This window comes from Hyla sarda, chromosome 2 (assembly GCF_029499605.1).
Source record: "Hyla sarda isolate aHylSar1 chromosome 2, aHylSar1.hap1, whole genome shotgun sequence".
Lineage (NCBI taxonomy): Eukaryota > Metazoa > Chordata > Amphibia > Anura > Hylidae > Hyla > Hyla sarda.
The window spans coordinates 262,418,342-262,490,430 of NC_079190.1; the positions used below are offsets into that span (position 1 = coordinate 262,418,342).

The window sequence follows — 72,089 nt, forward strand, 5'->3', positions numbered from 1 at the left end:
TTTGGAAAATACACCCCTCACGGAATGTAATAAGGGGTACAGTGAGCATTTACGCCCCACAGGGGTCTGACAGATTTTTGGGACAGTGGTACGTGAAAATGAAAAATAAATTTTTTTTGTTTGCACAGCCCACTGTTCCAAAGATCTGTCAAACACCAGTGGGGTGTAAATGCTCACTGTACCCCTTGTTACGTTCCTTGAGGGGTGTCGTTTCCATAATAGTGTGCGATGTGTTTTTTTTTGCTGTCCTGGCACCATAGGGGCTTCCTAAATGCGACATGCCCCCCAAAAACCATTTCAGAAAAACTCACTCTCCTAAATCCCATTGTTGCTCCTTCGCTTCTGAGCCCTCTACTGCGCCCGCCGAACACTTGACATACACATATGAAGTATTTTCTTACTCGAGAGAAATTGGGTTACAAATTTTGAGAGGATTTTTTTCCTTTTACCCCTTGTAAAAATTCAAAAACTGGGTCTACAAGAACATGCCAGTGTAAAAAATGAAGATTTTGAATTTTCTCCTTCACTTTGCTGCTATTCCTGTGAAACACCTAAAGGGTTAACACCCTTACTGAATGTCATTTTGAATACTTTGAGGGGTGCAGTTTTTATAATGGGGTCATTTATCAGGTATTTCTAACCAGAAGACCCTTCAAATCCACATCAAACCTGAACTGGTCCCTGAAAAATTCCGATTTTGAAAATTTTGCAAAAAATTTGAAAATTGTTGCTGAACTTTGAAGCCCTCTGGTGTCTTCCAAAAGTAAAAACTCATCAATTTTATGATGCAAACATAAAGTAGACATATTGTATATGTGAATCAATATATAATTTATTTGGAATATCCATATTCCTTATAAGCAGAGAGCTTCAAAGTTCGAAAAATGCTAAATTTTCTAATTTTTCATGAAATTTTCTAATTTTTCACCAAGAAAGGATGCAAGTATCGCCGAAAATTTACCACTAACATAAAGTAGAATATGTCACGAAAAAACAATCCCGGAATCAAATTTATAAGTAAAACCATTCCAGAGTTATTAATGCTTAAAGTGACAGTGGTCAGATTTGCAAAAAATGCTCCCATCCTTAGGGTCATAATGGGCTCTGTCCCCAAGGGGTTAAGGGTGCCAATAATTTTGTCCGGACCATTTTTGGAGTTTGGTGTGACATTATGTCCAATTTGCTTATTTTCCTCCTTTTTTTGGTTTAGTTCCAATACACATAAAAGGAATAAACATGTGTATACCAAAACATGTGTTACTGCAATCCTTTTCTGTGAGATATACTTCATTTTCTAGAAACATTTCAGGGGTGCCAACATTTACACCCATGACTGTATATCCCTATTGAGTCCCTACTGAGTTGATCCAGAGGAAGGCAAAAAACCCTCATACTAGAGGTAAAAATTATTTCCCGACTCCAAATTTGGCAATCAGAATAAATCCCTGGATCATCCTTCTGTCCCTATAAATCTAGTATCCATAACCTGTAATGTTATTACTCTCCAAAATGCATCCAGGCCCCTTTGGACCAACTTTTGGCCTCTTTTACCGACTTCACCATGACCACCTCCTCCGGAAGAGAATTCCACAGTTTCACTGCTCTCACAGTAAAGAACCCCCGTCTGTGCTGGTGTAGATACCTTTCCTCTAAACATACAGGATGTTATAGATACAGTCCTGGGTATAAATAGATCATGGGAGAGATCTCTGTATGTCCCCCTGATATATTTATACATAGTTATGAGGTCGCCCCTAAGCTTTCTTTTTTCTAAACTAATTAACCCTAATTCTGATAATCTTTCGGGGTACTGTAGTCCTCCCATTCCCCGTATTACTCTGGTTGCACGTCTTTGAACCCTCTCCAGCTCCATTCTACGACTCCAGGTCCCAGTGACGTGAGTCGCATGTCTCGTGAGCGCTGCGCTCTGTCTGTCAACATTAAACTAGCTCATGCTCCACGATAGTAAGTACACTAAAAGTAAATGGAAGACAGACTTAAATGAGCACTATTTTAAAAAATCAACTGTAAGTACTTATTACAAGGTAAAACATGAACATGATCACTGCAAGAGAAGAGAGAGCACAGAGGAATACTATCAGACAGGAGAGAGCACAGAGGAGTACAATCAGACGGGAGAGAGCAAAGAGGAGTACTATCAGACAGGAGAGAGCACAGAGGAGTCCTATCAGACAGGAGAGAGCAAAGAAAAGTACTATCAGACAGGAGAGAGCACAGAGGAGTACTATCAGAAAGGAGAGAGCACAGAGGAGTACTATCAGACATGAGAGAGTACAGAGGAGTGCTATCACACAGGAGAGATCACAGAGGAGTGCTATCAGACAGGAGAGAGCACAGAGGAGTCCTATCAGACAGGAGAGAGCAAAGAAAAGTACTATCAGACAGGAGAGAGCAAAGAAAAGTACTATCAGACAGGAGAGAGCACAGAGGAGTACTATCAGAAAGGAGAGAGAGCACAGAGGAGTACTATCAGACATGAGAGAGTACAGAGGAGTGCTATCACACAGGAGAGATCACAGAGGAGTGCTATCAGACAGGAGAGAGCACAGAGGAGTACTATCAGACCGGAGAGAACACAGAGAAGCACTATCAGACAGGAGAGATCACAGAGGAGTGCTATCAGACAGGAGAGAGCACAGAGGAGTCCTATCAGACAGGAGAGAGCAAAGAAAAGTACTATCAGACAGGAGAGAGCAAAGAAAAGTACTATCAGACAGGAGAGAGCACAGAGGAGTACTATCAGAAAGGAGAGAGAGCACAGAGGAGTACTATCAGACATGAGAGAGTACAGAGGAGTGCTATCACACAGGAGAGATCACAGAGGAGTGCTATCAGACAGGAGAGAGCACAGAGGAGTACTATCAGACCGGAGAGAACACAGAGAAGCACTATCAGACAGGAGAGATCACAGAGGAGTGCTATCAGACAGGAGAGAGCACAGAGGAGTCCTATCAGACAGGAGAGAGCAAAGAAAAGTACTATCAGACAGGAGAGAGCACAGAGGAGTACTATCAGAAAGGAGAGAGCACAGAGGAGTACTATCAGACATGAGAGAGTACAGAGGAGTGCTATCACACAGGAGAGATCACAGAGGAGTGCTATCAGACAGGAGAGAGCACAGAGGAGTCCTATAAGACAGGAGAGAGCAAAGAAAAGTACTATCAGACAGGAGAGAGCAAAGAAAAGTACTATCAGACAGGAGAGAGCACAGAGGAGTACTATCAGAAAGGAGAGAGCACAGAGGAGTACTATCAGACATGAGAGAGTACAGAGGAGTGCTATCACACAGGAGAGATCACAGAGGAGTGCTATCAGACAGGAGAGAGCACAGAGGAGTACTATCAGACCGGAGAGAACACAGAGAAGCACTATCAGACAGGAGAGATCACAGAGGAGTGCTATCAGACAGGAGAGAGCACAGAGCAGTACAATCAGACAGGAGAGAGCACAGAGAAGTCCAATCAGACAGGAGAGAGCACAGAAAAGTCCAATCAGACAGGAGAGAGCACAGAGGAGTCCTATCACACACGAGAGAGCACAGAGGAGTCCTATCAGACAGGAGGGAGCACAGAGGAGTCCCTTCAAACAGGAGAGAGCACAGAGGAGTGCTAGCCCACCCTCACTTACTGGACTTTGTCCATGCCTGTGCTTCAGCTTAGACAAAGCCATAATCTTATAAGACATGATTTCTATAAAAAGGAAATACAATTGTCTTATGAAAATGTTAATGTTTTGCCAAGATGTACAACATATGAAAAGTTTTTGTATCTGACAGTGCCCATTTAAGTCTGTCTTCTGCTTGGTTTTAGTGTACTTATTATCATGGAGCATGAGCTAGTGTAATTTTGACTCTACATGTTTGATTTAGCTAACATGCAAAATGGTATCTTGAGTGACAGAGTAATGGGCCACTATCTGACATTTCTTTAATAAATCTGACAGATCTTGCATGTAGCTACGTGAACCTCCTCCGGATGCCTTATGAAAAACTTCAACACTGCCGAGTAGCTGATTTTCCCACCCGCAGTCCGCACTAATTGACTGCTACTGGCGCCGTCTCCAGGAACCCCTGTTCCACTACCTCCCGGAAAGGTAGGCTGCCACGAAGCAGGTGGTCTCCCCGGGCACGTGTGGCTCCTGAATTTCCACTACTGCCACCACGCTGACTGCCAACCATGCTACCGCCTTGCTGCCTCAAGGGCAATTCTCTTCCCCTGATGATGATGAAGCCCCTTCTGCACCTGGCTCCCAATTGTGATGGGCTTCATAATCATTAACAGTTGTGTGCATGTCACTGATGTCCTCCTCAGGTTCCCCAACAGTGTCTGCTTCAGGACCCTGAACACTTGCAAACTTGCAACACCGCCTCCCACGTCACTCTCCGCATCACTACTTGGCCGCCTAGCGGAGCAAGCGGCGCATGTCTCCTCCCCTTCTTGGTGCCAACTCTGCCGGAAGTATTTAGGCCTCTGCCACTCCTCTGTGCACGTCCTGGCACTTCTCTGCCTGACATACTTAGTGCGTTTATGAAGGTATTACAATACGCTACACTACTCTTTAAACAGTATTTGTCTAGAACAGCAGCAGGTGATTACTTACGGCTGTCCTTGAACAGTATGTAGTCCCTTGACAGATTAACAGGTACTAGATGGTGCAAATACTTGGATGTACCTATGCGGTATGCACTGATGAGGGCAGTAATATGTCTAACTATTATCAGAAAAAACTCTGTATTTTTGTAAAACACCAGCCGGTGGATACTATTGTTTGGACTTTGACGGTATGGAGCACCTTGACAGATTAACAGGTACTAAACGGTACAATACTTTGATGTACCTATGCGATATGCACTGATGAGGGCAGCAATATGCCTAACTATATGCAGAAAAAAATCAGTATTTTTGTAATACACCAGCCAGTGGATACTATTGTTTGGACTTTGACGGTATGGAGCACCTTGACAGCTTAACAGGTACTAAATGGTACAATACTTGGATGTACCTATGCAGTATGCACTGATGAGGGCAGTAATATGCCTAACTATTAGCAGAAAAAACTCTGTATTTTTTTAAAACACCAGCCGGTGGATACTATTGTTTGGACTTTGACGGTATGGAGCACCTTGACAGCTTAACAGGTACTAAATGGTACAATACTTGGATGTACCTATGCGGTATATGGTGGTGTAAGGGGGAAGGGTTTGGGTTTTTAGAGCACTGGGCTGACTTTTCATTGGGGTACAAACTCTATTCTACGGATAATTTGCACCTGAATGGAAGGGGGTCTGCTGTGCTGGGGGAGAGAATCCTGGAAGGGGTGGCAGAGTATTTAAACTAGGTGAGTGGGGGGAGGATAATAAAGCAAAGAAAGCAGACAGTGGGATGGATAGGTTAGAGAGGGGGCAGGACATAATGGTGGGTGGAGAGGAGTCCTGTGGGGGGAGGTTAAGAGCAGTGGATATGGAGATCCATGGGTTACAAACCAGCCATAAAAATAAATGTAGCTCAAAAAATTGTAACCCCAATAATTCAAAAATACCATTAGCCAATAGACTGGGGGAGGTGTTCTCAAATACTGATACAGAAGGTAAATGGGACATCTTTAAATCAACTCTAAATAACTATACAGCTAAATATATACCAAAGGGGAACAAATATAAACGATTAAAACTAAATCCTACATGGCTGACAAATTATGTTAAAAGAGCAATAAACAACAAAAATAGCCTTCAAAAAATTCAAATCTGATGGGTCAGTGATAACATTTAAACAGTACAAAGAACTTAATAAAATCTGTAAAAATGTAATAAAAACGGCAAAAATTCAAAATGAGAGACAGGTGGCCAAAGAAAGCAAAACTAATCCTAAATATTTTTTTAGATATATAAATACAAAACAAACAAGGACAGAGCATGCATAGAATGAACAGAAAAGGTGGTGGAGTCTGTCTGTATGTAAGAAGTGGTATGAAAGTCAGTGTGAACGATGCCATAGTGTGTGATGATTCTGAGGAGGTGGAATCACTGTGGGTAGAATTACAAAAGGAGGGAAATACTGAAAAAATAGTATTTGGTGTAATCTACAGACCCCCTAATATCACTGAAGAGATAGAAGGTCGGCTGTATAAACAAATAGAGAGGGCCGCCCGGGCAGGTACAGTGGTAATAATGGGAGATTTTAACTATCCAGATATAGATTGGGGTCCGGGGTTGGCTAAAACTACAAAGGGGAGAAAATTCCTAAATTTATTGCAGGATAATTTTATAGGCCAGTTTGTGGAGGACCCAACAAGAAGTGATGCCTTGTTGGATCTGATCATTTCCAACAATGCAGAGCTGGTTGGTAATGTAGTGCGGGAAAACCTTGGTAATAGCGACCACAATATAGTTACTTTTGACTTAAAAAGTAGAAAACAAAGACAGACGGGGAAGGCAAAAACATATAACTTTAAAAAGGCAAATTTCCCTGGGCTGAGGGCTGCACTACAGGGCATAGACTGGGGGGAGGTGTTGTCAAATACTGATACAGAAGATAAATGGGACATCTTTAAATCAACTCTAAATAACTATACAGCTAAATATATACCAAAGGGGAACAAATATAAACGATTAAAACTAAATCCTACATGGCTGACAAATGAGGTTAAAAGAGCAATAAACAACAAAAAAATTGCCTTCAAAAAATTCAAATCTGATGGGTCAGCGATAACATTTAAACAGTACAAGGAGCTTAATAAAATCTGTAAAAATGTAATAAAAACAGCAAAAATTCAAAATGAGAGACAGTTGGCCAAAGAAAGCAAAACTAATCCTAAATATTTTTTTAGATATATAAATACAAAAAAACCAAGGACAGAGCATGTAGGACCCCTTAATAATGATAATGGGGAGGTTGTCACGGGCGATCAAGAGAAGGCGGAGCTACTGAATGGGTTCTTTAGTTCTGTATATACTAAGGAAGAAGGAGCTGACATTGGCCAGGTCAGTGCTGGTAACACATCATATAATGTACTGAACTGGCTTAATGTAGAGATGGTACAAGGTAAGTTAAGTAAAGTAAATGTAAGCAAATCTCCAGGGCCGGATGGACTACACCCAAGAGTTCTTAGAGAGGTAAGTTCAGTAATATCTGTACCCTTGTTCATGATATTTAGAGATTCTCTGGTGTCTGGTATTGTGCCAAGGGACTGGCGCAAGGCGAATGTGGTACCAATCTTCAAGAAGGGCTCTAGGTCTTCGCCAGGCAATTATAGACCGGTAAGTCTAACGTGCATTGTGGGTAAATTGTTTGAAGGACTTATAAGGGATTACATACAGGAATACATAGGGGATAATAGTATTATAAGTGATAGCCAGCATGGGTTTACTAAGGATAGAAGTTGTCAAACCAATCTAATTTGCTTTTATGAAGAGGTGAGTAGAAGCCTTGACAGAGGAATGGCTGTGGATATAGTGTTTCTGGATTTTGCCAAAGCGTTTGATACTGTCCCTCATAGACGTCTGACAGGTAAGTTAAGGTCCTTGGGCTTGGAAACTTTAGTTTGTAACTGAATTGAACACTGGCTCATGGATCGTACCCAGAGAGTGGTGGTCAATGATTCGTACTCTGATTGGTCCCCGGTTATTAGTGGTGTACCCCAAGGTTCAGTACTGGGGCCGCTGCTGTTTAATTTATTTATCAATGATATAGAGGATGGTATTAACAGCTCTGTTTCTATCTTTGCAGATGACACCAAGCTTTGTAGTACGGTACAGTCTATAGAGGATGTGCATAAGTTACAAGATGACTTGGATAGACTAAGTGTCTGGGCATCCACTTGGCAAATGAGGTTCAATGTGGATAAATGTAAAGTTATGCATCTGGGTACTAATAACCTGCATGCATCGTATGTCTTAGGGGGGATTAAACTGGCAGAGTCACTGGTAGAGAAGGATCTGGGTGTACTTCTAGATCACAGACTACAGAATAATATGCAATGTCAGGCTGCTGCTTCCAAATCAGGCAGGATATTGTCATGTATCAAAAGAGGCATGGACTCGAGGGACAGGGACATAATACTCCCCCTTTATAAAGCATTGGTACGGCCTCACCTTGAATATGCTGTTCAGTTTTGGTCGCCTGTTCATAAAAGGGACACTGCGGAGTTGGAAAGGGTGCAGAGATGTGCGACTAAACTAATATGGGGCATGGAACATTTTAGCTATGAGGAACGATTAAAGGAGTTACAATTGTTTAGTCTTGAGAAGAGATGTTTAAGGGGGGATTTGATAAACGTATATAAGTATATAAATGGCCCATACAAAAAATATGGAGAAAAACTGTTCCAGGTTAAAACCCCCAAAGGACGAGGGGGCACTCCCTCCGTCTGGAGAAGAAAAGGTTTAGTCTAAAGGGGCGACACGCCTTCTTTACCATAAGAACTGTAAATTTATGGAACAGTCTACCTCAGGAACCCTTCACAGCAGGAACAATTAATAGCTTTAAAACTGGGTTAGATACATTCCTGGAACAAAATAACATTAATGCTTATGCAGAATTATAAAACAACATCCTTCCCCTTATCCCCTTTCACCCTTCCCTTCAATTCCCTGGTTGAACTTGATGGACATATGTCTTTTTTCAACCATACCAACTGTGTAACTATGTATGCACTGAAGAGGGCAGTAATATGCCTAACTATTAGCAGAAAAAACTCTGTATTTTTGTAAAACACCAGCCGGGGGATACTATTGTTTGGACTTTGACGGTTTGGAGCACCTTGACAGATTAACAGGTACTAGATGGTACAATACTTGGATGTACCTATGCGGTATGCACTGATGAGGGCCTATTAGCAGAAAAAACTCTGTATTTTTTTAAAACACCAGCCGGTGGATACTATTGTTTGGAGTTTGATGGTTTGGAGCACCTTGACAGCTTAACAGGTACTAAATGGTACAATACTTGCATGTACCTATGTGGTATGCACTGATGAGGGCATTATATATGCATAACTATATGCAGAAAAAACTATTTAAAAGAAAACAGCCGGTGAATAGTATTGTTTGGACTTGCACAGTATGTAGCCCCTAGACAGATTAACAGGTACAAAATGGTGCAAATGCACTACAGTCCACTGAACAATCACGTATTTCTGAACAGCAGCAGAACCCAACAGTGCAGCACCACAAAAAAAAAAAAAAATCCAGGGATTAAACCCTAAATTGCACTCCGTCACACAATTCTGAGCAGCAGAAGATTTGTGGAGAAAAAAAAACTCAACAGAGCTGAAAAATGAGGAGATGAGATGCTTCAGAAAGTTCAGGCAGCTTGGAGATCTGTATGAGGCAGCTGACAGCTATCTGCCCCTCTCTGCTGCAATGCTCAATAACGTGAATAGGAGGTTTAGCAATCAATGATCCTTCTCAGTGTAACAGCACAGCACTCTGCACTCCTGTCTTTCCCTAATGCTGATGTGACTAGCAGTTGCAGTGTAACGCTGTGGTATGAGCTATTCACACACACACAGTCCCGTCCTCTCCATCTGAGTGCATAGATTAAATGAAGAGAGGCAAGATGGCCGCCGATTATATAGGGGCTGTGACATCACAGCGGTCAGTGAACACTGATAGGCTGCATCTCACATGTGATTCAGGGTCAGCCCGCCTACCTTCATTCCCGCCGCTGTTTCCCGCCCTCCCATAATCCCCTGCCCCATGTACTCACATGTGGATCCGCCATCTTAGGTCTCCAATAGCCTGGAACTTTGTAAAATGGAGTTTAATGAAGCGATTCGCGCGATAGAAACGCGGCGATATTCGTATTCCTTGCGAATCGAATTTTTCATGAAATTCGTAACAAATTGGGGTTCGTTAACTTCGATTCGCTCATCTCTAATTATATATTTTCCCTTTTTTTAACCCCTTAATGATGCAGGACGTATATTTACGTCCTGCGCCGGCTCCCGCGATATGGTCCCGGCGCTAATCAACGGCCGGGACCCGCGGCTAATACAACACATCGCCGATCTCGGTATTAACCCTTTTGACCGCTGCTTCTAAAGTGAAACTGAAAGTGACCCGGCTGCGTTTTTTTTTTTCAATTTTGTCGCACAATTATTTTTTTTTTACGTTTCGCCGTGCATTTTTGGGTAAAATGACTAATGTCACTGCAAAGTAGAATTGGTGACGCAAAAAATAAGCCATAATATGGATTTTTAGGTGGAAAATTGAAAGGGTTATGATTTTTAAAAGGTAAGGAGGAAAAAACGAAAGTGCAAAAACGGAAAAACCCTGAGTCCTTAAGGGGTTAAATGTATTTAATTAATTAATTAATTTATTTTTTATTATATATTTTTTTTATTATATTTTATATTAATTTTTCCACACCACATTTGCACTCATTTTACCTAGCCCACATTTTGCACACAAATCCATTTCATCACCTATATATACCTAGAGGTCTGTTTCCTCTTTTTATTGTATTGTATCTATCGGCACGTAGGGTACGTGAATCACAAGTACCTCGGTATATATTATATAGTGTGAGCCCCCCAACCTTTTTATTTTTTCCACAGTTAATAAATGACTTTATCCTCAGTCATACATAATTCCGATCAGCTTTACTGTCATTAAGTTAGGCTGCTTTTGGATCACCCATGAGCTAATCTGCTTTTATAATATTAAAGGGGTTCTCCGGTGTGTAAACATCTTACATGGGGACCCCCAGGATCTTGCACGCGGCACCCCGTTTGTAATCAGTCCCCGGAGCGTGTTTGCTCCAGGTCTGATTACGGCGACCACTGGGCCGGTGGCGTGTTATGTCACACCTCCGCCCCCGTGTGACGTCACGCTCCGCCCCTCAATGCAAGCCTATGGGAGCTATCAGTGACAGTGACGTCACACGCTGCCGGCCCAGTAGTCGCCAGTAATCAGACCCGGAGCAAACACGCTCCGGGGACTGATTACAAACGGGGTGCCGCGTGCAAGATCACGGGGGTCCCCAGTGGCGGGACTCCCGCGAACAGGCATCTTATCCCCTATCCTTTGGATAGGGGATAAGATGTCTAAGCACCGGAGTACCCCTTTAATAGTAGAATTTAACTTTAAGCTGGGGTCTTGTCTTTTATAGGCACCATATAGCAATTTATATCAAACAGACCACTTCCTTCCCCCCTCCATCTCATCCCCCCACACAAAAATGTTCCCCTCTCCGATGTATTATTTTTTGTTGCATGACTATTGTCTTTATTTGAATTAATAAATGAATGAATCAAACATTAATATATCAGCATATGTTAAAAATAAAAATAAACATTACTTGAAGTACCCATACTATGAAAGGGAACACTTTTCCCCTTCTTTGACATAGTTTCCCCTTTACAATGTGAACATCATATATGTGTCATGTATGTACTATATAACTAATGCATATGTAGCTGAAAGTAAGGACTGAGGAATTCACGTTTATCAAGATAAGTCAGTATATTCATACCTCCTGGAAAAAATGTTCACAAAAAGATACCCCTTGACCACTCATTTTGTTTTCTTTTGTCACAGTTTTGGTGACACATTTTAGTGTATATTTTAGGCACTTTGAGGGAGATTCATCAAAACCTGTGCTGAGGAAAAGTTGCTAATTTGCCCATGGCAACCAATTACATTGCTTCTTTCATTTTTCAGAGGCCTTTTCAAACATGAAAGAAGCAATCTAATTGGTTGCTATGGGCAACTGGACAAGTTTTGATGAATCTCCCCCTTTAAGTTTTGGCTTTTATGTTGACTTTTGCATTGAAAATCTTTTTCATTTTGCCAAGTGTCTAAATACAAAAATCCAACTGTAAGTACTTGTTACAAGGGAAAGCATGGCCATGATGGCTGCATCATTACTAATACAGCAGTGCCATCTACTGTACGGTTTTATTAACATCCTTTTAGAATGATCAAATTATTAAAATAAGTTATAGTGGTCAAATACACTCACCCACCACTTCTTTACGCCTGTTGCCTTCAGAATTGCCATCATTATTTTTGCTTTACTGTCTACAAGGTGCTGGAAACACATTTTGGTCCATATAGACATGATGGCATTACACAACAAATCTCCCAACTTCAGATTTTTTGGCTTTCACATCTATGATGAGGATCTCCCATTCAACCACATCCCAAAGGTGATTTCTTAGGTTGAGATCTGGTGACTTTGAGGCCATTGGAGAACAGTAAACTTATTGTAATGAATGAGATTATTTGAGCTTCGTGACATCAGAAGATGGGAGCACTGTGGTCATAAAGGGATGGACATGGTCAGCAACAATACTCAGGTAGGCGATCACATTTTAACAATGTTCAATTGGTACTAAAGGAACCAAAGTGTGCCAAGAAAATGTCCAGCATGTGATTACACCACCAGGCTGATCTGTCGATACAAGGCAGGATTAACCCATGCTTTCATGTTGTTTACGCCAAATTCTGACCCTGCCATCTGAACATTGAAGCTGGAATTGAGACTCATCTGTCAAGGTAATGTTCTTCCATTTTGGTGAGCCTGTTCGAATTGCAGCCTTGGTTTCTTGTTCTGTCAGGAGTGGCACCCTATCTGGTGCTGTAGACATCTGCTTAAAGGGGTAGTCCAGTGGTGGAAAACTTATCCCCTATCCTAAGGATAGGGGATAAGTTTGAGATCGCGGGGGGTCCGACCGCTGGGGCCCCCTGCGATCTCTCTGTACGGGGCCCCGGCTCTCCGCCGAGATAGCGGTTGTCGACCCCCGCACGAGGCGGTGGCGACACGCCCCCTCAATACATCTCAATGGCAGAGCTGGAGATTGCCGAAGGCAGCGCTTCGGCTCTGCCATAGAGTTGTATTGAGGGGGTGTGTCGGCCGCCGCCTTGTGCGGAGGTTGACACGCCCCCTTCCCGCGGGCTGTCGGGGCTCCGTACAGGAGATCGCAGGGGGCCCCAGCGGTCGGACCCCCCGCGATCTGCAACTTATCCCCTATCCTTAGGGGGCAATTCTGCCACATGGCGTTTTTTGGCCAAAAAACTCTGCGGCCAGATGTTAGCTGTAAATCAATGAGAAATCGCAAAATTATTTTTCCACCTGCCGTTTTTCAGTTTGACTTTTTTATTTTTTGACTTTTGATGTTTTTTCAGCTCCTTGGCAGTTTTGCTAAATCGCAGCATGTTGAGCCTATGGCGTTTTTTTTCCTGAAATCGTGGTGTTTTTCTCCCATAGAAGTCTATGGGAGTTAAAAAATGCCAAGAAAAACGCCATGGGGGTTTTAACTTTAGCGTTTTTGCAGGAGGTTTTTTATTCTCTTTTGGACTTTAGCGATCCAAAAAAGTGATGGGGATACCTTTTTTAATAAAATTGTATAGCTTAGAATAACCTGGAACACAGAGATAAAGTAAACAATAAAGAATATGTTAACACACAATATCTAATATACAAGATTTTCTATGTATTCATAACCCTTATTCAGAAATATACTTTCTTATGTTTTTAGGTAAATAATAAACATTTATTTTTACTTTTTACATCCCAAGAGGTTCCATTCTACTTAAAGGTGATAATTTATGAAAAATCCATCTTTTGTTTAAAGGGGTTATCCAGGAATAGAAAATCACAGCTAATTTCTTTCAAAAACAGCTCCATGTCTGTCTCCAGGTTGGGTGGGGTTTTATAACTTTGCTACATTCACTCTAATGGAACTGAGCTGCAAACCCACACCCAACCTGGAGACAGATGGGAAGCGGCTTTTGAAAGAAAGAAGCTCTGTTTTTCTATTTCTGGATAACCCCTTTAAAACCAATTTTTTGCAATCTTCATGCCTGAACCATATTTATATTTTATTTTCTGCCTTCATAAACTTATTGCCTTGACTTATATTTCAGCATTTTCCTTTATCAGCCTTTGTGTCTTTGCAGTAGATATTGTGGAACAATCTATATTTGTGAGCAGACAGAAAAGGGATTTTATCATCTTGTGAAGTTATCTCCTATCCACAGGATGAAGGATAACTAACTGATCACAGGGGTCCGACTACTGGGGCCCATGCAATCCCAAAAATGGGGACCCAAGTCTCCAAGTAGAATGTAGTGACAGGTTGAGCATTCACGCCACCGCTCTAATTATTCTCTGTGGGGGCTCCCGCAGTATAGCATTTGACTGTATCTGCGGCTCCCATAGAGAATGAATTCTAATGGGAGAATCGGATTCCAATTTTTGGAATCACAGGGGGACCAGCGGTGGGACCCCCCACGATTGGATATTATCCCCTTTTATGTGGATAACTTTACAAGATGAAAAAAATGTGCTGTAGGTAAAATGACCTCCATCCCTTTACTGTTCTTCTTCTCCCTCATGGATCTGATCACTTCCTGGTTTCCTTTCTGAGCTCTGATCTTGCTGTTGCCAGGTAAAAGAGCGCACACTTTCCCACAAACCCCCTTGCTTACAAGCACAGTGGAGACCGACTGCCAATACCTTCAGGAAATTGCAGATAAACTAAGCATGTGTGACCACCTAAGTAAGTCGTAACCAAGGGCATCAGTTATCAAGGCAACACAGGCACTTGGGGATTAGTAAGTCTATGGGGGAGATTTATCAAAACCTGTGCAGAGGAAAAGCTGACCAGTTACCCATAGCAACCAATCAGATTTCTTCTTTCATTTTTGAAAGGGCCTCTCCACAATTAAACAACAAATCTGATTGGTTGCTATGGGCAACTGGACTACTTTTCCTCTGGACAAGTTTTGATAAATCTCCCCAATATCTCTAAATCAGTAAATTTCCAGCAATGCTTGTACATTTGAAATGTGTTATTTTTTTTTAAATTTCTCATAATTTATCAAATTAGACCTATTTTCTTAATAGGACAACCCCTTTAAACCCCTCAACGACGCAGGAAGTAAATGTACATCCTGGTGTGGTGGTACTTAACGCACCAGGATGTAGATTTACATCCTGTACATGACCGCGATCATCGGACCAATGCTCGGGTCATGTGCGGCAGTTCCCGGCTGCTATCAGCAGCCAGGGAGCCACCGGTAATGGTGCACATCACCTGATGTTTGCATCATGCTGATGTTTGCCATTAATCCCTCAGATGCCATGATCAATACAGATCACGGCATCTGCAGCAGTGCGGCACTTTGAATGGATGTCTGGCTGTCTCCTGGGGTCTTCTGCTCTGGTCTGAGATCGAGCAGACCAGAGCAGAAGATCACCGATAATACTGATCAGTGCTATGTCCTATACATAGCACTGAACAGTATTAGCAATCAAATGATTGCTATGAATACTCCCCTATGGGGAATATTAAAGTGTAAAAATAAAAGTAGAAAAAAGTATTTAAAAAAAGTTTAAAAAAATTGATAAATCCCCTCCCCCAATAAAAATGTAAATTGTCCCTTTTTCCCATTTTACCCCCAAAAAGTGTAAAAAAAAAAATGTATTAACATATTTGGTTTCACCACGTGTGTAAACATCCAAGGTGTTTTAAAATATATTGTTAATGATCCCATACGGTGAATGGTATGAACGTTAAAAAATACTCCAAAATTGCTGCTTTTTTGTAACATTTTATTTAAAAAATTTATAAAAAATGTATTAAAAGTTTTATATATGCAAATCACAGATACATGCAAATACACAGATCACAGCGCAAAAAATGTGCCCTCATACCGCCTATAAGGAAAAATGAAAAAGTAATAGGTCAGCAAAAGAGTGGGATTTTAAACGTACTAATTTGGTTAAAAAGGTTGAGATTTTTTTAAAGCAGTACAATAATAGAAAAGTATGTAATCGTGGGTATAATTTTAATCATATTGACCCACAGAATAAAGAAAACATGTCATTTTTACCATAAATTGTACAGCGGGAAAACAAAACCTTCCAAAATTTGCAAAATTGCGGTTTCCACACAAATAGTATTTTTTTTGGTTGCACCATACATTTTATGGTAAAATGAGTGATGTCATTACAAAGGAAAACTAGTTGCACAAAACACAAGCCCTCATTCTTGTCTGTGGATGAAAATATAAAAGAGTTATGATTTTTAGAAGGCAAGGAGGTAAAAACAAAAACGTAAAAATAAAATTTGTGCAAGACTTTTATATATTCCTGTGCCCGGGCCTCAAAAATAAACAAAAACTTTAACTCACCTTCCTAGGTTCCCCCGTTGGTCCAGTACAGGCCTCACGGTCCAGCTGTGCAAACCTTATTCAAATTCCTGGGGACGGGGATGCTGCAGAGCCGTCGGCACAAGAGGACATAGTTTTAAATTAGAGGGGCAAAGGTTTGAAAGTAATATCAGAAAGTATTATTTTACTGAGAGATTAGTGTAACGTACCGGCAGGACTGGTAGTGGATCCTCTGGACCAGAGAGGCGATGATGCGGGTTGTACTAGAGGACCGGTTCTAGGTGGTTACTGGTTTTCACCAGAGCCCGCCGCAAAGCGGGATGGACTTGCTGCGGCGGTAACCAACAGGTCGTATCCTCCAGTAGCAACTCGACCTCACTGGTAGCTGATATGGCATGGTACACAGGGAGCAGGCAGGAGCGTAGTCAGACGTAGCAGAGGTCAGGGCAGGCGGCAAGGGTTCAAAGGCGAGTAGACGGTAGCAAGGGTACGGCAACAGGCAGGGCAGTATACACAGTATGGAACGCTTTCTCAAAGGCACTAGGGCACAAAGATCCGGCAAGGGCAGGAAGGGGCAGGAGACTTTTATTAGGGAAGGAGGCAGGGATAATTAGCCAGCACACCAATCAATGGTGCGCTGGCCCTTTAAATTTACAGAAGGTGGCACGCGCGCCCTAGAGAGCGGGGCCACGCGCGCCGGAAGGCAGAGCCAGTCTGTGCCGGGAACGAGGAGCCAGGTAAGTCAGACAGGGATGCGGCACGTGAGCGGGGACCAGCCACCACAGCAGCCGTGTCCCCGACACAAGGGATCCCAGGCTCCCGGTCAGTGTGACTGTGCGGGAGGCACCAGGATCCCGGGAAGGGGGAGCGGGGAAGCGAGTGCTCCGGTCGGGAGGCGGGGACCGGAGCACTGGCTGTGACAAGTAGTGGATGCATGGAATAGCCTTCCTGCAGAAGTGGTCGCTGCAAATACACTGAAGGAGTTTAAACATGCATGGGATAAGCATATGGCTATCCTTCATATAAGATAGAGATAAACATAAGGTTATCCTTCATATAAGATAGGGATAGGCATAAGGCTATCCTTCATATAAGATAGAGATATACATAAGGTTATCCTTCATATAAGATAGGGATAGGCATAAGGTTATTCTTCATATAAGATACGGCCAGTGACTATTAATAGGATTCAGATTATTGGGCAGACTAGATGGGCCAAATGGTTCTCATCTGCCAACACATTCTATGTTTCTATGTATCACCGGCCACAGCGATGTCCCGCCCTGGCCAGTGATAGGCTGAGCCCACTGTCATGTAAGGAGCTCTGGCCGGCTTCTTACATGACAGTGGGCTCAGCCTATCACCGCTTGGGCGGGACATTGCTGCGGCCGGAGATACGCCGACGTCTGTGGCGTCCCTGTCCCCAGGAAGTTGAATGAGGTTAGCACTGCTGGACCATGAGGCCTGTACCGGACCAGCGTGGGAACGTAGGAAGGTGAGTTAAAGTTTATTTTGTTTATTTTTGAGCCCCGGGCACAGGTATATATAAAAGTCTTGCACTACAATTGTCCTTTAAGGCCAAAATGGTCTGAGTCCTTAAGGGGTTAAGTAATGTGGACAACCATCTTGTCCCTAGTCATCTTACTATTCTACATAAATTGTCTGCTGAAATACGTTTATTGCTGTACCACTATGTATCAATATGTAAATGTAGAATGACTGTAGGATAATAGAATTAATATTATGTCAGCTCATCTAAATGTTACTCCATCATTACCACTAGAAGATACACACACTGATAATGTCTTTCCTCCTACACTCAATACTTTATGTGCAATGTGTCATACAAACCTCAGATAAATTGGTCAAATGCTTAGTGGCCAATTTTTTTTAGTAGATTATTTTGTAGTTATTTATAGTCAAAATTGAACTCTGTATAACTGTTCATTGAGAGAGCAAGAACGCAAACTAAAGAAAAGTATTTCCGAAGTTCCAAGTCATCGCTGTTTCTTGCGTTTATAAATTACATTTGTTTGCAATTCTGTATTGCTCCTTACATAAAGAGATACAGAAGATGTACGTAAAGAGATACAGAAGATGGGCACCATTTCACAGTGTAAAAAATATATTATACATATAACCATATTATGCAAACATCATTTTACTTGTGTAACACTAAGATTCAAATGTATTGCATTGTCCAATATACTGTATATCAGTGAGTGAATAAAGCAGCTATAATGGATATAGAACCTTCTATCATCTATTACATTGTTTAGGGCAACACATGTATTGAGCTGCTACCAGTGTTTCCAAAGACGACACAAATGTAATTGAAGGTACACACCAGCTAAATACATTTTCAAAATATAAACTTATATTCTATTGTCAGAAAATTAATGAGAATGCAAAAGACTTTTAACACTAATAATGCTCTAACTGAGCCACCCAAAAACAACAGGGGGGGGATGCCTACCATCCAGCTGGCACATGTCTATAATGTTAACAATATTCCACAATCCCTGCCATGATTAACATTGAGATGCAAAGTGCATAAAATACAAGTAAATGCAACTATTAATACATTGTAATATAGATAAAGTGCACCATACAAATGTCAAAAATAATCAATGAAATTAAGTAAAGTTCAGACCAAACATGTGTATAACATAATGCAGTATATAAATAATGCAGATTAGAGGCTGAAATATCAATCTAGGAAGAAAAAATGACTTCAGTTTTAGTGATAGACAGAGGATCTGAGGAGAATATGCAAATAATGATTAGGAGGAAGACATGTGGCTCTGTTTAATCCCCTGTGTTTCATCACTCTAGGGGACTTCCTTAGTGGTATCTTTGTTGCATTGTCCATTATATATTGGTAAGTGCATAAAGTATGTATCATAGTCATAAAACCTTTGTCTGTTATATTAAGTCACTTCTATTGTGCTGCATTTCCTGCTTGTGCCCATCCTTTAGATTCGATTGTTGGCAAATCCCATTCCAACTGCATTGGTGGGTAAAAGGGAAATGTCAGCTCTTTTTTGCCATTGTGTAGGCTGTTTTGGCATGTATCTTACATGTCACCTTTTCTTCCCTTCTAAATCATACACAGGTTGGCATGATGAAATGTCATCATTGTTCCCACCTGCTTTAGCCATCAGACCACCCAGGCCACTGGGTGAAAGAGGCCTGCAGCCTGTGTCAGTAGGGATCAGTTTGGAACAGGAATCGGTGATGGAATTTTTTCAGAAGGTGGTGTATAGTACTTTTCCTGTCATTACGGTGTGAAGGTATTTCTTAGGCAAGTAATGGCACTATCTCTGTGGTGCTTTTCCTCAAAGCCCTGAGTAATGCTATTTAGTTGGATCTAACAGGTAGTTTCAGAGATGTGGCTTTTGGAATAGAAAATGTTCCACATATTCTGCCGTTGAGGTTGTAGTCATTTACCAATAGGTTGTTACTATTATTAAAGTCTAAGGCAGGTGTAACACATGGCAATTTTTGGAAAACTAACACAAATAGCTGAGTGTGAAACCACGCTAAATATGCCACAGCAGTATTTTTGTTAGTATTTTGTTAGCCAAAATGAGTGTATCCAAAACACAGAAGAGGGTCAAATCTTTCCATTCTCAGTGTTTAATCCACTACTGGTATTGAGACTAAATACTGTCATGCGAAAGTGGTCTAAATATGAATATTCATGGATACAAGGTGGATGTCTCTTCAAGCAGAGTCTTGCTAAAAGCATAGTTAGATAATATAGGTCCCAATGTGGGACATCACTAACTACCTCATGTTATTTATAGTAGATTTGTCTGAATATGAGGCAGAGAGGCTTTTGGACTGTGGTATTATTGCAATCTCTGTATTTTTTTTTTAGTCTAAGTCTAAGGCACTGGGTGGTAAGATAGCTGGCCTACAAACATCTGACCTATGACACAGGATTAGTTCATTTTGAAAAGATTTAGCAAATATCTGCTACACTGTTAAATTTGAACAAAACGTAAGAATGGATAATTCTATGTTAAGTGGGTGGATAAAATAACAACAGTTATATATAGTGGCCCAGATTTATCAAACTGTGTGAGAGAAAAAATAGAGGGATTTTACTACAGCAACCAATCACAGTTCAGGTTTCACTTTACCTCAGCTCGTTAGCTGAGCTGTGATTGGTTGCTGTGGGAAAATCACTCTATATTTTCTCTCACACAGTTTGGTAAATCTGGGCCAGTATGTACTGAAAAAGTTTTGTACAGTGAATTATATTTTACACTCTTATTTAAATGAATTACACATGCGGCATAGTCTAGGAACAAGCCATACACATGGTGTGGTCAGTTACACCTTTAATCTCCATAGACATTACAATTATAATAGGCTTACTCTTTACCTTTTCAGTATGCAAATATGACTAGGGATGGAGGTAGACTAACCAGCTTTGCCGTCTCCAAATTCCCTGTGGCCTGGAGGAGGAGAAACTAGCTCTGAAAGGAAAGAACTAGTAACACACCCACAAGTTCAGTCAAAGATTCCAGAGAGAGCAGGACACGTCGGAGCAGTTAAGGTACATTTACATTCACTCTTACAATATCTTGTATTTTTAGCTTGGCTTAAGTTATTACCTGTATCTCCAAGAGATGCCCCTGTTTGCCTTTGTGCTAGCTGCACTTTCTGATACCATGCTTGTTTTGGCAGTTATACAATTGTTAGTATGTGTTTATCATGTGGGTACAAGTATCGAGACATACATTCTAAAAACGTCTACTTTTATAGGGAACTAGTCCTACATTTCTATATCATACCTGATGGTTAGATACAGTGTGTTACTTCACTGTAGTATTTTGTGGCAGTTTTTTTAAGCAAAACCAGAAGTGAATTCAAATGGAATGGGAAATATTAATTACCGTAAGTACTTTATACATCTACTTCCTGCTGGAGTGACTTTTGGCTCAGAAAACACACTAAAACATCAGTGGTGTTATATATATATACACACATACACAGTGACCCCCCCGACCTATGATGGCCCCGACATACGATCATTTCAACATACGATGGCCTCTCAGAGGGCATCGCATGTTGAAGGCAGCATCAACATACGATGCTTTTGTATGTCGGGGCCATCGCATAAACGGCTATCCGGCAGCGCTGACTGCTTCAGCTGCCACCGGATAGCCGTTTACGGTGCCCCGTGTGGTCCGCTGACGATCACTTACCTGTCCTCGGGGCTCCGGCGCATCCTCTTCGGGATCCCCTGCATCGTCGTCGCTCTCCATTGTTGTCATCACGTCACTGCGCACGCCGTCCCGTCATCCAATAGGAGCGCGTGTGTAGCGACGTGATGGCGGCGACGGAGAGCGGCGAAGGAGAGCGAGGATGCCGGGGAAGCAGAGGCCTTGCCGGAGCGTCGGGGACACCCCGGGGACGCGGCGACTGCGATGGAGGGTGACATCCCGGGCAGCGTTGACGGTCCGGAGCGGCGGGGACAGGTGAGTACAACTTCCTCTACCAGTGGTCTTCAACCTGCGGACCTCCAGATGTTGCAAAACTACAACTCCCAGCATGCCCGGACAGCCGTTGGCTGTCCGGGCATGCTGGGTGTTGTAGTTTTGCAACATCTGGAGGTCCGCAGGTTGTAGAACACTGTCCTATACTTTACATTGTATTTTGAGGGACCACTGTTTATGTATTTGTATATATATATATATATATATATATATATATATATATATATATGTGTGTGTGTGTGTGTGTGTGTGTGTGTGTGTGTGTGTGTTGGCTTTGAGTGAATGTAAACACTTTTTTTCACATTCAGAGGTTGGAATCTGATATTTCCCCATTCCTGCTCTTATCTGAGAATTGGAACAATTGTGTCAAGTTCCGGTAAAGCTCTTTGACTTAAATAGCCTGGACGCCAGACTGATACATTGTAGTAAATTATTATTGAAATTTGTGAAACAATTGCTGTATTTAGAGTTTAGGAATAAGTAAAGTAAAAGGGCTTAGTAAGAAAGCAAAAAACTGTATATTATAACCCTAAATATATTTGCGTATATTTGAGCATCTGACAGTTGTCTTATTAATGTGTGCCCAGAACTACATCATAAATTGTATGGTAAATGCATCATGGACTACATCATTTGTTGAGGATTACAGTACGTACCGGTAGTGTATAATTGTTTTAATAAAACAGCAGAAAGTTAAGCCAAACTAAGTCTTCCTGTTCAGCAGAGCTGGTACATAGAGATTGCTTCTTGGAAGCACACAAGCTATGTCTGTGTTTGCCGGTGACTTTTCTCCACTGGTTATGTTCCTAAACCACTAGAGTATAAATAGAATTAAAAGCTGTATTTTCTAGGCAGCTTTCAGAAGTCAGTACTCAGTACCACCCATATATTCTCAGAGGTTCAGATCTTACACTTCAGATCTCTGAAATGTAAAACTGAGCTTCTGGCTACATTCTATTTCTTTAACCCCTTAACGACCAAGGCCGTAAATTTACATCCTAGTGCTGCGGTACTTAGCGCACCAGGACGAATATTTATGTCCTGTACATGACTGCGAGCATGCAGCCAGGGACCCGCCGGTAATGGCCGACATCTGCGATCGCGCGGATGTCTGCCATTTACCCCTCAGATGCCATGATCAATACAGAACACGACATCTGCGGCAGTGCGGTCAGAAATATGGATGATCGGATTGCCTGCAGCGCTGCTGCGGCGATCCAATCATCCAGAACGGCGCACGGAGGTCCCCTCCCTTGCCTCCACAGCCTTCCAGGGGTTTTCTGCTCTGGTCTGAGATCGAGTAGACCAGAGCAGAAGATCACCAATAACACTGATCAGTATCAGCATAGCAAAAGTATAGCAAGGATTGCTATAAATAGTCTCCTATGGGGACTATTAAAGTGTAAAAATAAAAGTAAAAAAAGTTTAACAAAAAAAAAGAAAAATCCCCTCCCCCACTAAAAATGTAAAATGTCCTTTTTTTCCCATTTTACCCCCATAAAGTATATAAAAAAAAAATGTATACACATATTTGGTATCACCACATGCATAAATATCCAAACTATTAAAATAAAATTTTATTGATCCCATACAATGAACGGCGTGAATGTAAAAAAAAAAAAAAAAAGTTGCTGCTTTTTTGTCACATTTTATTAAAAAAAAAATATATATAAAAAATGTATAAAAGTTTTATATAAACAAATGTTGTATAAATAAAAAGTACAGATCATGGTGGAAAAAATGAGCCCTCATACCGTCGCTTCTAAGCAAAAATGAAAAAGTTATAGGTTATCAAAATAGAAGGATTTTAAACATACTAATTTGGTTAAAAAGTTTGCGATTTTTTTTAAGCGCAACAATAATAGAAAAGTATGTAATCATGGGTATCATTTTAATTGTATTGACCCAAAGAATAAATAACACATGTCATTTTTAACGTAAATTGTACGGTGTGAAAACGAAACCTTCCAAAATTTGCAAAATTGCAGTTTTCTTTTTTATTTCCCCACACAAATAGTATTTTTTTTGGTTGCGCCATACATTTTATGGTAAGAAGAGTGATGTCATTATGCAGGATAACTGATCGCACAAAAAACAAACCCTCATACTGGTCTGTGGATGAAAATATAAAAGAGTTACGATCATTAGGTTTTAAAGATATGTAAATTCTATTCTTCTACATACATCTCATCCACACAGACTGAATAGGGACTCAGGGCTAAAACATCTCATTCTTATAGATGGGGTATGAACATCAGGGCAAGGACAAGAAGTAGATCAGAAGAAAAAAAAACAGCATGCTCCTTCCAGGTGTACAAGAAAGATGTGCCCTTCCTTAATGCTGATAATATGAAGCACAACATTCAGATCTGCCATGCTTTCAACCCACTACCATATAAATAAAGTGACATCTATGACTGCTCTTCTATTCAAAGGCTGAATTTAAAAAAGGCAAAAAATTGTAGGGACAGAAGCAATGTCAGATACTTCTGTGCCAATTTCAAAGTAATGTGAACCAACATTTCAGTACACCTCCAACATGGCAAGAAACATTTCATTTTCTAACTACAGGACTGCCTGCCTCCCACTCACATACCTCCGCCTCACCCTCTTACTGCTGGAATCCCCCAAGGCTCTGTCCTGGGACCTCTATTCTTCTCCATCTTTAATTTTGGCCTGGGGCAGATTATAAAATCCCATGGCCTTAAGTACCTCTTCTCTGCTGCCGAGACTCAAATCTACCTCTCCAGTACAGATCTGTTCTCTGTGCTATTCAGGATCCAAGAGTGTCATATCTTCCTTCTTCTCCTTCGGATATATCTTCCTTCTTCTCCTTCCACTTTCTAAAGCTAACCATGGAATAAAACTAATTGTCACAACCCATCTTGCTCCATTCCCCCATTTAATCTATCAATTACAATCAATGGTTTAATCTTTTCCCCAGTCCCATGAGTCAATTGCTTCAGTTTAACCTTCGATTCTGCTTTGTCTTTCAAACCACACATCCAGGTCCTGACCACCTCCTGCTGCCTCCACTTCAAAAACATTTCTCATACTAGCTCTATTTTCAACTATGACTCAACAAAAATGCTGGTGCATGCCCTCATCATCTCCCATTTAGACTACTGTAACATCCTCCTTTGTGGCCTTCCATCTAAGGGCTCGTTCATACGGCCGTCTGTCCCCTTACTGTTTCTACCGTCCAAGTTCCGTTATTGCAGCTTTGAAACGGCTTTCAAACGGTTTTAAAGGGATTCCATTGATGTCAATGGGATTTACCGCTATTTACAATCCTTTGTCAGCCATTTGAACCCGTCTGCTCTCATTTCCCTTTTTTTAGCGGGAGAAATGACGACGCATGCACTATTTTTTCTTCCATCAAAAATAATAGAATAGAAACGGATATTATAAATTTAACATTGAAGTCTATGGGTAACAGATTGAAAACAAATGAGCCCTTAATGTCTCCATTTGCACCCATTCTTTCCAATCCTTTTCTCATCCTTTATTACTTCTGAGCATGCTCAGAAGAGGTTTGAGGAACCAGGAAGTAGCCAGGCAATAATAAAAACAGAAAATAAATGGATTGAAAACTGATGCAACAGGATGCCACTTAATGGCATCCTTTTGCATCAGCTTGCATCCGTTTGTAGCAATGACGGGAGAAAAGTGGTACGGGAGACCATGGCTGTGGGAACCTAGCCTAAGACGTTTACTCCCCTTCAAACCATCCTTAACTTTTCTGCCCAACTAATCCACCTCTGCCCTGACTTCTTCTCTGCCTTTCCCCTCTGCCAATCCCTTTACTGATCTGTCCTAGCCTCACATAATCTCAGATCCTTACAAGATCTCCGTCTGGGCTCTCCCCATGTCTGCCCTTCAAACAACCATCTCCAAGATTTCTCCCATGCTTCCACCATACACTAGAACTCACTACCCTGACAAATCTGACTCTCATTCACAACCTTTAAAAGTAACTTGAAAACCCATCTATTCGGAATAACTGTAGAAAAACCCTGCTGCTTCTGTACTGCTCTATGAATTAAAGGAGTTGTCTGGTGAAAAATCACTTTTGGGATAAGTTACAGATCGCGCGGGGGGAGGGGTGGGGGTGTTTGAGGGTCCGAGCATTGGGACACCCCCGCGATCTCCTGCATGGGGTCCCGGCAGTCAGCTGGAAGGGTGCATGCTGACCCCCGCACGGACACGCCCCTCCATGTACCCCATAGGACATACATGGAGGGGGTGTGCGGCCGCAGCTTCCTGTGGGGCTCGGACGCCAGCTTCCAGCAAACTGCTGGGGCCTCATGCAGGAGATTGCGGGGGGGGTGGTCCCAGCGCTCAGACCCCCCATGATCTATAACTTTTCCCCTATTCTTGGATAGGGGATAAGTTATTTTTCACTACACTACTCTTTTAAGTAAAATATTTCCTGTCATTTACTTCATTCATTTTTATTGCACTTGTTTTGGATTATGTATTTTAATAATAATTATAATAATACTAATAGGCCTAAGATACATAAATATCCTGTTTTGATATGATGCTAGTCAGTCAATAAGATACATTATTCATATCTGACCAAGGTAATACACAAATAATTCACAGTCCCTTATGTCTGACATCTCCTACCTGTTATTGTGCATTCTTTAGTTTTTTTTTTATAGATTGGGATTTCCCCTGTGCTGATAATTGTGATTAAACAATGACAACTGTATTTTCTATGATACAACCAAAATAAATAAAAAGTGACAATTCAATTCTTCAATTAATGTAAAAAGTCTATTCACCCATCTGTTCAAGCTACATTTTAGCTCATCAATGGAATCATTTCAAGGAATAAACATGTGCATGTAAACAGATATATGTCCACCCATCCCACATAATAACATCTCATCATCAGATTAATGACATCACAGTTAATATGTATAGAGCACTCTCAACTATATTAACACATTCATACTATTGTTATAGAAATCCATACATTCTCACATACAGAAATAGAGTGTATAGTGTTAACAAGTAGTGATTAATATAATAAGATGGCCTGCGCTCACCATAGTTTGCAATGCGTGTACTATGCAGACATTGCACCATTTGTTAACAAGCAGACCGCACATTTAATGGGAGTTGCCAAGAGAGGATCTCTCCACCTTTATTGAGCAACCTAGTTAAAGCCTCATAACAGATACTAAGATCAGTAGAGCTAAAGCCTTGTATGACAAATCCTGGCAAATGGCTAGTGTACATGCACACCACTGAATCCAGGTATATAAAACTAATGCTCAGCTAAGAGACTGAAAGGAGTAATAAATACTATAGGTTACTAAGTATGGAAATCATCAGTGGGTGTTTTAAGAGCATATTTAATAAAAACACCTTGCTAATATTGTCATAAAAATATAATACTTGAAGGTATTCTTATGAAACCTTCCGTTTAAAAAAACGTTTAAAAATATTTTTGTACATGTCATAAAGCATAGTGTTTTGGTGAAGATCCCTTATTTAAGGGGTACTCCGGTGGAAAACTTTTCTTTTTTTAAATCAACTGGTGCCAGAAAGTTAAACAGATTTGTAAATTACTTCTATTAAAAAATCTTAATCATTCCAGTACTTATTAGCAGCTGAATACTACAGAAGAAATTATTTTCTTTTTGGAGCACAGAGCTCTCTGCTGAATCATGAGCACAGTGCTCTCTGCTGACATCTCTGTGCATTTTAAGAACTGTCCAGAGTAGGAGAAAATCCCCATAGTAAACATATGCTGCTCTGGACAGTTCCTAAAATGGACAGAAATGAAGGCTCAGTGCCCCGCGGCACTAGCGCCAAAGTATTTTCGGCAGCGGCCGCCAAACGGAATCTCCGCTAGCTGAATTCAGCGTGAATGCACCCTAAAGAATTCAGCATGGGAAGGTTGCAATATACAGTCATATCCATAAATGTTGGCACCCCTGAAATTTGGAAAATGAAGCATTTCTCACAGAAAAGGATTGCAGGAACACGTTTTACTATACACATATTTTTTCCCTTAGTGTGTATTGGAACTAAACCAAAAAAGGGAGAAAAAAAGCAAATTGACATAATGTCACACCTAACTCCAAAAATGGGCTGTATAAAATTATTGCACCCTTTCAAAATTGTGGAAAAATAAGATTGTTTCAAGCATGTGATGCTTCTGCAATATAATAATCACACCTGAAAGCTGATCTAGATTTGCCTTTGTCCACAGTGGGCAACATTATCAAGAAGTTTGCAATGCATGGCACTGTAGCTAATCTCCCTGGGCATGGACGGAAGAGAAAAATTGATGATAGGTGTCAACACAGGATAGTCTGGATGGTAGATAAGCATCCCCAAACAAGTTCCAAAGATATTCAAGCTGTCCTGCAGGCTCATCAGTGTCAGCGCGAACTATCCATCGACATTTAAATGAAATAAAATTAAATGGCAAGAGACCCAAGAGGACCCCACTGCCAACACAGAGACATAAAAAAGCAAGACTATATTTTGCCAAAATGAACTTGAGTAAGTCAAAATCCTTGTGGACAGATGAGACCAAGACAGAGCTTTTTTGGTAAAGCACATCATTCTACTGTTTACCGAAAATGGAATGAGGCCTACAAAGAATGGAACACAGTACCTACAGTGAAATATTGTGGAGGTTCAATGATGTTTTCGGGATGTTTTGTGGCCTCTGGCACTGGGTGCCTTGAATGTGTGCAAGGCATCATTAAATCTGAGGATTACCAACGGATTTTGTGTCGCACTGTACAGGCCAGTGTCAGAAAGCTGGGTTTGCTTCAGAGATCTTGTGTCTTCCAGCAGGACAACAAAGCGCTGGAGAGTTCTGAAGTGCCAGCAATGAGTCCAGATGTAAATCCCATTGAACACCTGTGGAGAGATCTTAAAATTACTGTTGGGAAAAGGCGCCCTTCCAATAAGCGAGACCTGGAGCAGTTTGCAGAGGAAGAGTGGTCCAACATTTCGGCTGAGAGGTGTAAGAAGCTTATTGATGGTTATAGGAAGCAACTGATTTCAGTTATTTTTTTCCAAAGGGTGTGCAACCATTAAGTTAATGGTGCCAATAATTTTGTCCAGCCCATTTTTGGAGTTTGGTGTTACATTATGTCCAATTTGCTTTTTTTCCCCTCCCTTTTTAGTTCCAATACACAGAAAGGGAATGAACATGTGTATAGCAAAACATATGTTATTGCAATCCTTTTCTGTGAGAAATACTTCATTTTCTAGCAAAATGTCTGGGGTGCCAACATTTATGGCCATGACTATATGTCCTAGACCAATGTTTCACGAACCTGTCTTCAAAGATCTCCAACAGGACATATATTGAAGGTTTCGCATTGAGAAAAAAAAATTACATCACCTATGCAACATTACAGAAATCCATGACTTACCTTTTATGATTTCTTGAGAACAGTATTGGCAAACACTGTCCTAGAGCAATTTAGTCCCTCCATGGCATCGCTCATGCCTACAGAGTCAACATATTAAGATTGAAGTCTGAACCTGTTTTATTTACATTTATTTTATGTTGCAGATACCATACATAACATGGAACTTGAAAGAATGGCAGATTGGGCAGATGAGACTGAAGAACCTGCCAAAGATCCTCCTCCTGAAACTTGTTGGGAAAAATTCCATACCACAATTTCAAACTGGATGCTGCCACCTGACCACAGAATTACATATATGGAGAGGGCAAATTGTTTACCGCCTCCTATTTTTATTATTTCTATTAGCATCATTGAGGTATGTAAGGAATCCTTATATCTATCTACTTCCTGGTTGACGGCTGTTTTTTCTTGTTTCTGGATCAAACACATTTTTCCCCCCAAATGTCACAAGAAAACCTAAAATATTCCCCATTCATCTGGGAAGAGTCTATTAAGCCTCCATTCTGCAGGTATAGGTGGGACTCACACTACAAAACTTCCTTGCAAATTTCCTCTACCAAAAACCATAACATGTTATTTGAGGCAAATTCAAGCACAATTTCCATGTAGAAATTCTGACTGGAATCCTCATGGAACCAAAGCCCTATTAAAAGAATACTCTGGTCCTAGACATCTGTCCTAGATAAAATGTCGTCTGATCGCAGGGAGTCCAACCGCGGGGACCAACGCGATCTCTGGCCTGGAACCCTGAACATTTATGTTCAGAACGCCAGCAGTGCTAGGCTTCGGGGTGGCTGTGGCCATCATGCTCCCTCCATTAATGTCTATGATAGCTTTGTGCATGTGGTTTTCTGGGGTGCCAGGCAGAAAATCGCGGGGGGGGGGGGGGGGGTCGTCCCAGGGGCCGGACCCCCACGATTAGACACTTATCTCCTATCATGTGGATAGGGGATGAGATGTCTAGGAATGGAGTTCCCCTTTAATGTCAATGGAAGATCCTGACAAGGATTATTTTCTGCTTCATGAATGCTTGAATCTGACAGAAAATACTTGTGTGCCATAGTTTTTTGCATGGATAAGCAGAGACAATTAGTGTGTAGTGTGAACCCAACCTAAGGTTGATGTACCTCTTCTTTTACTGTATTGAAAAATGTAGTCAACTGCTCTTTTGTATGCAGAGGGATCCTGTCTATGTGTTGGACTGTCTATGTCAGAGACTTTCATTGGAGGTATACATTTCTCAACATACTGTATACACTCGATGAAAGGCATGAATTCATGTTGTTTGCTCATATATATATATATATATATATATATATATATATATATATATATATATATGGTCCCCAATCATGTAAGATTCTTAGTGAATACACCAATAGATGTCTATTATATTCCATGTAATGTTCAGTAACTGTAGAGTGCAGTGAGTGTGATTCATTTTTACAGAACTGCTTTTTAACGTTAGCCTGACCTACTTGTAGTATTAAGAGTGATCCCTACTACTATTATATTAAATCTACAACAATTATTTACCTGTAAAGACTAGACAAGCAAGAACATTCCAATAAAAGATGATTCCATTATATATCCAATTACCATTAATCTGTACTAGAACCTAGTCATTTTCACTCAGGACACTTCACCTTGTATACTTGTCCTATCCAGTTATGATTCAGAATATGCAGCTGTATCCACTGAGCCCAGGGTATTTATATTAAGCCACTCCTTTATTTAATAGGGGTGAGCTCAGACCATGACATCTTTATGGCTGAGCCACAAAATCAGTCATTCCCAACCAGTAACCAAATGATTAAAAGAAAATAAAGGAGCTGCCTAAATACGCCAAAATACTTTAGAAGTATATTCCAGCTTATATACAAACAATATACGACAGCAATGTTGTGTGAGGAATGCTGATCCCTACTTAGCAATTGATATTCCTCCGTCTAATAGTAAACACAATCCCAGATGGGGAAGAGCACAGTTGTTGGTGTCCCTGTGCTAATGCGTTGTTCTTAATAGCACACTATATGTTAGTATAGACGGTGACAATACAATAGCACATCTATATATACCTAATCATTCTTTTAAGGAAGTATCTTTCTTGTGCACGTCACTTTGTGTTTTTTCTCTATTTTCATACTATATATATATATATATATATATATATATATATATATATATATATATATATACCCATAAAAATATAATTTTTTTTTACAATGGGATGTTACCTTTTTTAATAGATACCTCTGTATAGAATAGCGTAATGAAGTATTCTATTTTATACAGCACATACTGTAAGAGGTATATTGATGTATGTGAATACATCTTAAAGAAAATGTCCATCAGTAGGAAACGTATCCCCTATGGCAGAGGCTCCTCCGTTTATCTATATGGGAGGGGAGTGTTTTGACCAGCTGATGTGCTGTATGCGAAACGCGCCCTAACAGAGCAGAGCTGGGGCAGAGCTTGGACCCCATACGGGACATCAAGGGGGGTTCCCCCGTGATCAGATACATCCCCTTACCACTGGACATCTTTTTTAAGGGTAGGGTTAAACATGCTGGTCAATGGGTAGCAAAATCAGCTGCAGAAAATACACAGCAAAATACAGCACGTGTGACCCTACCCCAAGGGCAGGGTCACATGTACAGTATTTTGCTGCTGCGTATTTTCCTACCCATTGAAGTCAAATGGTAGCAAAATACGCACCTGATTTTGCTACCAATCAATTCCAATGGGTAGGAAAATATGCAGCAGCGAATACACAGAAAAATACAGCACATGAGACTGAGACAGGTGTATTCTGGGGAGCTTAAAGGGGTTATCCACCATAAGGTGATTTTAGTACATTCCTGCCAGACAGTAATAGCCATGCTTAGGAAGGATCCATGCTTGTCTTTTTGTGAACTGGCTATTTTCTGTTGGAGTTTGATCCCTTGAATAAAACATCCCATCATTCCTTGTTTGTAAGTATGAGGTCATTTTTCTTTCTCCCACACATCAGCCACCCCACCCATTAAAACACTCCTGTGATCTCTTCAATGCAATAGACCAGTGTTTTCTGACCAAGGTGCCTCCAGCTATTGCAAAAAGAGAATGATCTTCCTCCCACCCAGTGGTCGCTCCACCCATTGAAGCAAAGACAGGCTCCCTCTGATCACCTGACTAGTGATGTAACGTCTCAAACCGCACAGCAAAAACCTGAGACGTCATTTTGTATGCTGTTAAAAATAAATATTGGTCCAAAAATCACAAAAGAATTGCGAGACCACCATGAAACATAGGCACAGACACTATATTATGAACTACACTAACTTTACAGCCCCTGTAGCACAGTCAAAAAAAAAATAAAAAAAAATAACAGAGTACCCCTTTAACTGATCCCCTAGTGGTGGTGGTGGAGGGGTCTTTGTGTGAAAGGAACTTGAAAAGATAATTTCCCTGTTTGCTCCCTTTTATCCAGCTGGGTGTTTTCATATACTATGCAGTATGGATGCCACAGAAACAATGGATCACTCTGGATTCTGGTATCACAAACAGTCCATTCATATATCGACCAGATAAGCGAGAGGAAGCCTGGAGATTTCTATCTTACATGTTGGTTCATGCAGGGTAAGAATGTGAAAGCTCAAAGACCTTGACTCTAACTTGTGATGTCAGTAAACCAGTGTTTCCCAATCAGGATGCCTCCAGCTGTCGCAAAACTACAACTCCCAGCATGCCCGGACAGCCAACGGCTGTCCGGGTATGCTGGGAGTTGTGGTTTTGCAACATCTGGAGTCACCCTGCTTGGGAAACACTGCAGTAAACAGTAAAAGATGTGTCATTTGTGTAAATTTCTTCTTTAACAGAAATTCAAATAGATAACTGGTATATTCATACACACACGTTGATTCAAGAACTTTACCCTTGCAGGGAAGTGTATATAGAGGGAATGTCTGAAAAAAGGGAAAAGACTCTAAATGCATTGGTCGACTTTTCTTACTTTTAGGCCCCATTCACACAGCAAAATTTTCCATGAGGACATTTCACCAGCAGCAGGCTACGGCAGAACAAGCTAGCACTAGGACCGCTTGGAAATGCGCCATCTCAATAGACAGCAATGCATTTCCAAGCGGATTCTGCAAAAAGCAATTGACATGTCAATTGTTTTTGCAGAGGCTGGCAATCGGAATTTTCTGTGGCAGATGTTTCCATTGCAGATATTCTGCAATTTGCACTGTGCAGCAGAATCCCATCGAAAACAATGGGAGTCTGCTGCAACGGAATTTCTAAGCGGAATTTTCCTACCGGATTCCATTCGGGAATTCCACCCTGTGTATGAGGCCTTAGGGGAGTGGATGTGCTAATGTGCGAAAGACCTCACTTAGGCTGCATTCACACCTCGTATTTTACATACGGGTGCCGGATCCAGCTGGGGGAGGGGAATAGCGGGCGCTCCCGTACCCCAGCCGGATCAGCCCGTGACTCCATTTACTTTAACGAGCCGACCGGAGTCAAACGGTGACTCCGGTCGGCTCAGTTTTGACCCATATGCGGTTTCCTGGCCGGACCTAAAACCATAGTATACTATGGTTTTTGGTCCGGTCCAAAACCGGATACAGGTCAAAACTGAGTCGACCGGAGTCACTGTTTGACTCCGGTCGGCTCGTTAAAGTAAATTGAGTCACGGGCTGATCCGGCTGGGGTACGGGAGCGCCCGTTTTTTCCCCTCCCCCAGCTGGATCCGGCACCCGTATGTAAAAAACGATGTGTGAATGCAGCCTTATCTGAGGAATTATGGATACTATAAGAGAGAAGCTCCAAAACCCTGCTCACACAATAATTTTCCAATTCATACCAGTTCTCACTTTCTTACTGGTCTAGAAATAGAAATAAAAGATCAAGAACTAAGATTTCTTTAGCTTCTAAGTGTGTGTAAGAAATGCCATGTATTGGAGTTATACTGACAGTTTATTAACCCATGTATGTATATTTTTTCCATAGAGTACAACATATTATTGGGAACCTATTTCTCCAGCTTTTTCTTGGAATCCCATTGGAGATGGTCCACAAAGGACATCGTGTTGGATTAGTTTACATAGCAGGAGTCATTGGAGGTTAGTGTTATTGCGAGTGCTAAGGCCACATTCACATTTAGGTCAGTATTTAGCATCTGCATTTAGGAGAGGGCCATAAACAGAAATATATGCATAAATGTCCGATAAATAGATCTCACCTCTGGTCCTTCCCAGTTACAGAAACTACAGAACACAATAGCCCTGATTTACTAAGAGACGAGTGTACTGTTCCTTGTCGTTTTTAATTCCCTACAATTTTTTTCCCACTGTATTTACTAAGATTTCCCTACATTTTGCACTTTTCCCTACATTTTGCTTTTTTTTTTTTTTTTTTTTTTTTTTTTTACACTTGCTTTGATCTGTCGGGTTTTCCTCAACTCAAATCCACTACATTTTCTGGGAAAACCTTAGTAAATATGTTGGGTTTTTGTGAAAATGTTGGGGCCACACCCCCTTTTTGACAGCCATGCCCCATTTTTGCGTTTTCTGAGCAATTCTGGAGCAAGTCCTGGTGCACATTCTGGCGCACAACCAGACAGTAAATCAGGGCCATTGTGTGTGGCTGTTTCCGTAATCCGAGTCACCTCTCTGTCCAGCCTCTGCTCTGAAGATCAGTGTTGGTCCTAGAGGTGGGACCCACATCTGTCAGACATTTCTGGCATATCCTGTGGTTATGCCATAAATGTTCAAAATAGGAATAACCCTTTAACCTGTACAGTGATTAGTACATGCAGCAGACAACAGCTGTTTTGTGCTAATCAGCTCTTCCTTGTGACATCTAGGCAGAGGCCAGGAGGGAGTGCCGATCGGCATGAAACGGACGTCGCCTAAATGCTTCATAGAGTGACTGAAACTACTTAAGACCATAAAACCATAATACTATGACTCTGCTCATTAACATATTAGTTTCCAGTTAAAGTTTTAGGTTATGCTAGAGTACTTGGATGTTCATGCATTATCCCCATCCCTCACATTGACTTTACATTGAGGTGTGGAGTAATTTGGCAAACCTCAATATTCAATTACATCGCAAGTAAAGCATGGGTCTATGGGACTTGACTTTGCAATTGCACCTGTACAGTACTCTTAAATACTAATGTACTGCAATGTACTATGCTATTCTTATCTACTACACTACCATGAGTAGTATCACCATGGAAGCCATGGAGTCCTTCAGAAGGGGGGGAGGGGGAGGGGGGTCAATTGGACACAGAACAGGACAATAAATAGAAATAGTAGGTATTATGTGTACTGCTCATTTATGAGCCACTGGTTTCTGCCTAACCTCATGTGGCTGATGGACAGATATCTATATTATATTTATATTTAAACATAAGAGGGCAAATATGTTGAAAAAGACTGTAAAACCTTATGTGGTAATAACCATCACAGTTTTGAAAAGGGAAGACACCCAATATATACAGGTGCATTGTATCAGAGATGGCAAATTGGCCATTATACTTAATTTGCCAAAAATGTACATGATTTACATTACTTTTTTACATAGGTTGGTTTAAAGAGAATTTCACAAAAAAAAGAGGCTGGAGTCACTACTAATCATAAAAATATGTGCTTTATTAATATGCATTAAAATACATGATTATGCAATATAAAATTTCACATAGAAGGGAAAATCTCTGCTGATTGGAGAAAAAGGGCATCACCCCAAAAAGTCCACATCATAAAAAGTCACATACATAATATTAAAATGACTGTTCTTCATATTGCAATATTCCCATGTGGAGAATTCAACTATTTATAAGGTGAAACAACAGAAGAGCAGATACATACCACTTGTTAGTAATACAATACACAGAGGACCGCTGGAGAGATGCCACCCCAACGTATGTTTCGGGATGTCCTTCGTCCTGGGGGTGGCATCCTCCACGCAGAAGGTGCATTTTATACCAGACCCAGCCAAAAGCAGCATAATTGGAAATGTTCCCACCTGATTCAGTCTTTTTTTTTACTGGAGCATGTCGCCAGGAATGCACGGACGCCGTTACTACCGGAAGCTGCGTCACCAGCCCGGTCACGTGAGCGGTCACATGACCACATCACATGATCGGCTATGTACGATCATGTGACCGCTCACAGGACCAGGCTGGTGACGCAGCTTCGGGTAGTAGTGGCGTCCGTGCATTCCTGGCGACATGCGCCAATGAAAACAGGCCAAATCAGGTGGGAACATTTCCAATTATGTTGCTGTTGGCTGGGTCTGGTAGAAAATGCACCTTCTGTGGGGAGGATGCCACCCCCAGGACCAAGGACATCCCGAAACGTACGTTGTAGTGGCGTCTCTCCAGCGGTCCTCTGTGTATTGTATTACTAACAAGTGGTATGTATCTGCTCTTCCTTGGTTGCACCTTATAAATAGTCACATTTTCCACATGGGAATATTGCAATATGAGGAACAGTCATTTTAATATTATGTATGTGACTTTTTGTGATGTGGACCTTCTGGAGTGACGTGCTTTTTCTCCAATCAGCTGAGATTCTACCTTCTATGTGAAATTTTATATTACATAATCAGGTCTTTTAATGCATATTAATAAAGTACATATTTTTTATGATTAGCACTGTGTCGGCCCTCTCTTCTTTGTGAAATTGTGTATATTGGAGTACATATTGGGCCGCATATTCGCAGTGGCGTTGCTAGGGTTGGTGTCACCCGGTGCGGTAGGAAATGGTGTTACCCCCATACCTCCCCCCTCCCCCCAGTAAGTTTTTAGCCTGTTGTGACAGACACCACTGTTGTAGCTCATTGTGAGAAATTCCAGTATAATAATCAGATATACCAGTTGCCACAGAATGGGAAAGTGTTAAAGAAGTTTTCACCATTTAAATATACAGCTCCCAGAATTACTTAAAGTGGTACTTCACTGGAAAACATTTACTTTTATATCAACTGGTGCCAGAAAGTTAAACAGATTTTTAAATTACTTCTATTTAAAATCTTAATCCTTACAGTACTTATAAGCTGTTGTATTCTCCACAGGAAGTTGTGTAGTTCTTTCCAGTCTGTCCACAGTGCTCTGTCTGTCCATGTTAGGAACTGTCCAGAGCAGGATAGGTTTGCAATGGAGATTTGCTCCTACTATAGACAGTTCTTGACATGGACAGAGGTGTCAGCACAGAGCACTGTGGTCAGACAGAAAATAAATTAAAAAAGAAAAGAACTTCCTGTGAATTGCTTATACAGCAGCTAATAAGTACTGGAAGGATTAAGATTTTTATGTAGATGTAATTTATAAATCTGTTTAACTTTGTAGCACCAGTTGATTAAAAAAAATGTTTTCCGTAGAGTACCCCTTTATGCAGTGGTAAGGTTATGCTGGGAGTTGTAGTTTCACTCATCATAACTGTAGAACTAACAAGCGACTACAGCTCTGATAGGACATAGAGAGGAGAATACACAATGATATCCGTGACTACAGGTTACGTCTTCTCTATAGTCTTTCCTTATCTAATTCAGATGGTACATACCGCCTGGTCCAGCTAAAACTTCAGTCTGTAGAATGTGACGCCCTGACGTCTCCTCACTGTCAGCGCATTCTCAACCTCTACAGTGGTCCCTCAACATACGATGGTAATTCGTTCCAAACGAGCCATCGTTTGTCGAATCCATCGTATGTTTATGGATTCGTGCAATGTTAAGTATAGGAAGCTGTACTCACTGGTCCCCGCCGCTCCGGACCGCGTCCCGATGCTCCCGATGGTGACCCCGGGCCTCCGCTGGGCTCTCCTGGTTTTCTCCAGTCCTCTGCTGTCTTCTCCGGTCCTCTGCTGTCTTCCGCAAGGCCTTACTGGGCCTGCGTAGCGACGTCATTACGCCGCTGCATACGCCGTTCCTATTGGATGACGGGACGGCGTGCGCAACAGCGTAGTGACGTCACCGGAGAGGGCCGAGAAGACACCGGAGGAACAGCGCTGGACCCGGAGGGCACCCCGAAGCATCGTGGAGGGGTAAGTAATACTCACCGCACCACATGGGGAACATTAAGCTGCTATCCGGCAGCAGCTTAAGCATTTTGCGCTGCCGGATAGCACTTAATGCGATGGCCCCGACATTAAAAAGCATCGTTAGTCGATGCTGACATCGACATGAGATGGCCTCTGAGAGGCCATCGTATGTCGATTTGATCATATGTCGGGGCCATCGTAGGACGAGGGGTCACTGTATATGAAAACAAGTATTATTATAAACCTGCCAGACACTGTATCCTCTAAATATAATACTACTATACACTACACTCTTTGATTATAAACCTTCCATACCCACTGAATATAATACTACCGCACACTGTACATTCTGAATATAATACCAACACATACTGTACCCTCTGAATATAAATCTGCCACGTACTGTACCCTCTGAATATAAATCTGCCACATACTGTACCCTCTGAATATAAATCTGGTGGTGTTGCTAGTGGATGATGGGGGTGCTAGTACTGGGGGGTGTTGCTGGAGGATGATGAGGGTGCTACTGGCCATCCACCCTGGCAGTATCACCCCCATCATCCTCCTGTCAGGAACACCCCCATCATCCACCATCAGGATCTGCTGATGGTGGTGCTGCTGCTTGGGGGGTTTGCTGGTGGATGATGAGGGTGCTACTGTCAGGGGGGGGGGGAGCATTAGGTAGGCAGCAGTTCCCCCACATTAGGTAGGTAGCAGTTTCCCCACATTAGTTAGCATAGATTCCCCACATTTGGTACCAGTTACCCCCCATTAGGTAGTAATTTCCCCACATTAAGTAGCACTGATTCCCCACATTAGGTAGCACAGATTCCACACATTAGGTAGCAGTTTCCCCACATTAGGTAGCACAGATTCCCCACATTAGGTAGCAGCTTTCGCACATTAGGTAGCAGTTTTCCCAACATTAGGTAGCAGTGACTCCCCATATTTGGTAGTAGTTTCCCCCCCATATTTGGTAGTAGTTTCCCCCCCCCCCCCCCCATTAGGCCGCAGGTTCCCTTGCATGTTCCCCACAATAGGTCAATGTCTCCCCACATTAGATCGCTGGTTCAAACAAACCCCCCCTCCCCCCACACAAAAACACACACACACACAACACAACACAGAGACACACACAGATAGATAGAGAGAGACACACACAGTCAGAGAGACACACAGACAGAGTCACACACAGTCACACACACACAGAGTCACACACAGACAGAGAGTCACACACAGTCACATACAGACAGAGAGCCAGACACAGACAGAGATAGCGACAGACAGACACACAAACACACACACAGAGACACACACTCACAGACAGAGATTCACACACACACACACACACAGGGTCACACACAGTCACACACAGACAGAGTCACACACACACAGTCACACACAGACAGAGTCACACACACACAGTCACACACACACACACAGAGTGTCACACACACACACATCAAGTCACACACACACACAGTCACACACACACACACAGTCACACACAAACACACACAGAGTCACACACACACAGAGTCACACACACACAGAGTCACACACACACACAGTCACACACACACCCACACAGACAGACAGACAGACACACACAAACAGAGATAGAGTAAGACAGACACACACAGGATGGTGTCACCCGGTGCGGGCCGCACCCCCGCACCCCGGTCGCAACGCCACTGATATTAGTATAATGTGGAGCACTTGCAGCTACATATTGCATTCGAACCATTGTTTTGAATTGCCCTTGGTTGTATATAATTGTGGTTAAGGGTATGTTCCCACATGGCGTATTTGCTGCATATTTGCTGCTGCGTATTTTATTTTCCCTGTTGAAGTCAATGGGAAGGAAAATACGCCGCAGCAAATACGCAGCAAAATACGCCGTGTGGGAATGCACCCTTAAAGAGAATCTGACAGCTAGTTCACCTGCACTAAACCAAGAATACTGGCTTATAGTGTGGGTGAAGAGCTGTAAAATGAGGAGGGGTTACTCATTGAAATCTCTTGGTTAGGGGCTGCGTTATGCTTATAAATAGTTTTATTCCTAATGCGCCCCACCACGCATTGGAGGTGGGGAGCTGGCTGCCAAGCTCTCCTGTCTCCTCCATATTCCCCTGTCAGACCACCCCTTCATATTTATGCTAATGAAGGCTGCAGGTGAGTGCTCTGTTTTAGGGGCAAAAAAACTATTTACAAGCATAACCCAGTACCTAACCAATGGATTTCAGTGAGTAAACCCTAAATTTTACAGCTTTTCACCTGCGCTATAACCCAGTATAGTGGGTTTAATGCGGGTGAACTGGCTGTCAGATTCTCTTTAAGGGTTGGTCATAATGTACCTGTTAATATCCCTATTGGTCTAGAGTGGGTGAGGGAATAGCAACTAATTTCTCTATCTCTAGCTGTAGAGAAATTGTCGTCATACACCTCGATATATTATGCATTGTGCCCAATTTCACTGTACCAGTGTATGAAGATTTTTGTTTTTATATCTAGGTTCTCTGGCTAGTTCCATCTTTGATCCACGCCTTGCTCTGGTAGGGGCCTCTGGGGGAGTGTATGCTTTAATTGGAGGTTACTTCATGAATGTCATAGTGGTAAGTTTGTATAATTTTTTATCATTGAGTATTGTATTGCTCTATACATTTACTGCATACTCATTTTATTTGTTGTTATTGTGTTGCCATACTACTAAAAACCTGGCATTGTGGTTGCCAACTAAAAAAGTCCATTGGATGAATCGAAACATCAAGTCTGATCCAATTTGTTATAAGTGCATAATGATTTTCTACTGCCCTACATTACCAACTGGTTTACTAAAATACACTGCAAGTAAATGTATGCTTGTAAATGCAGCACTCTAACACTTTCTAACAACCGTTGATGTATAAGCATATTCTTTGAATTACTGTCTAGTCTATATCTACGTTATTTTAGTTCAGGAGATAAGGCAAAAAATAAGAGAACATGGTATGATCCAAAGTAGGTGTTTTAGCTGCTTTTTTACTTTTAAACCAGCCAATTTAATATAGAGTATGTGCTTTTTTTTTTACAATACATTGGCATATTTATAAACAAATCTTTATCTGTGCGCCACACAATGTAGATTTTTCTATAATTTACACCAATATCTAGCAGTTTTTAAAGGAGTACTGTAGTTAAATACAACTTATCCCCTATCCAAAGGTTAGGCGATAAGTTATAGATCGCAGGGGGTCCGACCACTGGAACCCCACCAATCTCATACACGGCACCCTGGCAGTCCACATGAAGTGGCAACCGACACGCCCCCTCCATATATCCCATAGGGATACATGGAGGGAGTGTGTTGACTGCAGCTTCATGCGGGAGTCAGCATGCCCCCTTCCTGTGGACTGCCACGGTGCCAAGCAGGAGATCGTGGGTTGGGAGTAATTAGACCCCCTGTGATCTGTAACTTATCCCCTATCCTTTGGATATGGGATGCATTGTATTTTACTGGAGTACTCCTTTAAATCAACTGGTGCCAGAAAGTTAAACAGATTTGTAAATTACTTCTATTAAAAAATCTTAATCCTTCCAGTACTTATTAGCTGCTGAATACTGCAGAGGAAATTATTTTTTGTTACAACACAGCGCTCTCTGCTGACATCTCTGTCCATTTTAGGAACTGACCAGAGCAGCATATGCTTGCTATGGGGATTTTCTCCTACTCTGGACAGTTCTTAAAAGCTCTGGACAGAGATGTCAGCAGAGAGCACTGTGCTCGTGATGTCAGCAGAGAGCTCTGTGTTCCAAAAAGAAAATAATTTCTTCAGTAGTATTCAGCAGCTAATACGTACTGGAAGGATTGAGATTTTTTAATAGAAGTAATTTACAAATCTGTTTAACTTTCTGGCACCAGTTGATTTAAAAAAAAAAGTTTTCCACCGGAGTACCCCTTTAAATTAAATCTGTTGACTCTTGGGAGGATGCGCTTCTGCAGAGCTTCGCTAACTTTTATAGAAAGTGATGGGAGTGGCACAAAAATGAAAAAAAAAGCAAATTTTTGCACATGAAAAAGAAACCTGACACCAACATAAAGAAATCCCCCTAACATCCTTATCTACCCAAAGCCATCAAACTACTGCTTTCTAGTGATGAGCGGCATAGGCCACATTCGAATTTGCGATATTTCGCAAATATATTGACGAATATTCATCATATATTTGCAAAATTCGCATATTCATTATATTCATTTCTTTGGCGCATATGCGAAAATATATGCACATATTCACGAATATTGAGCTCTCCCTTCTTTAATGGTATAGTGCACTGTGACTGGTGCATTAACTCTGTGAATTTTTGCCCATTGAAACCAGTAGGCCCATTGTGGTCTATGGGGATCTCACGGCATGTAAAACAGTAAGATAAGCAGGACAGTCTTGGCAGCACAGTGGAATGGGAGACCACCACAGGTTCAAGTCCTGGGGTGGGAAAGAGTGTTATAGTTTAACTTTACTTTACTGGAAAAGCAGCTGAGTTGCCCATAGCAGAATCAGATTGCTTCTTTCATTTTTCACAAGGCTTCTGCAAAATGAAAGAAATAATCTGATTGGTTGCTATGGGCAACTGCACAACTCTTCCTCTACACTGGTTTTGATGAATCTCCCCCCATAGAGGGAGATTTATCAAAACCTGTCCAGAGGAAAGGTTTCTGAATTGCCCATAGCAACCAATCAGATTGCTTCCTTCATTTTTGAAAAGGCCTCTGAATCTGATTGGTTGCTATGGGCAACTCAAAAACTTTTCCTCTGGACAGGTTTTGATAAATCTCCCTCTATGGGGGAGATTCATCAAAACCAGTGTAGAGGAAGAGTTGTGCAGTTGTCCATAGCAACCAATCAGATTGCTTCTTTCATTTTTGAAAAGACCTCTGAAAAATGAAGGAAGCAATCTGGTTGCTATGGACAGCTCAGAAACTTTTCCAGAAAAAGCTGCTGAGTTGCCCATAGCAACCAATCAGATCGCTTCTTTCATTTTGCAGAGGCCTTGTGAAAAATGAAGGAAACAATCTGGTTGGTTTCAATGGGCAACTCAGCAGCTTTTCCAGGAAAGTAAAGTTAAACCACAACACTGTAACACTCTGTCCCACCCCAGGACTCGTGCCCGTGGTGGTCTCCCATCCACTGTGCTGCCAAGACAGTCCTGCTTATCTTACTGTTTCACACGCCGTGAGATCCCCATAGACCACAATGGGCCTATCAGTTTCAATGGGTAAAAAAGCACAGAGTTAATGCACTAGTCACAGTTCCCTATACCATTAAATAAGGGAGGACTCTATATATGCGAATATGCGGAAAAAAAACAAATATTCATAATTACAAATATATAGTGCTATATTCGCGATATTCGCGATTAAAATTTGAATTGCGAATATTCGCGAGCAACCCTACTGCTTTCATTTTAAATTCTGCATTGAGAAATTTGTAGACCTAATCGATTTCTAGAAGAATGTTTGGTGTTGTTGGTGACTCGAAACATACATAATGTCTGATGGTGTGGAGAGCATAAAGAAAATGTTTTGTTTTGTTTTCCACAGAACTTCAAGGATATGGTGCCATTGTTTGGAATTTTTAGAATATTTTCAATTGTTTTAATAGGTAAGCTCGAACAATGTACATGTGAGCTAGCTGGTCTGACACGTTGGCCCAAATTTATCAGACTGTGTGAGAGAAAAAGTGGAGCGATATTCCTATAACAACCAATCACAGCTCAGCTTTCACTTTACCAGAGTTTGTTGGCTGAACTGTGATTGGTTGCTGTGGGAAAATCTTTACCATCTACTAGCAATGTCATGTTTATGATTATTATAGGGAATTAGGTTTTTCAGCCAAAGGTTTCAGATGCACACCTACTATCTTAGTCTATATTTGGCTCCATATAGGAAAGCTTCTATGCAAAAACTATCAGGGGGAATTTATCTTTGCAGGTATAGATGAAGCCTTTTTGTGCATCTTTATTTTGTGTGCTGCTAATGTATTAGGTGCACCAATTTTATTAAAAGGAGTACTCTAGTCCAGAGTATTCCTGCTCCGTCCTGCCCGGGCTGCAAAATAAATGAAAATGAATCATCACTCACCTTTTGTCATCCTCTTCATGCTTCCGGGTGTAACAAAGCGTCACATGGCGCTCAGCCTATTGCCGGCCGAGGCGGAACACCGCGGCGGCCGGGGATAGGCTGAGCGCCATGTGACGCTTGGTTACACCTGGAAGTATGAAGAGGATGGACCGGAGGACCGATCAGCTGTAGTAACGCTCCGCGGGAACCCAGGGAGGTGAGTGATTATTCATTTTCATTTATTTTGCAGCCCGGGCAGGACGGAGCAGGAATACTCTGGACTAGAGTACTCCTTTAATGGTCACAGGGCATTTAACCCCTTAAGGACCAGGCCATTTTACACCTTAGGACCAGAGCGTTTTTTGCACATCTGACCACTGTCACTTTAAACATTAATAACTCTTTTAGTTATCATTCTGATTCCGAGATAGTTTTTTCGTGACATATTCTACTTTAACATAGAGGTAAAATTTTGTGGCAACTTGCATCCTTTCATGGTAAAAAATCCCAAAATTTGATGAAAAAAATGAAAATTTTGCATTTTTCTAACTTTGAAGCTCTCTGCTTGTAAGGAAAATGGATATTCAAAATACATTTTTTTTGTATTACATTTACAATATGTCTACTTTATGTTTGCATCATAAAATTGACAAGTTTTTACTTTTGGGAGACACCAGAGGGCTTCAAAGTTCAGCAGCAATTTTCAAATTTTTCACAAAATTTTCAAACTCACTATTTTTCAATGACCAGTTCAGTTTTGAAGTGGATTTGAAGGGTCTTCATATTAGAAATACCCCATTATAAAAACTGCACCCCCAAAGTATTCAAAATAACATTCAGTAAGTGTTTTAACCCTTTAGGTGTTTCACAGGAATAGCAGCAAAGTGAAGGAGAAAATTCAAAATCTTAATTTTTTACATTTGCATGTTCTTTTAGAACCAATCTTTGAATTTTTGCACGGGGTAAAAGGAGAACATTTTTACTGGTGTTTGTAGCCCAATTTCTCTCGAGTAAGCACATACCTCATATGTCTATGTAAATTGTTCAGCGAGCGCAGTAGAGGGCTCAGAAGGGAAGGAGCGAAAAGGGGATTTTGGAGAGAACATTTTTCTGAAATGGTTTTTGGGGGGCATGTCACCTTTGGGGTGCCAAAACAGCAAAAAAAAAAAAAAAAAAAAAAACCACATGGCATACCATTTTGGAAACTAGACCCCTCGGGGAACATAACAAGGAATAAAGTGAGCCTTAATACCCCACAGGTGTTTCATGACTTTTGCAAATGTAAAAATAAAAAAAAATGTTTTACATAAAATGCTTGTTTTCCCCAAAATGTAACATTTTTACAAAGGGTGAAAGCAAAAAATACCCCCCAAAATTTGAAGCCCAATTTCTCCCGATTCAGAAAACACTCCATGTGGGGGTGAAAAGTGCTCTGCTGGCGCACTACAGGTCTCAGAAGAGGAGTAGTCACATTTGGCTTTTTGGAAGCAAATTTTACTCTGGGGGCATGCCGCATTTAGGAAGCCCCTATGGTGACAGGACAGCAAAGAAAATCCCACATGGCATATTTTGGAAACTAGACCCCTTGGGGAATGTAACAAGGGGTAAAGTGAACCTTAATACCCCACAGGGGTTTGACGACTTTTGCATATGCAACAAAAAAAAAAATGTTACCGAAAATGCTTGGTTTCCCAAAAATTTTACATTTTTACAAAGAGTTAAAGCAGAAAATACCCCCCAAAATTGGAAGCCCAATTTCTCCCAATTCAGAAAACACCCCATATGAGGGTGAAAAGTGCTCTGCTGGCGCACTACAGGTCTCAGAAGAGGAGCAGTCACATTTGGCTTTTTGGAAGCAAATTTTGCTCTGGGGGCATGCAGCATTTAGGAAGCCCCTATGGTGCCAAGACAGCAAAAAAAACAAACAAAAAAAACACATGGCATTATATTTTGGAAACTAGACCCCTTGGGGAACGTAACAAGGGGTAAAGTGAACCTTAATACCCCACAGGGGTTTCACGACTTTTGCATATGTAAAAAAATATTATTTTTTTTCACTAAAATGTGGGTTTCCCCACAAATTTCACATTTTTGCAAGGGTTAATAGTAGAAAAGACCCCCCAAAATTTGTAACCTCATCTCTTCTGAGTATGGAGGTACCCCATAAGTGGATGTCAAGTGCACTGCAGGAGCGCCACAATGCTCAGAAGAGAAGGAGTCACATTTGCAAACTTTGCTGAAATGGGGGGTACATGTCGCATTTAGGAAGCCCCTATGGTACCAGGACAGCAAAATACCCCCCACATACTATACCATTTTGGAAACTAGACCCCTTGAGGAATGCAACAAGGGGTAAAGTAAGCCTTAATACCCCACAGGGGGTTCACCACTTTTGCATATGTAAAAAACTTTTTTTTTCACTAAAGTGTGTGTTTCCCCCCCAAATTTTACATTTTTACAAGGGTTAATAGCAGAAAAGACACCCCACAATTTGTGAATACATTTCTTTGGAGTAAGGACATACCTTATTTTTTGATGATTTAGGCTTGGCGGGTGCACAACAGGTCTTGCTTGAGTGGGAGCGCAGTCAGGGACCTTGAGCTTGAAATGGAGCCAGGATGTTGGACCCCCCCCTCAAGGAGCGCTAATGGGGGGAGCACTGAGCCCTAAAATAGGGGAACACTATGGGGGACAACGAGCCGTAACTGGGGTAGACAGGTGGGGTACAGAGGCCCGTAATATGGGGTACAGTGGGCCAGAAAAACATAATAAAACAAGATATGTTCCCAGAATGATGACCCAGAGCATAGCCAAAACTAAAAAAAAAATATGCCCGCCCCAAACCCTATGCTCTGAGTTATCATTCTGGGAATGTGATGTGTGTGGCCGTCCCTAACCTGTTGCCTCAAATGCGCACCCCCAGAGGTCTTATCAGGTTTTGGTTTTTTTTTCAGTTTTTTTGGGGCAAGTTAGTGATTTTATGGGGGTTAAATTTTGGAATTGGACTTGGTACATTGGTCAAATTATGGAAAATTCAAATGAAAAGGGAAAATTTAGGGCTCCATGGAAGTTTGATACTCCCTGAAGCAGCCTATGCAGAGGCCCGGATTATCTGGGCAAGTGTCGCATTGATATGTAGTCTCCTTGCGCATCCCTTTCCTCAAACATATTCTGCATTTTTTCTGGGTTCGTCCCTTCTTTCCATTGGGGGGAAAATCACACCTGGAATGTGCTGGCCGGGGACGATCCTGGCCCCCATAACTCCAGACCCTTGGGAAGTCCGGCCTGATCTTTCCCGGTAGCCAAAGATCAGGAACCTTAGGACTTCTTCTTGGTACTGGAGGAATGTCCCTGTGTTGCCAGCGTACTGGGATAGTACAAAAGCGTTGTACATGGCAACCTGTACCATGTAGACCGCAACTTTTTTGTACCATGCCCGTGTTTTCCGCATGGCGTTGTATGGCTTAAGGACTTGATCTGAGAGATCAACTCCCCCCATATACCGATTGTAGTCCAGAATACAATCGGGTTTGAGGACCGGTCCCACGGTACCTCGCACAGGGACAGGGGTGCTGCCATTCCCATGAATAGTGGTGAGTATAAGGACATCCTTCTTATCCTTATACTTCACCAACAACAGGTTATCATGGGTCTGGGCACGGGACTCACCCTTGGGAATAGGCATCTTGACCAAATTTAGAGGGAGGCCTCTCTGGTTTTTCCGCACGGTCCCACAAGCGGACGTGGATCTGGCCGAAAGGGATTTGAACAGAGGGATGCTGGTATAAAAGTTATCCACGTATACGTGGAAACCCTTATCCAGCAATGGGTGCACCAGGTCCCAAATGAGTTTCCCGCTAACACCCAGAGTGGGGGGACATTCTGGGGGTTCAATACGGGAATCTCGTCCCTCATATACTCTAAACTTGCAAGTGTACCCGGAGGTACTCTCGCAGAGTTTATAGAGCTTCACGCCATACCGCGCCCGCTTCGAGGGAATATACTGGCGGAAGAGGAGTCTCCCCTTAAAACTGATGAGAGACTCATCTACCAAGAGGTCTTTGAGCAGTATGCAGGCCTCCAAAAATTTGGTCCCAAAGTGATCGATGACCGGCCTCGCTTTGTAAAGCCGGTCATGGGCGGGATCAACTTGGGGCAGACATACTGCATTATCTGCATAATGCAGGCATTTCCGAATGGCCTTGAACCGCCTCCGTGTCATCGCCATACTGTAAAGCGGGGTCTGGTAGAGGACGTCCCCACTCCAGTAATGACGAGCACTTGGTTTTTTTGTCCAGGCCCATATGCAGCGTGAGGCCCCAAAATTTCCTCATTTCTGATGCATCAATGGCGCGCCATTCATTGGGCCTGGCCAAAAAGGAATTGGGGTGGTGGGCAATGAACTGCTGGGCATACAATTTCGTTTGCTCCACCATTAGATTGACCAGGCTGTCACTGAAAAAAAAACTTTAAAAAGTCCAGATCAGTGAAGCCAGCATGGTCAATCCGGATTCCTGAGTCGTCAACAAACTCAGGAATCCGTGGCTGATAATCCTATGGGGGCTCCAGACAGGGTCATCGGAAGGGGGCTCCGGTGCACTTGTCTGGGGGGCTGGACTCCTATTACGAGCGGCATTGCCACTCGTACTAGTGTCGGCCACTGGGCCACTCTCATGGGGGGTGCGTGGCCTCGCCTGGCGGCGTCTCCGCCGCCGTACAGGGGACTCATCATCACTGCTAGATGATGAGGAGGGCGATGAAGAACATAAAAATGTAGGGGGGAGGGTGTGTGTGTGTGTGGGGGGGGGGGGGGGGGGCGGGGAAGTGTGTATGTGGTGCTTGGTGTACTACTTCATGTAACGGAGTGTTATAATTGGGGGGGGAACGCTGCGGCCAAAAAAAAAAAAAAGGGTGGTGCACGCAGCTCCCTGAACCCCTAATAGGACCCGGGGTAAGGGATCATAACCTATTAGGACCCTGGGGGACCTATTAGGGGGTCGGGGGGGGGGGGGGGGGGAAACAAAAAACGCTGCGGACAAAAAAACAAAAAAAAAAACAAGGGGGGATGGTGCATGCAGCTCCCTGAACCCCTAATAGGACCCGGGGTCAGGGATCAGACCCTAATAGGACCCTTGGGGACCTATTAGGGGGGTACTTTTTTTTCTTCTTTTTTTTTTTTTTTTACACTTTTGTAACTTTATTACTCCTACCTGTCCCTATACACTGCTCTCCCTATTGTAACGGCTCCTGAGGGAGCTCCGGCTCCGAGGGGGGATCCACGGCTTCTCCTCACTGCGGCACCCGCTGATTGAATGCAGAGAGCGGGTACAGCAGCGGGAAGGAGCCGTTAACCCCTCCTCTGCCGCTCTGCTATTGGCTGGACGATCGCCGGCCAATAGCAGCGTTGCTGGGGCGGTGACAGTATTGACCCGAATGACCGGAATGACCGCAGATCGCCCGCGCGATTTCGTGGACGATCTGCGGTGATCGTCGACATGTGGGGGTCCCGGTACTGATTTCAGCAGGCGTCCGGTTTCGCAACCCGCGGCGGGATGCGAAATTCCCTGGGACATATGAGTACCCCCTTTAATAAAGTTTTGTGCAGGTACACATGTCCTGATATTTCACGCGTTCTCTGGTTTACTCTGGTTAAATTTTGGGAATTTTTTACACTCACACACCAAAAAGCTTAGCCATATCTGGGTTGGTGTACTTTTGAGACTTTTAGGAGGTGTCTGAACAAAAAATGTTGACATTTTTAAAAAGTCACTAGGGGGGCATTTATCAACGGCTTTAGTCAATTTTTTTTCTTCTAATTTTGTCGCTAAATTGTCGCAGTTGCGCCTGCACGATTTTCCATGCGACTTTTTGTTCTGACAGCGAGAAAAGCACATTTTTTTCCCCGCTTTTTTTTTTTGTAGAAAAACGATTTTGACTTGCAGTGGTCAGAAATTTATGAAGTGCGGCAGTCGCAAAAAAGTCGCAGGGCATTAAAAAACCTACTAAATTTACTCCAGCTTAGACATGGAGCAGACAAAACCAATACCAAAGTAAAAAAAAAAAAAAATTGCTTAAGTGAAAGAAATTTATCAACAGGCTGAAACCAGTTGATAAATACGTCGCACATAAGCAAAAAAATTGTAAGAAAAAAAAAACTAAAAAAAGGAATACATAAGCAAACATTGATAAATGCCCCCCACTGTTGATAAATTCATTACCACTGCAAAAGACTAACCTAAGCAGCTGGTCCATACGCACTTTGAAACAGAAAAGTGTAAATAAAAAAGCCGCAAAGCATCGCACTGTGCTACAAATATACACACAAAAAAAGCTATAAAAGTTATATATGGTAACATCTGATGCTTGGTTCCCTTTCAAGGGGTTGTGAGCTGCCCTGACTTTCGGAGCTCCGCTCACAGCGTCCGGAAGTTCATTACTCCGAACGCTGTGTGCGTGCTTCCGTGTTTGCCCACCCCCATGTGACGTCACGCCCGGCCCCTCGCGACGTCTCGCCCGCCCCCTCATGACGTCACGAGGGGGCGGGCGTGACGTCACACGGGGGTGGGCGAGGCGTTGCGAGGGGCCGGGTGTGACGTCACGCCCGGCGCCCGCGAACACGGAAGCCCGCACACAGCGTTCGGGGTAATGAACTTCCGGACGCTGTTAGCAGAGCTCCGAAAGTCAGGGCAGCGCACAACCCCTTTAAGTAATTAAGTGGAGTTTCCAGGGGTGGTATTCAATTCTTTTTGCAATGGATTCCCTACTTGGCATGACAGATGCCCGTGGTGTCAAGCACCATGGAAATTGTTTCTTACTATGATAATTAAATATGTCAATTCCCAAGTCAGGTTGCTATACTGTAGAAGATTTTTTACCATGTATGGCCTGTACTGAACAATGGTAGTGTTTATCGTAGTTTACTTCACACCGGTTTATGATTTGAGCAATGGAAATAACAGCACTACTACTGCACTTTCAAATTAATGGTTGGCCACAATAAATTGTCCTACATGTGCAACACCACAGAGGGGACTGAATGCTCATCAGCAGTATTGGAATCAGTGACATTATATGGCTTTTTTTATTTTTTTATTGCTTGTCTTTAGTTAAATCCTTAAATGTGACTTCCTCTCTGTTGTACAGTTGGGACTGATGTTGGATTTGCCCTCTACAGAAGATACATTTCTAAAGTGGCTGGACCACAGGTAAAAGTTTATTTTTTCTCAATAAGGTCAGGTCTATATTTCACAGTTCACTTGTTTCATACACACCATGGTTTGGGCTAAGCCTCTGTCCACACTACAGCCAGAGGCATCATGTATGATGGGAAGAAGCAGTACAGCATTCTACGCTATAGACTTGTGCACTAGAAAATTTTTCGTTTAATTTCGTTTCGTTTTTTCGTTTTGGAAAAAAATTTCGGTTTGGCAATATTTTCGTTTAGATTTTTCGGATACATTCGGTATTTGGGTATTCGGGTTGTTTTTTTCAGGTACATTCGGTAAATCTTTTTAGTCTTTTTGGACTTTAGCGATCATAATAAATTATGGAAATACCTTTTTTATAAAAATTTCGCAGAGTATCATAAAAAAATCATAATAAAAAAGATACAGTGGTGATGGAAAAAATTGTATCTAACGAAATGTATATTTTTTATTATGAAATGTTTATTCATTTTTAAACAGGGATCAATTTATGTGAGTGGGTAAAGCACTGAAAATGTAGCCGACAATAATGAAAATGTAGTGTGTGCGTGTTTTTCACTTTAAAAAAAAAAACATTTTTAGGTAGTACTACTGCTCCCAGCATGGAACACACTCTTCCATGATGGGAGTAGTAGTTACCTGTACTAATTGACAGATCGCAGGGGTCCCTTGCAATCCTCTTGTATAATGTATAGATGCGGCGGCTGCTCTTCTATGGTCCCCTGCACTCACGTATATGTACACATATTCATATTTCCCGTAGAGCTGTGATTGGCCAGATGGTTCCAGCCAATCACAGCTCTCTGTGAGAAATAGGAATATGTGTATATATACGGCCGTGCAGGGGACCATAGGAGAGCGGCCGCAGCATCCATACATTATACTGGAGGATCGCAGCGGCTGTCAGGAGTGATGGGGTGCCAGGAGTGATACCCGCAGTGATCTTTCCTTTACTACAAGTACTACCACTCCCAACATGGAGTACACTCTGCTCCATGCTGGGAGCTGTAGTACCTGCATTAATAGACAGATCGCAGCCGGTGTCAGAAGTTACACTCGCTGCCATATGTCTATTAATGCAGGTACTACAGCTCCCAGCATGGAGCAGAGTGTGCTCCATGTTGGGAGTATTAGTACCTGCAGTAAGGGACATATCCCAGGGATGTCACTTCTTCTGACACCCGCAGGCGATGGTCCTTATGTGAATGTCGGGATCAGCTGTTCTCAGGGCTACAGAGCCGGGAGAACAGCTGACGCTGAGCCGTAGGTATACATCGTATATCTACTGCCCAGCAAGAACTTACAGTGAGCCTGCAATGTGTATACAGTATACACATTGCTGGCTCACTCAACCTCTTGCTGAGCTGTGCGCTATGCGCAAGCCCAGCAAGGGAAGAGTTAACTTACACTGCTGGACAGTGTAGGTTAACCCTTTGGGCGGTATACACTTTATACAGCTATCTATAGATAGCTGTATACAGTGTATACAGAAGACGAAGTCCAGCTTACTTCCCTGGAGTCCCGGGCCGGGTTCGTGTAGCTCCGCCCCCTAGTGATGACGTCATTAGGGGCGGAGCTACAGAAGGGAACAAGGCTAGTTAATCTGAAGCTCTGTTCACATTGTACGTTTTGTATAATGTGAACAGACCCTTCTGGCAGTGTCTACCCAGACAGGGAGACTCCAGCTGTTGCTAAACTACAACTCCCAGCATGCCCAGACAGCCAAAGGCTGTCTGGGCATGCTGGGAGTTGTAGTTTTGCACCAATTGGTGGCTCCCTGTTTGGGTAGACATTGCATCATGGGTGCTCTCCCCAGCGGACAGCGCCAAAAATGTCATAACCAATTTGTGTTTTTTTTTTTCTCGTTTCAGATCCGTGTATGCAGAGGATTACTGCGGATTCGATGGATTACGGCGGATAATTTTTTTCCCTTTAATAAAATGGTTAACGAGGGCTGTGGGGGAGTGTTTTTTTTTTATAAAATAATTTTTCCAATGTGTTGTGTTTTTTTAAATTTTTATTGAATTTTCAGGGTTAGTAGCGGAAGCTGTCTTATTGACGGAATCCATTACTAGGCCAGGGCTTAGTGCTAGCTCCAAAAACAGCTAGCGCTAGCCCCCAATTATTACCCCGGTACCCACCGCCACAGGGGTGTCGGGAAGAGCCGGTACCAACAGGCCCGGAGCGTCAAAAATGGCACTCCTGGACCTAGGCGGTAACAGGCTGGCGTTATTTAGGCTGGGGAGGGCCAGTAACAATGGTCCTCGCCCACCCTGGTAACGTCAGGCTGTTGCTGTTTGGTTGGTATTGTGCTGAGAATGAAAATACGGGGAACCCTATGCGTTTTTTTTTTATTTAAATAAAAAAAATAAAACGCATAGGGTTCCCCGTATTTTCATTCTCAGCCAGATACCAACCAAACAGCAACAGCCTGACGTTACCAGGGTGGGCGAGGACCATTGTTACTGGCCCTCCCCAGCCTAAATAACGCCAGCCTGTTACCGCCTAGGCCCAAGAGCGCCATTTTGACGCTCCGGGCCTGTTGGTACCGGCTCTTCCCGGCACCCCTGTGGCGGTGGGTACCGGGGTAATAATTGGGGGTTAGAGCTAGCTGTTTTTGGGGCTAGCACTAAGCCCTGGCCTAGTAATGGATTCCATCAATAAGACAGCTTCCACTACTAACCCTGAAAATTCAATAAAAAAAAACAAAAAAAAAAAACAACACATTGGAAAAATTATTTCATTAAAAAAAAACACTCCCCCACAGCCCTCGTTAACCATTTTATTAAAGGGAAAAATAAATAATCCGCCGTAATCCATCGAATCTGCAGTAATCCTCTGCATACACGGATCTGAAACGAGAAGAAAAAAACACAAAAAATTGGTTATGACATTTTTGGCGCTGTCCGCTGGGGAGAGCACCCATGATGCAATGTCTACCCAAACAGGGAGCCACCAATTGGTGCAAAACTACAACTCCCAGCAAAGGCTGTCTGGGCATGCTGGGAGTTGTAGTTTAGCAACAGCTGGAGTCTCCCTGTCTGGGTAGACACTGCCAGAAGAGTCTGTTCACATTATACAAAACGTACAATGTGAACAGAGCTTCAGATTAACAAGCCTTGTTCCCTTCTGCAGCTCCGCCCCTAATGACGTCATCACTAGGGGGCGGAGCTACACGAACCCCGCCCGGGACTCGAGGGAAGTAAGCTGAACTTCGTCTTCTGTATACAGCTATCTATATATAGCTGTATAAAGTGTATACCGCCCAAAGGGTTAACCTACACTGTCCAGCAGTGTAAGTTAACTCTTCCCTTGCTGGGCTTGCGCATAGCGCACAGCTCAGCAAGAGGTTAAGTGAGCCAGCAATGTGTATACTGTATACACATTGCAGGCTCACTAAGTTCTTGCTGGGCAGTAGATATACGATGTATACCTACGGCTCAGCGTCAGCTGTTCTCCCGGCTCTGTAGCCCTGAGAACAGCTGATCCAGACATTCACATAAGGACGATCGCAGCGGGTGTCAGAAGAAGTGACATCCCTGGGATCTGTCCCTTACTGCAGGTACTAATACTCCCAACATGGAGCACACTCTGCTCCATGCTGGGAGCTGTAGTACCTGCATTAATAGACATATGGCAGCGAGTGTAACTTCTGACACCCGCTGTGATCTGTCTATTAATGCAGGTACTACAGTTCCCAGCATGGAGCAGAGTGTACTCCATGTTGGGAGTAGTAGTACTTGTAGTAAAGGGAAGATCACTGCGGGTATCACTCCTGACACCCGCTGTGATCCTCCTGTATAATGTATGGATGCAGCAGCCGTTCTCCTATGGTCCCCTGCACGGCCGTATATTCATATTCCTATTTCTCACAGAGAGCTGTGATTGGCTGGAACCATCTGGCCAATCACAGCTCTGCGGGAAATATGAATATGTGTACATATACGTGAGTGCAGGGGACCATAGAAGAGCAGCCGCCGCATCTATACATTATACAAGAGGATCGCAAGGGACCCCTGCGATCTGTCAATTAGTACAGGTAACTACTACTCCCATCATGGAAGAGTGTGTTCCATGCTGGGAGTAGTAGTACTACCTAAAAAATGTTTTAAAAAAAAAAAGTGAAAAACACGCACACAGTACATTTTTACTATTGTCGGCTACATTTTTAGTGCTTTACCCGCTCACATAAATTGATCCCTGTTTAAAAATGAATAAACATTTCATAATAAAAATGATACATTTCATTAGATACAATTTTTTCCATCACCACTGTATCTTTTTTATTATGATTTTTTTATGATACCCTACGAAATTTTTCTAAAAAAGGTATCTCCATAATTTTTTAGGATCGCTAAAGTCCAAAAAAAGAATAAAAAGATTTACCGAATGTACCCGAATACCGAATGTATCCGAAAAATTAAACTATCTGTATCCTTTTTATTATCTTTGTTATCAGAATGAATTCTTCACGTTCGTTTACGGATAACGAATGCATTCGTTATTTACAGCATATGGTCGGGAAATAATGAATGTATTCGTTACTTTGCTATTCGTATTATCGTGGCTATTCGGGAATGTTCAAAATATGTTTTCGTGCATTTGGATCGGTCCGAATGCACGAAAAGGGTAAAATTCGGTAATTTAGACATTCGTGCCGAACCGAATTGCACATGTCTACTACGCTATTCTTTCCATGAAAACAAAAGACATCACGCTGGAATCAGATGGATCCCTATAGGGTCCATCAGGCACAGATGGTGTTCATAAGTGGGCCCAATGGAAGCCATGATGGCGGTAAAAACTTAATTTTCTTTCATGGAATTATCTATGAAGGCTCTAAACAAAAGTGTTCCCTTGACAGTAGTGTGGACAGAGCCTAAGAGTTAAGGTATACATTTAAATGTTTTGTATTTAAAGAAACACATACACTGAGCTGTATTTAAAAAACATATGAACTTGTATGGCCTATTTACACATGTCTACCACTTTCACAAAGAAAACTTTTATTGTAAAAAATATGAAAATATGTTTTACTGTACTGATAAACATTGCAGCCTAAGCAACCCATTGATCTGTAAAGAATGATAAAAGAACACGCAGTACATGTATGGTATGTACAAATGTATCGAGACATCACAGGATATATTTGGACATATATATTTTTTTTTTTTTGCCATCCAAACATATCCTTCTGACATGACTTTCGATTCACACAGAGAAGTGACCTTGGCATTTGTTTAAGTTTTAAATGGTTTTCATTTGTCTGTTGTATCCTATTTAATTCAGTAAATTTTAATATTAAATTTTTATAATATAATAGTTTTTTTGCTTTTTCTTTGCTTTGCTTTCTTTTGGTTTTGTAGTCTTGGCATTTGTGGGATATTTCTTTCCACTTTGCAAAAAGCTAAATCCAAATATAAATGTCAAATGTAATACAAGCGGTACTATATATGAAGGCTGCAGTACATTAAAGAATTGCTTACTTAGCATTAACTTTTGATTTTCACATCTAGGTCTCATTCGTGGCACACTTCGCAGGAGGGCTTGCAGGAATGTCTATAGGATACACAGTTTTCAGCTGCTTTGACAAAAACCTAATAAAGGACCCAAGGTTCTGGATCTGCATTGCTGCATATGTCGCTTTCCTGACTTTTGCAGTATTTTTCAATATATTCTTGTCTCCAGCATCCTAACTCTTATCCCATCCCAGCAGAAGACCACCATATGTTTTACCCCCAAACATTTCAGATTGTAAGAACTTTAAAGCTTTTGAGCCAAAGTGAAAAAGTGCCCCTCCAACCTACCCTGATCCAAGTGTCGTACCTGAAGACAGCTGCCTTATTCTTTTAAGACTTCGGCAACATTCAGCAGGACTTCTTTATACCTCAATGCCATGTTTACCTGTAAAGGAAATCGTAGGATCTCAGTGTTTATTTTAGATAATGCAAAGACCTTTGGTTAAGTTCCATAAAGTGCTTTGATATAAAATACTAGACATATGTATAATAACTATATATATTTTGTACTTTTCACTGATATCTAAACATTTAGAATATTTAATGGTCAATAGTGTTTACATATAAACTCATGTATTATCCTGTTGGTGGTGCCAGCAATCCTGATCTTATCGCTGCCATAATGCCTTTGAGCCCAGCTGGTATACTGATATCTGCCTTCTGTTTTATTGTGGCTATTATACCACTTTTCATTGCAAAGATGATGTTATTGGTGCATCCATTTTCAGGTTGTGCTTATTTTTATATAAGAGCTTAGTTTTATACTTTGTGTTAGCTATCAATGGAAGCAGGCATTCTGTAAATTTCTTTATTACAATAGAAACTGTGTTGGGTTTTCCATGTTACTTCCAAGACACAGAGAGGAAAACTTAATTCACCTCATTTTAAACATAGTTAAATATATTTATGTAGAGCATAATGTGGTGAGGGTGTGATGAGGGCAGATGGAATTACCCTAGGGGCAGATGGCATTAACCCCTTGTGTTTGTGATGCCAGGGCGTAGTTTATCCTCTACACCACCCGAAGGAATACCGCTGGATCCTGGGCTAGGCACTTGACTCTGACGCCAAGTTACGGAACAACGGCAGCTTTACTGAGTCAGAAAGATGTAACAGTCTATACAGCTTGGCTAGGCCCACAGAGGTGACCAGTGACTTCCTAGACCACAGGGCTTGCTGTGACTTATGGTGGACTGGGACAATTTGATGCAGGCCACGCTGACTTGAGACAGGTTGACTTTGACTGACTTGACTAAGACTGACTATACACCTATTGTAGCTTACCAGGCTTTGGTTTGGACCTGGGGGGGGGGGGGGGGGGTAGTGGACTTGTGGATCTGTGGCTGCGTGGTAGACTTTAGGCCTCTTCTGGACTCCAGACACACTCTGACAGAACTTTACCTTACTGCAACTCACCTAAGCAGGAAGAGAGAGTGCAGAGGCTCCACCCAGGGCTTATATGGGGGAGACTCTGAGGGGTCCCATAGGTCACCCTTAGGTCACATGGTCACTGGTACCCCACTGGGTTACAATCAAATGACAACAGGTCTTAAAGGCATAACACATTTTATATGCAATACACTATATAACACAGGCACTTAGGAATATACATAGGGTACAGGTGCAGGGGGGCCCAGGGGTCACTTTATATTGGCTGCCTGGCAGTGCAAACTTCTGTACTGGGCTACCACAAACTCCCCTTCTTAACAACAGCCATCCTCGATGCCCAGTCCTGGAGCGCAGATAACATTTATGTGGCCACTAGGGCCAGGTGATACAAATAGTTCCTGGGGCATTGATACTGAATGTCCTTCTCAGGTCTGAGGAATAAACAAATAACTGAGGACGAGTCCATGTAGCACTGGTGAGAATGTCCTTATAGGCTCCTTTGTAAACAAGGGTATTGATAACTGGGATGGTTAGAAATGTGAAATTTTTGAGTCTTGCAACTGCATACATAAATTCATTTGTGTATGCAGTTGCTAAGGCATTCGGGCTTTCTGCACGAATGCCTTAGCTGCTGTGGCCCTTTGGCTATAGCTACTTCTCCCCAGAACTCTATACACATGGATATACATTTTTTTTAAGACAACATAAAAATATTACCTTTATACATGGAAGCTCTGTCACTATACGTGTTTATCTAGCTGCCAGGAGAACTCTCTGGCCAGTAGAGTACCCTATACACGATGGACAGGAAAATGGTTAGACATTTGGCATTATTGACTATTTATGGACTGATAGAATACATTGGTGAGCAACAGTCCTGACTAGACATAACATTTGACTAGTTTATATACACAAAGCAATATGTACATCACTGACTTAGCTATACTTGAACTGACATTAGTATTACTTATGCTATACTTACTATTAGACAAAGGTACTATCACTCTCTGTACCTGGCTGGAAACTGTCCCTGTGTTGACCTTTGGGATCTGCGCAGCACCACATCTGGAGAATCAGGAACCCTCAGCTTCTGGAGATTCAGCCGGCTCTTCTTCAACGAACTCAGGAGCTAGAATTGGTTCAGAACTCGCTGAACTCTGGATCGCTGGCATTTGTACTGGAGACGAGACATTGGAGATATCGGAGACATTGTTGGCACTCTGGAGACAGGTGTGTACATTGGAGCCAATGGAGACACAGCAGGGACTGGTGTGTTGACTAACATCGGTTGGGTTAGTCTCTTGGTCAGAGGCAGACAGAAAAATGTTGGCTGACTTGGGGAGAACATAGGGAAATCCATGGACGGGTGGATCCCTTCGCCAGGAACATACTCCCTCGCTGGTCTGACATCTGGAGGCGGTGGTGCTGGGAGCACTGGTAAATCTCCTTTAACCCCTTAAGGACCCGGGGTTTTTCCATTTTTGCATTTAAATTTTTTCCTCCTTACTTTTAAAAAATCCAAAATTTTGCACCTAAAAATCCATATGATGGCTTATTTTTTGCACCACCAATTCTACTTTGTAATGACGGCAGTCATTTAACCCTAAAATCTATGGCGAGACAGAAAAAAAATCATTGTGAGACAAAAATTAAAAAAAACACGCCATTTTGTAACTTTTGGGGGCTTCTGTTTCTACACAGTACATTTTTTGGTGAAAATGTCTCTTTATTCTGTAGGTCCATATGATTAAAATGATACCCTTCTTATATAGGTTTGGTTTTGTCATAATTCTGGAAAAAAATCATAACGACATGCAGGAAAAATTATACATTTAAAATTTTCATCTTCTGACCCCTATAACTTAAAAATTTTTCTGCGTATGGGGCGGTATTATGGCAAATTTTTTGCGCAGTCATCTGGAGTTTTTATTGGTGCCATTTTTGTATTAATCAGACTTATGATTGCTTTTAATCCATTTTTTCCATGATATAAAAAGTGACCAAAAATACTATATTGTCAGGATCCGGACTGGTATGCAGCGAGGACACATGAGGTGGATCCTCTGTGTCAGTGAGGTGATGGCATGGACCGTACCAGGGGAACAGAATCTAAGGGGTTACTGGTTTTCATCAGAGCCCGCCGCAAAGCGGGATGGACTTGCAGCGGCAGGTAACCCCCAGGTCGTTCCACCCCATAGCGACTCAACCCCACTGACAGCTGAGACAGGCGCGGTACACAGGGACAAGGCAAGAGCAAGGTCGGACGTAGGCAGCAAAAGTCGTAGTCAGGGGCAACAGCAGGAGGTCTAGGTACACAGGCTTGGGAACACACTAAACGCTTTCTCAGGGCACTAAGGCCAGATCCGGCTAACAAGATCCGGCAGGGACAGGAAGGGGAAGTGGGTTTTTATAACACTGGAGTGATAGACACTGATTGGGCCAGGCACCAATTAGTGGTGCACTGGCCCTTTAAATCTCAAAGAGACGGCGCGCACCGGGAAGTGACAGCCGGATGAACGGGACAGGTGAGTGGATTGGGATGCGACCCGCGAGCGAGCGCGTCCCGCTACGCGGATCGCATCCCCGCCGGCAGAGAAAGTGCAGCACTCCCGGTCAGCGGGTCTGACCGGGGCGCTGCAGAGAGGAGAACGCCGCGAGCGCTCCGGGGAGGAGCAGGGACCCGGAGCGTTTGGTCTAACAGTACTCACCCCCTTTGGTCTCCCCCTCTTTTTGGAGCCCAGGAACCTATGGATGAGCTCCTTGTCGAGAATATTGTCCTCAGGCCCCCAAGACCTCTCTTCGGGGCCACAATTCTCCCAGTCAACAAGATTTTTTTTTTTTACCTCTGACAACCTTGGAGGCGAGGATTTCTTTTACCGTGAAGAAATCAGAGGAGTCAGAGACAGGAGCAGAAACAGTGACCTTGGGGGAAAAGCGGTTAAGAACGAGAGGTTTGAGAAGGGAAACATGAAAGGAGTTAGGAATACGAAGAGAAGGAGGAAGATGAAGCTTGTAGGAGACAGAGTTGATTTGACTTTTGACTTTAAATGCTCCAAGGTAACGTGGACCCAGCTTGTAGCTAGGGACACGAAACCGGATAGATTTGGCAGAGAGCCACACTTTGTCACCAGGAGCGAAGACAGGAGGAGTGCTTCTCTTTTTATCTGCATGTCTCTTCATATGAGACGAGGCCAGTAGGAGTGACTTTTGAGTCTCCTTCCAGATAACAGAGAAGTTCCGGGTTACTTCATCTACGGCAGGAACTCCAGAAGAAGTGGGAATGGGGAGGGGGGGGGGGGCAGAGGGTGACGGCAGTACACCAGAAAGAATGGGGATTTTGCGGAAGTTTCAGACTTTTTGAAATTGTACGAGAATTCAGCCCAGGGCAGAAGGTCGACCCAATCATCTTGGCGGGAGGAGACAAAATGTTGCAAGTAGTCACCAAGAATCTGGTTTACTCTCTCTACTTGTCCATTGGATTGGGGGTGGTAGGAGGATGAGAAGTTTAATTTGATCTTTAATTGATTACAGAGAGCTCTCCAAAATTTTGACACAAATTGAACGCCTCTATCCGAGACGATATGCGTGGGAAGCCCGTGAAGACGAAAAATGTGCCGAAAAAATTGCTTCGCCAACTGTGGCACTGAAAGAAGGCCTGGAAGTGGAAGGAAGTGAGCCATTTTGGAAAAACGATCAATACCCAGATGACGGTATTGCCATGGGATACGGGAAGATCAGTAATGAAATCCATGGCAATTTGGGACCATGGTTGCTCAGGGACGGGCAAAGGAAGGAGGAGTCCAGCAGGCTTCTGGCGAGGGGTTTTATCCCGGGCACAAGTAGTACAGGCCCGAACGAAATCAGTAACGTCACCCTCTAGTGTAGGCCACCAATACAGACGGGAAATGAGCTGAATGGACTTTTTAATGCCAGCATGACCAGCCAGGTGAGAGGAATGCCCCATTTGAGGATCTTGAGGCAAAGGCGTGGTGGGACAAAAGTCTTTCCAGGGGGGGTTTGCCCTAGTGAGGCTGGAGCAGAGGAGACCAGACACTCAGGCGGTATGATATGCTGCAGAGGGGCTTCAGATTCGGAGGAATCAGAGGAACGAGAAAGGGCGTCAGCTCTGACATTCTTGTCAGCGGGACGGAAATGTATCTTGAAGTTAAAGTGGGCAAAAAACAACGACCATCTAGCCTGGCGAGGATTCAGACGCTGAGCGGACTGGAGGTAAGAGAGATTCTTGTGGTCAGTGTAAATGACAATGGGGTGTTTGGAACCCTCCAATAGATGTCTCCACTCCTCGAGTGCTAACTTGATGGGCAGAAGTTCACGATCTCCAATAGAGTAATTCTTTTCTGCCGGAGAGAAAGTTTTTGAGAAAAAACCACAAGTAATGTTACGTCCGGTAGCATTTTTTATGAAGAAGTATGGCTCCGGCTATGACTGAGGGAGCGTCAACTTCCAGAAAGAATGGCTTCAACGGATCAGGTCTGGACAGAACTGGTGCAGAGGCGAAGGCAGCTTTGAGACAATTGAAGGCCTCATCCACTTGTGGCGGCCATGACTTAGGATTAGCATTCTTCCGGGTCAGAGCCACAATAGGGCCACAATGGTGGAGAAGTGGGGAATAAACTGTTGTTAATAGTTGGCAAATCCCAGGAAGCGTTGGATAGCGCGGAGTCCAGAAGGGCGTGGCCAATCCAAAACCGCCGACAGGTTATTTGGATCCATTTGAAGCCCTTGGCCCGAGACTAGGTAACCTAGGAAAGGAAGACTGTTGCATTCAAAGAGACATTTTTCAAATTTAGTGTACAGGTGGTTTTCACAAAGTCTTTGGAGCACTTGACGGACACTTGAGGAAAAAATCAACATGTCATCCAAATAAACCACAACACAGGTATACAATAAGTCCCGAAAGATCTCATTAACGAAGTCCTGGAAGACTGCAGGGTCGTTGCAGAGCCCAAAGGGCATAACTAGATATTCAAAATGTCCATCTCTGGTATTGAAAGCGGTCTTCCACTCATCACCTGTCTGGATGCGAATGAGATTATACGCGCCCCTTAAGTCCAGTTTGGTGAAGATACTTGCTCCGCGTAGACGGTCAAAGAGTTCGGAGATCAAAGGCAGGGGATAGCGGTTTTTGATGGTAATTTTATTTAAACCGCAATAGTCAATACATGATCGTAAGGATCCATCCTTTTTTGAAACAAAGAAGAACCCCGCTCCAGCAGGGGATGAGGACTTCCGAATAAAACCTCTCTTTAGGTTCTCCTGGATATACTCTGACATGGCTTGAGTCTCTGGGGCTGACAGAGGGTAAATCCTGCCACGGGGCGGAGTGGTACCAGGAAGGAGGTCAATGGGACAATCATAAGGTCTATGAGGAGGTAAGATCTCTGCTTGCTTTTTGCAGAAAACATCTGAAAAGTCCTGGTAAGCCTTGGGAAGGCTAGGTAAAGGTGAAGCCTCCGGGGTTTGACAAGTGGGAGCAGATGTGAGGCATCACTTGTGACAAGAAGGACCCCAACTTTTGATCTCCCCGGTGGTCCAGTCGAGGGTAGGAGTATGACGTTGGAGCCACGGCAGGCCGAGAAGAACTTCAGAGGTGCAGTTAGGCAGAACGAAAAATTCAATTTGTTTATGGTGAAGACCAATGCTCATGGGCAGGGGTTCAGTGCGGTAGCGCACAGTGCAGTCCAATTTCTCTCCGTTAACAGGAGAGATAAAGAGCGGTTTGACGAGACGGGTTACTGGGATACTGAACCTATTAACGAAAGAGGCCAAGATAAAGTTTCCTGCAGAACCTGAGTCCAAGAAGGCCACGGCTGAGAAGGAGGAGTTGGCGGAAGGAGAAATCCGCACAGGTACAGTCAGACGTGGAGAGGCAGAATTCACACCAAGAGTTGTTTCACCCTTGTGAAGTAGGTGCGTGAGTTTCTCCTGATGCGGAGGGTGGATAGGACAGTCTTTTAGGAAGTGTTCGGTACTAGCACAGTACAGGCACAAATTCTCATTATGGCGGCAAGCCCTCTCTTGTAGGGTCAGGCGAGACCGATCCACTTGCATAGCCTCCTCGGCGGAAGGCACAGGAACAGATTGCAAAGGACGTGGGAAGAGAGGAGTCGGGGAGAGAAACCGCCTGGTGCGAACAAGATCCTTTTCCTGTCGAAGTTCCTGGCGTCTTTCCGAGAAACGCATGTCGATGCGGGTGGCCAAATGGATTAGTTCAGACAGATTTGCAGGAATTTCTCGTGCGTCCAGGACATCTTTGATGTTACTGGATAAGCCTTTCTTGAAGGTCGCGCAGAGGGCCTCACTGTTCCAGGATAGCTCAGAGGCGAGGGTACGGAACTGGATGGCGTATTCGCCCACAGAAGAACTCAAAGCAAAGCAGTCTCGGCTGAGGAGGCTCAGGCTGGCTCCTCAAAAACACTACGTACTTCTGAGAAGAAGGACTGGATAGTAGCGGTGGCGGGATCGTTGCGGTCCCAGAGCGGTGTGGCCCATGACAAGGCCTTTCCAGACAGGAGGCTGACCACGAAAGCCACCTTAGACGGTTCAGTAGGGAATTGGTCCGACATCATCTCCAGGTGTAGGGAACACTGGGATAGGAATCCACGGCACTGTTTAGAGTGCCCATCAAACTTGTCCGGTAGAGACAGGCGGAAGCTGGGAGCAGCCACTCGCTGCGGAGGAGATGCAGGAGCTGGCGGAGGAGATGATTGCTGTAGTTGAGGCAGAAGCTGTTGCAGCATAACGGTCAGTTGAGTCAGCTGCTGCCCTTGTTGCGCGATCTGTTGAGATTGCTGGGCGACCACCGTGGTTAGGTCAGCGACTCTAGACAGCGGGACCTCAGTGGGATCCATGGCCGGATCTACTGTCAGGATCCGGATTGGTATGCAGCGAGGACACTGGAGGTGGATCCTGTGTCAGTAAGGTGATGGCGTGGGCCGTACCAGGGGAACGGAATCTAAGGGGTTACTGGTTTTCACCAGAGCCCGCCGCAAAGCGGGATGGATTTGCAGCGGCAGGTAACCCTCAGGTCGTTCCACCCGATAGCGACTCAACCCCACTGACAGCTGAGACAGGCACGGTACACAGGGCAAGGCAAGAGCAAGATTGGACGTAGGAGAAGGTCAGGGCAGGCAGCAAGAGTCGTAGTCAGGGGCAAAAGCAGGAGATCTGGGTACACAGGCTTGGGAACACACTAAACGCTTTCTCAGGGCACTAAGGCAACAAGATCCTTCAGGGACAGGAAGGGGAAGTGTTTTTTTTTAACACTGGAGTGATAGCCACTGATTGGGCCAGGCACCAATAAGTGGTGCACTGGCCCTTTAAATCTCAGAGAGCCGGCGCGCGCCGGAACGTGACAGCCGGGGAACGGGACAGGTGAGTGGATTGAGATGCGACCCGCGAGCGTCGCGTCCCGCTACGCGGATCGCATCCCTGACGGCAGAGACAGTGCAGCGCTCCCGGTCAGCGGGTCTGACCGGGGCGCTGCAGAGAGGAGAACGCCGCGAGCGCTCCGGGGAGGAGCAGGGACCCGGAGCGCTCGGCGTAACATGTATTTTTGCATGTACGCCATTGACCGTGCGGTTTAATTAACAATATATTTTTATAATTTGGACATTTTCGCACATAGTGATACCACATATGTTTATATTTATTTACACAGTTTTTATTTTAAATGGGTGGTCGTGATGTCATCAGTGTTCCAAAAAGAAAGGAATTTCCTCTGTAGCATTCAGAAGCTAATAAGTACTGGAAGGATTAAGATTTTTTAATAGAAGTCATTTACAAATATGTTTAACTTTCTGACACCAGTTGATTTAAAAAAAGAAAAAAAAAAATTTGTTTTTCCACCGGAGTACCCTTTTAACCTCTTAAGGACATAGGACGTTCTCTAACGTCCCCGCTACCTGGGCTTTAATGCCCAAGGACGTTAGAGAACGTCCTGTTGTTTTTCCGGTCTCTGACGCTCGTCGGGCAGAGATCGGAAGCGGATGCCTGCTGAAATGCTTCAGCAGGCATCCAGGGCAAACGTCGAGGGGGAAATCGGCCTTGCGATCTGCGGCGATACCGGGCTGATTGGGTCTCTGGGACCCGACCGCCCGGTAATTTTGCATGATCCAGGCTGTCACAGACAGCCAGGACCATGCTGAAGGCTAGGAGCGAGGTGGCAAGCCTGCCACCTCCTCCTATCCCCTGCGATCCGTTAACTAACCGACCAATCGCAAGGGGGGGGGGTATTTCCTCCCGCCCTGCCCAGCCCCTGGAAGTCCGGAGAGGACAGGAAGAAGACCGGAGGACGCGCCGGGGGACGGGGGAGTGCTGGGGTCGGCCCCGGTACTTACCTCGTCCCTGAAGACCCGGATCCCGGCGATGAAGATGGCGGCGGCGACAGGCGAGCTCCTCTTCAGCCGCGGTCGGGCCCTTTACAGCAGTGCACGTCGCCGTAAAGCGACATGCATTGCTGTAATGGGACCCTGTATGCTACAACTCCCAGCATGCCCAGCCAGCCCTTGGCGTCCGGGCATGCTGGGAGTTGCAGTTTTGCAACATCTGGAGGTCCACAGTTTGGAGACCACTGTGCCCTTCCAGATGTTGCAAAACTACACATCCTCAGCATGCCCTTACTGTCCAGGCATGCTGGGAGTTGTAGTTCTGTAACATCTGGAAGGGCACAGATTGGGAACCGCTGTATTAGTTGTCTGCAAACTATAAACCTCCAGATGTTGCAAAACTCCAACTCCAAGCATGCTGGGAGTTGTAGTTCAGCAACATCTGGCTCTAAAGATGTTGCCGAACTGATACTTCCAGCATGCCTGAGAATGTTTGGGAGTTGTGGTTTTGCAACAACTGGAGGCACACTGGTTGGGAAACATTGTCTGTTTCCTAACTCAGTGTTTCCCAACATGTGTGCCTCCAGCTGTTGCAAAACTATAACTACCAGCATGCACTGATAGACTGTGCATGTTGGGAGTTGTAGTTTTGCAACAGCTGGAGGTACAGGGTTTATTCACATGGGCAGGGGGCTTACAGTGAGCATCTGGCTGCAAGTTTGCGATGCAGCACATTTTGCGCGGCAGCTCAAACTCGCAGCGGGAAACTCGCTGTAATCCCCCATCCGTGTGGCTGTACCCTAAAAACACTACACTACACTAACACAAAATAAAATGTAAAAAATACTACATATACACATACCCCTACACAGCCCCCCGACTATGGAGATACCACATATGTGGGCGCAAAGTGCTCTGGGGGTGCACAACAAGGCCCAGAAGGGAGAGTGCACCATGTACATTTGAGGTGATTTGCACAGGGGTGGCTGATTCTTACAGCGGTTTTGACAAACGCAAAAATAAAAAATAAAAAAACACATGTGACCCCATTTTGGAAACTACACCCCTCACGGAATGTAATGAGGGATGCAGTGATAATTTACACCCCACTGGTGTCTGACAGATCTTTGGAACAGTGGGCTGTGCAAATTAAAAATTTTGTACAGCCCACTGTTCCAAAGATCTGACAGACACCAGTGGGGGGGTAAATGCTCACTGTACACCTTGTTACGTTCCTCAAGGGGTCTAGTTTCCAAAATGGTATGCCATGTGGGGGCTATTTTGCTGTCCTGGCACCATAGGGGCTTCCTAAATGCAACATGCCCCCCGAGCAAATTTTGCTCTCCAAAAGCCAAATATGACTCCTTCTCTTCTGAGCATTGTAGTTCGCCCGTAGTGCACTTCAGGTCCACTTATGGGGTACCTCCATACTCAAAAGAGATGGGGTTACAAATTTTGGGGGGTATTTTCTGCTATTAACCCTTGAAAAAATGTGAAATTTGGGGGGAAACACATTTTAGTGAAAAAAAATATATTTTTTTTACATATGCAAATGTCGTGAAACACCTGTGGGGTATTAAGGTTCACTTTACCCCTTGTTACATTCCCCAAGGGGTCTAGTTTCCAAAATGGTATGCCATGTGGGGATTTTTTGCTGTTCTGGTACCATAGGGGCTTCCTAAATGCAACATGCCCCCCAAAAACCATTTCAGAAAAACGTACTCTCCAAAATCCCTTTGTCGCTCCTTCGCTTCTGAGCCCTCTACTGCGCCCGCCGAACACTTTATATAGACATATGAGGTATGTGCTTACTCGAGAGAAATTGGGTTACAAATATAAGTATACATTTTCTCCTTCTACCCCTTGTAAAAATAAAAAAATTGGGTCTACAAGAACATGCGAGTGTAAAAAATGAAGATTGTAAATTTTCTCCTTCACTTTGCTGCTATTCCTGTGAAACCCCTAAAGGGTTAAAATGCTGACTGAATGTCATTTTGAATACTTTGGGGGTGCAGTTTTTATAATGGGGTCATTTTTGGGGTATTTCTAATATGAAGACCCTACAAATCCACTTCAAACCTGAACTGGTCCCTGAAAAATAGTGAGTTTGAAAATTGTGAAAAATTGGAAAATTGCTGCTGAACTTTGAAGCCCTCTGGTGTCTTCCAAAAGTAAAATCACGTCAATTTTATGATGCAAACATAAAGTAGACATATTGTATATGTGAATAAATTTTTTTTAAATTTGGAATATCCATTTTCCTTACAAGCAGAGAGCTTCAAAGTTAGAAAAATGCAAAATTTTCAATTTTTTCATAAAATTTTGGAATTTTTCACTAAGAAACGATGCAAGTATCGACAAAATTTTACCAATAACATAAAGTAGAATATGTCACGAAAAAACAATCTCGGATACAGAATGATAGGTAAAAGCATTCCAGAGTTATTAATGTTTAAAGTGACAATGGTCAGATGTTCAAAAAACGCTCCGGTCCTAAGGTGTAAAATGGCCTGGTCCTTAAGGGGTTAAGGACCTGGCCATTTTTTGCACATCTGACCACTGTTATTTTGAGCATTAATAACTCTGGGATACTTTTATCTTTCATTCTCATTCCGAGATTGTTTTTTCGTGACATTCTACTTTATGTTAGTGGTAACATTTTGTCGATACTTGCATCATTTCTTGGTGGAAAATTCCCAAATTTGATGAAAAAATTTGAAAATATTCTTTATTTTTTTATTTATTTTTTACTTTTAAGCTCTCTGCTTAAAAGGAAAATGGATATTCCACATAAATTATATATTGATTTGCATATACAATATGTCTATTTTATGTTTGCATCACAAAGTTGACATATTTTTACTTTTGAGAGACATCAGAGGGCTTCAAAGTTCAGCAGCAATTTTCCAATTTTTCACAAAATTTTCTAAATCGAAATTTTCCAGGGACCAGTTCAGTTTTGATGTGGATTTGAAGGGCCTTCATATTAGAAATACCCCATATATATGTATTCAGTAAGGGAATGGATAAACATCTCCAATGCTGGGTACATCCCCATGCATGCATGAACAATTACATATTTGAAGGTCAAAATTAGAGATGAGTGAATCAAAGTTTATGAACTCGAATTCGTTACGAATTTCATGAATTTCATCGCTTCATTAAACTCCTTTTTACAGCGTTCCAGGCTATTGGAGACCTAAGATGGCGAATTCACATGTGAGTACATGGGGCAGGGGATTATGGGAGGACGGGAAACAGTGGCGGGAATGAAGGTAGGCGGGCTGACCCTGAACCACATGTGAGATGCAGCCTATCAGTGTTCACTGACCCCTGTGATGTCACAGCCCCTATATAATCGGCGGCCATCTTGCCTCTCTTCATTTCATCTATGCACTCAGATGGAGAGGACGGGACTGTGTGTGAGAGTGAATAGCTCATACCACAGCGTTACACTGCAACTGCTACTCACATCAGCATTAGGGAAAGGCAGGAGTGCAGAGTGCTTTGCTGTTACACTGAGAAGGATCATTGATAGCTAAACCTCCTATTCACGTTATTGAGCATTGCAGCAGAGAGGGGCAGATAGCTGTCAGCTGCCTCATACAGATCTCCAAGCTGCCTGAACTTTCTGAAGCATCTTATCTCCTCATTTTTCAGCCCAATTGAGTTTATTTTTTTTGCTCCACAAATCTTCTGCTGCTCAGAATTATGTGACAAAGTGCAATTTATGGTTTAATCCCTGGATTTTTTGTTTGTGGTGCTGCACTGTTGGTTCCTGCTGCTATTCAGAAATACGTGATTGTTCAGTGGACTGTAGTGCATTTGTACCATTTTGTACCTGTTAATCTGTCAAGGGGCTACATACTGTGCAAGTCCAAACAATACTATTCACCGGCTGTTTAAAAAAAAAAAAAATTTTAATAGTTTTTTCTGCGTATAGTTATGCATATTACTGCCCTCATCAGTGCATAACGTGTACGTACATCCAAGTATTGTACCATTTAGAACCTGTTAAGCTGTCAAGGTGCTCCATACCGTCAAAGTCCAAACAATAGTATCCACCGGCTGGTGTTTTACAAAAATACAGATTTTTTTCTGCGTATAGTTAGGCATATTACTGCCCTCATCAGTGCATACCGCATAGGTACATCCAAGTATTGTACCATCTAGTACTTGTTAATCTGTCAAGGGCCTACATACTGTGAAAGGACAGCCGTAAGTAATCACCTGCTGCTGTTCTAGACAAATACTGTTTAAAGAGTAGTGTAGCATATTGTAATACCCTCATAAACGTACTAAGTATGTCTGGCAGAGAAGTGCCAGGAGGTGCATAGAGGAGTGGCAGAGGCCTAAATACTTCAGGCAGAGTTGGCAGCAGACTTGGGGCGAGTGGCAGCAGGAGTAGCAGCGAGAGGCCTAAGCTCCCGTTATCAGCCAGCGGTCGTATCTCCACCAGCAACCCATCTGCAGTCATCGATTGGTTAACACGCTCATCCACATCATCACAAGTGACATCTGACACAACCCTCAATTGGCATGGCCTGGGAGCAGTCCCTGTCCTCACATTGCCTTTGTCCTATGCTGTTCCCTCTCCTAAGTATCTTATGCTGTGGGTTCAGCTCCACTATTTACTGAGGACGGTCTAATAGAGGACAGTCAGCAGCTACTGTACAGCCAAGAAGGGGAGGAGACATGCGCCGCTTGCTCCGCTAGGCGGCCAAGTAGTGATGCGGAGAGTGACGTGGGTGGCGGTGTTGCAAGGGTTCAGGGTCCTGAAACATACACTGTTGGGGAACCTGAGGAGGACATCAGTGACGTGCACACACCTGTGGATGATGATGATGAGGCCGATCGCAATTGGGAGCCGGGTGCAGAAGGGGCTTCATCATCATCAGGAAAAGAGAGTTGTAGGTTGCCCTTGAGGCAGCAAGGCGGTAGCCCGGTTGGCAGTAGTGGAAATTCAGGAGCCAAATTTGCCCGGGGGAGACTACCTGCTTCACGGCAGCCTACCTTTCCGGGATGTAGTGGAACAGGGGTTCCTGGAGACGGCACCAGTAGCAGTCAATTAGTGCGGACTGTGGGTGGGAAAATCAGCTACTCGGCGGTGTGGAAGTTTTTCATAAGGCATCCGGAGGAGGTTCACGTAGCCACATGCAAGATCTGTCGGCAGAAGGTGAAGCGTGGCCAGGGTCCCAATGTCGGCACCACCTGCTTCGCCACCATAAAGCAGCCTGGGAGAACCATGGCTCCGATGTAGTGGTCCAGCCTGCTGCATCACCCAGTGGCCATCCGCTCCCTCCTTCATCCAGCCAAGGCTCCACCACCTCAGCCGAAGGGAGCTGTGTGTCAAACCCTCCTTCTGTCGCTCCTGCTTCTCCCGCTTTTAGTCAGCCATTCCGCCAACAATCCATCGGCGAAGCCATGTCCAAGAGACAA

The 72,089-nt window shown here is 43.1% G+C and overlaps 1 protein-coding gene across 3 annotated transcripts; it reads left to right on the plus strand.

The window, feature by feature from the left end:
- Positions 1-14,391: 14,391 nt before the first annotated feature.
- Positions 14,392-57,711, plus strand: RHBDL2 (rhomboid like 2). 3 transcript variants are annotated; one of them, XM_056560593.1, is made up of 11 exons: positions 14,436-14,523; positions 18,974-19,019; positions 19,254-19,393; positions 20,540-20,705; positions 29,204-29,415; positions 32,533-32,681; positions 34,056-34,168; positions 40,607-40,707; positions 43,671-43,731; positions 51,333-51,394; positions 56,911-57,711. In XM_056560593.1, exons 5-11 carry the CDS (start codon positions 29,218-29,220, stop codon positions 57,088-57,090), a joined length of 864 nt encoding a protein of 287 aa, XP_056416568.1. In that variant the 5' UTR covers positions 14,436-14,523; positions 18,974-19,019; positions 19,254-19,393; positions 20,540-20,705; positions 29,204-29,217; the 3' UTR covers positions 57,091-57,711. The 3 variants fall into 3 exon arrangements, with proteins under 3 accessions (XP_056416566.1, XP_056416567.1, XP_056416568.1); XM_056560592.1 differs by lacking the exon at positions 19,254-19,393 and having other exon boundaries at positions 14,417-14,523; XM_056560591.1 differs by lacking the exons at positions 18,974-19,019; positions 19,254-19,393 and having other exon boundaries at positions 14,392-14,523.
- Positions 57,712-72,089: the final 14,378 nt, after the last annotated feature.

Bases quoted from the DNA above. Each gene is read 5' to 3' on its own strand.
- RHBDL2 (XM_056560591.1), top strand. From the start codon at position 29,218: ATGGAACTTGAAAGAATGGCAGATTGGGCAGATGAGACTGAAGAACCT. The intron at 32,682-34,055 runs GTAAGAATGTGA...TTTTTTCCATAG, and splicing joins TACATGTTGGTTCATGCAGG to AGTACAACATATTATTGGGA. The intron at 51,395-56,910 runs GTAAAAGTTTAT...TTTCACATCTAG, and splicing joins CTAAAGTGGCTGGACCACAG to GTCTCATTCGTGGCACACTT.